This window comes from Gastrolobium bilobum, unplaced genomic scaffold, assembly GCF_033153095.1.
Source record: "Gastrolobium bilobum isolate Gb01-03AN ecotype WA unplaced genomic scaffold, APGP_CSIRO_Gbil_v1 utg45492, whole genome shotgun sequence".
NCBI classification, from domain to species: Eukaryota; Viridiplantae; Streptophyta; class Magnoliopsida; order Fabales; family Fabaceae; genus Gastrolobium; species Gastrolobium bilobum.
The window spans coordinates 1-70,470 of record NW_026899334.1 but is presented as its reverse complement, the minus strand read 5'-3'; the positions used below and the strand labels follow the sequence as shown (position 1 = coordinate 70,470).

The following is a 70,470-nucleotide window of genomic DNA, read 5'->3' as shown; positions in this document are numbered from 1 at the left end:
TCAACTCACTCTCGAGAGGGGTCTTCCTACTATGATTGCTTCTTTCACTTCAAAACAGTTGCCATATTCATCTCTATCGTTTGATATGTTACATTGTGCAAGATGTGGCATTCATTGGGACCGGAAATGTATCTTTTAAATCTCAATCTCTGTTATTTTTGTTGGGTCGACATGCTTATATCATTTTGTCTTTTTACTTATTCAACAAAAACATTTCTTTTCAGCATTATTTAGATGATACACTATACATTATACATCACTAGAAGAAGAAATTAGTTGTCTTCAAATAAGAATAACATCAACTTTTTGGTTCTTGAATGTATGCTTTGGCTTTTTTATATGCCGTGGATGTTGAACTATGAGGGCTGGCTATCTCATTTCCTAGATTTATGATACATTGTACTATCCAAAATAGCTGACATATACCAAATCAATATTTACTTTGATTTATGACTCTTATCATGTTGAGTTCTTTGTCTCTTTTAAGTACTAATCTTGATAATGTCTTGCAAGATTAGTAAGATATCTTAAAGAGTCTTGCAAATCGAAATGTGCGAAACCATTACTTGAGTATCAGGTTTGATAGTGATTAGTGTACTAATCTTTAAGATATCTTCAAGATCCCTACCTGGGCTGAACGAAGGGTTTTGAAATGTGACAGTGATTGCTGAAACTGTTTTTGGTAGTATCTTCAAGATCTTGTTCTTCAGCTTAAGCTGCTTCTCCATCACACAGAGTTCTGAGATATCAGTAGAAGCTTGCAAAGGTTTGGGATTTGATATTTTGTATGTTCTAAATCGGGGGGAGTCTCTTTATATATATCTTGGATTTTTTAAGTTAAAGGGTGAAACTAGAACTTCTTAATTAAGAAAGGTTATGCTACAGGAATAGGAGTTAATATATATTTATTTGATTTTTTCAAGAAAGGTGGGAAACGGAGAATGGGTTTGGTCAAATAAAAACGGTGTGACTCAGCAGAAATAAAACTCTTCGCTTAACATAAATACAATTGTTACTAGTTTTTTAGGTACAACTAGTAATAATTTATCTTTCTAATTTTTAATAAAAATTATTCTTTTTTTCTTTGATAAGGTGGTGAAGATTCATTATGCATATGCCTTGTAGTATCTCGTGCATTCAGTCCTCTCTAATTTTTCTTTTGAAATTTTGTATTAAATTTCTATCAAGTGAACCTCATACTGTTATTTTTCTTACATAGGTAGCACCTTATGAACGCCCTGCTCTAAGGAAAGCATATTTTTTTCCAGAGTGTAAGTCTGTATTGCTATTATTTTCTCTTAGATTTTTTAACCTCCCACCTCTGTTTTTATCATTGTATATTCAATCCAATTCTTGTGCTTGTATACATAGAGTTCAAGCCACACCTGCTCATGGTCTTTGCTCAGGTAGCATATACCCTTTTATATTTTATCACTTAAGCTTCCTTCAATCATGGGATGAGTCCTCATGTGTATGTAACCTATCAGTATAGTTTCCCTCGAAAAAAATTAATTAGTTAATGAAGTCTAAGTGAAGCTTTTGAGTGATTGCATGAGGGTAATTGAATTCGATTAACAATAGAAAAGAAAACACTGAACATAACACAAAATGGCAACTGAGTTGAACAAATATCACAATATAGAAATAGATTGAGCTTTGATTTTCTCAAAACATTGCATTAAAACTACAAAATCTAGAATGCCCTGCAGTAACAAATCTTAACTAGCCAAATCCTAAATATCTAATTAAAATTGGCTAGAGTTTAATCGAATTTAACAAGTAAGCATTTCATGAATCAAATAATGAAAACAGATTAATACATTGCAATCCAAGTATCAACCATTTTTGTTCTTTTTTTTCTTTACGTTCTTTTTTCTTTTCGTGCTTTTCAATTTTTTTTTTTTGTTCTTTATTCCATCTGGTTTATGTATCTATAACTCTACTCTAAACTTGCAAATTTTGTATTTTCGTGTTTAAATTATATTTTTTTTCTTGTCAATAAAAGTTATGGTTTCATTGAAAATTACTAAAAACTGCTTCAATTGAATGAGGAGTGAGTATCACAGATGCAACTTGGGTTCTGCATGTGATTTCGATTTTATGAAAATAAAATAAAATAAAGTCCCTTTAAATATTAAAAAAAATCAAAGAAAGGTGTGGTTTTTCTGGATCTTTCTTCGGAAAAGTGGTGAGTAGTGGCTTTTTGAATTTTTTGACTACATATGGCACAATTTGCTACATGGAACCGACCAAAGAATGCATGTTTAGTACTGTGTGTTTTTTCCAGGAAAGGGAAAGCTTCTTGAGGGATGTGTTGATTTCTCAGGGCATGGTTGTTGTTTACTCATCCACTTGAAGGTAACTCATATAACTCTTTTATTTTACTGTGTGTCTGTTTAGTACTGTGTTTTTATTTTACTTTTAGATATACATACAAGATGAATTTACTGAATTTTTGCATCAATTTGGGTTTCTATTTTTCACAATCATTATTTACCCCCCTAATATCATGAATTCTACAAATACAACAGGTTCCATCTCAGTCCCTTTTCTCACAACAGGTTCCATCTTGTTTCTTGTTATACACCAAACATGAAACTGCGGAAAAACTACTACTTTTCTCCTGATTTGATTTTAGAATTTGGTTATTTAGAAAAAGGAAATTAGTTTTAGTTTTAAATTCATGATTCTGTAGCCTGTACCCATATTTCTTTGGTTCTGTTTTTTTTTTTTTTCGGAGTTACTCATTGAAATTTTTTACGACCAAATAGAGAAACTAATGTAGGAAAAAGAAGTTCTCCTTACATCAGTTATTGTGCAATAGCATGAAGTTTTCTCTTTTAGTTCTTGAGCAGTACCTGAAATCATGAACCAAAAGCCATGGCTTTGGAGGAAAAACTCTATGGGGAAGACAATATTTGCAATGGACAAAGCTGTCAGCCCTTCTAGAATCATTGAAGAAGTACTCAAAGCTTTATCTTACTCATTTTTATATGCTTCTCTTTTCTTTCCTCATTCTCTTGTCCAGAAATCATTTAAGCTATTACCTCTACTAAGTTTTGCCAAAATGTTGAACTATGTAGTATTGACTCACATGTAAGCATAGGAAAATGCTTCACCTACATACTACAAAAAGATTCAATGTTCTGACATAGTCTATTTTTTATTAGGAATATGATTAACATTCATCAATAATTCAATGCTCCTGCTTGGTCTCATTATACCCTGCTTGGTCTCAATACCCTTGAGTTTGTATTTTCTGTTCACATTTCTGCTTCTTCTAGTGGTATTATCTTTATTTAGTCATGTATTTTTTTTGTATAAATTCTTCAATGATATCAATAAAAAAAACTTACATATCCAAAATTGGATATAGGGTTTAGAGTTTGGTTTACGTTTTATCGTGTTCATTATTTTGCACGGGCAATATTTAATATTATTTTCTTTATTGATATAATATTTATTAAATTTGAAATATTTTTAATTAAAAAAAAAAACTTCATATATTTAGCCACATTCATCATGAATATGAATGTGGCTAAAAAATTATTTTCAGACATAAATAACCACATTTTGTTTATTGTGGCAAACTATACTTTAACCACATTTATAAAGTGGCTAAATTAACAATAAATGTGGCTAAAAAAAGGCTACCACACTTAGTCAAAATGTGGCAAAATGAATAAAAGAATGTGGTTAAATTATTGCAACACCACTATTAGCCACATTTAATTAAAATGAGGTAAAGTTCATTAACCACATTTTTTATCAATGTTTGCCACATTTTTAAATGTGGCTAAATAACATTTTTGTTGTAGTGAAGCAGTTAAATCCATTTGGTTTTTCATGGTTGATTTTTTCTTTTTGAGTTTTGCTTGGCCTTTTACATATTCATGCCTTGATTTTGTAGCATTATTTGTGTCTTGTTGCGTTATCTTGCATTTTAAATTGTCTTCCATTTCTAGCTTACTTGTCGAGTCATATTATACTTTATTATTATCAAAACTTAATATTTTACGTTACATGTACCCTTAGAGTTTTGATAATATTATTTTTACTAGATTCCCATAACTGCGTTCAACAGATTGGTCGGGTGAATTTGAGGTTTATTGACCTAACACTCAATAAATATCACAAATGACTAACTCTTATTAAAGCAAAGAGAAGTTATATACGATAGTTGATGGAGATGATAATTGTAATTATAATTAACAATCCCCGAAATAATAATAACAATAATAATAATAATAATAATTGGGGTCTAATTTCGTGGTTCATGTAGAATTCAAGCGCATATTATTGATTTTATTATATTATTAATTATGTTTTTATAATTTTATAGATTATTTTAAAAATTAATTAATATTAATATTTTCAGTATTAATTAATATTAAGCAATATTGATTCGGGTTTTTATCCATATTAATATTTTCTAAGTTAATTCAATATCAAATTAATAAGAATTCTTTTGTATTTGAATTAATGAGAGTTTTCTTATATTTTAAATTGATTTTATTGGATTATTTGTTTTCTTATACAATGTCAAATGTAATGTCTTGTGAGTTGTGAGAAAAGAACCAAACAAAGATTATTATTATTATTTTAAAAAAAAATTCTAAAATTTTCTATTAAAAATATACTAAAATGAATCAACTTTGTACACGGCGATATGATGCGCATGCAAGACGCCATAAAAAAAGTGCATCAATGCGCTAGCACATTTTCTAGCATAATTACGTGGTAATTTCTTCCTCTCCTCTATAACTTTTTTTTAATACTTCTCCTCTATAATTAATGACTTAATGCTTTGCATTTAGCCTTTACTTATAAAAAGTACCGGCAAAAAGAAAGTCGATTGAAAATAATAGAAGAAAAGGAAAATCCAAAGTGAAATATTTTATACGCCACGAAGCTTATATATGGACAGCTTTATTCTTTGATCCACCTGATACGCTTCAATTATGATGGAAAATAATTTAAATTGATTTACCATTTGAATGTCTAACGGGATGTATTGGATTAGAATTTTTTAAAAAAAAAATTGAGATAAAAAATCTTATAGATTTTAAAAGATTATTCAGAATTGGAAAGAATTTAAAGACTTTTTTAAAAGACTTTTTTTACCATTAAGATTTCATAACATTGAATTTTAAAGGATTTTAATATAATTTATAAGATTTGAAAGGACAATATGAATTTATAAGATTTTAAAAAATCATATGAATTTTTAACTAGGGAAAAATATTTCTGTAGTTATTGCAGATAAATTATCTGCATTTATTTCCAAAAGGACGTCATTTTGGTATTAAAATCTTAAATAATTATAAATATAGAGACTATTATAACTCTGAAATAAATTAAAATTACAAAAATACCATGATTTTCGCACCAAAACGACGTCGTATTGGACTTACTGCAGATAACTTATCTGCAGTAACTGCAGAAAAAGCGAACCCTTTTAACAAACATTCAAAATTACAAGAGTCAATAAAAAAGTTAACAAAGAAATGCAATGATATTAATAAAAAAAAGTAAAATGTAATATAATTTTCTCAATTAGTAAAATTCATGATAAATTTTCGTTTATAATTTTTTGCAATTGATCTTGTAAATCTTCGGATTTTTATTCTATGTGATGAGAGTTTTCTAACCATATATCATATGCATGTTATTATTGAGTATTCCGAGAAAATTTTGAATCTGAATTTTCTAGATTTTATTACATGAAAGTTTAAAAAATTTCTTAAATTGTTTTCAATCGATACGTTGAAATCTTAAATTGCTTTGAGGGTTTTGAAAAACAAGATTTTAATGATTTATTGACGCCAAAATTGTTTGAAATCGTTTCCTGTAGCGAAGGAATTTCGTTCATGAATATATTATTATGAAACATAGGGTTCATATAATGAAGTTTCAATCTTTCTTTAGATCGATATTGTTTCATTGATCGAAAATGAAAATTGGTTTGACAGTTTTTGTTACCTATTGTTTTTCCACTATTTTATGTTGTTTCTAATACAAAAAATCACATATTTTTGTACCAAGAAAAATCATGACAAATAGCTTGAAAAATCGTTTTTAAACTTTCAAAAATTTTCAAAAAATAGCTTCAAAATCTGCTATTTTTTAGATGAATTAGATTAAAATCTTGTTATGTTGTAGTCTATCGGTTATTTTGTTATGAAAATCGCTCAAAAATATGTTATTTTTGATCTCTGACGAAGCTCCCATGACGAAACTCAATTTCGAGCAGGTCGATCCACCAAAGGAAGAAGAAGACACTGCAATATAGAAATTTCAAGAAATCTTAAGGTTATAGTGAGATTGTAAGAGAAACATTATATTTATATTTCATACTAAAAAGTCTGACGAAATCCACCCTAATAGAAAATCCATTAAAATCATAAGATTTTTGAATATCATAATTAAGATTGTTTTTGCTTTGTTTAAAATCCTGATTAAATACTAACGGATTTGAACTGACTCTAAAAAAATCTTTTAAAAAACAAATTAAATATCAGATGACTTTTTTTCAATCTTTTAAAATCCTAATTGAATGGCAGTAAATTTTTTTGTCAAAAATTAATCCATTAAAATTCTTTAAAATTTCAATCCAATATATCTTCTAAGCTCGTGACAGAAGAAATAAATAAATAAATAAATGTTTCAATTGAATTTGTTTCAATTGAATTGTCATTTGTCAATGTCGAAGCATATCAATCGGGGCATGCTAGCTCACAAACAAGTCACTGATTCGAAATTAACTGACGATATTACATAAATCAGTTACAATATTTTGGTTGAATGTATGAATGCTAATTCTTTTGTGTAAGTAAATGTAATAAATTTTAACTACCAAAAAAAAATGTAATAAATTTTTAAAAAATAGTCAAATCGACCAGGTTGGCTTCAAACAGTCAACATTTATGATCGAACTTTCCGTGTGAACCCTCACTCATATTATGTTTTCCATGCTTTGGATTAATATGAATTAATGATTATTTTCTTTTTTCCTTTAGTGTCCTCTTTTTATTTCTATTCTGATACTAGGTCCATAGCTATTATATTAAGATTAATGTTAATCAATGATTCTTTTCTTTATTTCTTTTAGTTTTCTTTATCAATTGCTATTTCGATATTAGATCTATAGCTATGATATTAGGATTAGTATCAATCAAGGATTTTGTTTCCTTTATTTTCTTTAATTTTCTCTTTTTATTGGCATTTCCATACTAGGTCCATAGCTATCGTACTAAGATTAGTGTCAATTAAGGATTCTTTCATTTATTTCTTTTAGTTTCCTTTTTCTATTGTCCTTTCTTGATTCTTATTGAATATGAGTCTCTCGTACAGGTCCACAACACCTCTATTTATTCATAGTTTATATTTCTATTTTCTACGAAGTAATTTACCAAATCTTCTTCTCTTGTTGTTTTTGTTTGATCTTGTAATTGTTTTTTTTCTAATGGTTCTCCCAAAGTGTCTCGCCATCTCTCTAGTAGTTTTCTCCCTTAGTGTGATATTGATAAACAATGGCACTGAAGCATTTCATAAAGTATACCCTCATCTTCAATCTCTTACAGCGATTTCCGTGAGTGAACAACACAGAACTGGATATCATTTTCAACCTCCTAGGAATTGGATCAACGGTTGGTATCGTTCTTAATTTTTTTTACTATTTTTAACCTTGCCATATTTACAGCGTTTAGAGAGTAGTATCTTCCATATAAATATACATTATGACATAACAAGCCTACTACGATCTAACCATTTGTGCTTGAACGGTGGCCTTAAAGGAATGATGCTTCCTCTTAAGGAATTGTCATTTTGTAAATAGACAATTTGTTTTTTTTCGTTTTTTTTTTTTTTGCTGTTTTTCCATATGTGCTTTTATGGATAAGATCTTAGTGTTGAAAAAATGAAGCTTGTGGATTTTTCTGTTTAATGGTCCAAAAAAGTGAAAGGGAATCAAATGAAATGAAAATGTAGAATCCCGTTCTTCAATTTATGCTTTTTACTCCTTTAAACGCACAAGAGAGAGAGAATCTGATTAGGTACTTAACTGAATATCAAGTTGTCTTACCCTCTATGTTGTGTGCACCTGAATTTCGCATCCGACAGATTTTTTTCACTCGCATAATTTTTTTTTTCCCACAGCTACTTAATGGGGATGGAATATGTCATAACTTATCTCCCGGTATTTTTTCCACCTAATAAACCATGTTTTGCTTTCAAATAATCTTAATCTATTGTGAAATTAAAATGACTCTAGCAACATTGTGGATTTTGCTTTAGAGTTGGCCCTATATTGTCTACATTATTATTTAGGTATAATTTGTGTTTAACTCTTGGTTACATTGCTTAAAACGGGTTTTCCTTGATTTGTTGGTGGATTGTTGTTCAAACTGTTTTAGTTTGCTTCGGGGAATTAGTGTCCTCAGAATTATCAATAATGCTCACTTTGCTTTCTAATTTTTTCATGGTGCCTAAATTGATGAAATGGACGCATAAATCATATTCAGATCCAAATGGTGAGTGGAATTTTTTTTCTTATTTTTTTTTAATTTAATTTCAATCACCAAATATTTGTATTTTACAATCTTATATATTAATTCGGTAATGCAAACAATACAGGACCCATGTATTACAATGGATACTACCACCTGTTCTATCAATATAACCCCAATGGTTCTGTGTGGGGTAATATTGTGTGGGCCCACTCTGTCTCAAAGGATCTTATCAACTGGAAAGCACTTGAACCCGCTATTTACCCATCCAAACCCTTTGACAAATTTGGGTGCTGGTCCGGGTCAGCCACTATCCTCCCGGAAAAGGGACCCGTGATTCTCTACACAGGAATTATCGACGAGAATAACACTCAGGTGCAATGCTATGCCATACCCGAAAATGCATCCGACCCGCTTCTCAGAAAATGGATAAAACCCGATCAGTTTAACCCAATTGTGGTTGCAGAACCTGGCGTGAATGGCAGCGCGTTTCGTGACCCGACAACCGCTTGGTGGAGCAAGGATAGGCATTGGAGGATGTTGGTTGGTAGCAGAAGGAAGGATAGGGGAATGTCCTACTTGTATAGGAGCAAGGATTTTGTGAAGTGGATCCGGGCCAAACACCCGATCCATTCCAAAGCAAACACGGGTATGTGGGAGTGCCCCGACTTTTACCCGGTTGCATTGAAGGGGGAAGAAGGGTTAGAGACATCCATGGTTGGTAATAATGTTAAGCATGTTTTAAAGAATAGCCTTGACATGACTAGATTCGATTATTACACATTAGGAACTTATTTTCCGAAGAAGGACAAGTATATCCCGGACAACACTTCAGAGGATGGTTGGGGTGGCCTTAGATATGACTATGGTAACTTCTATGCTTCAAAATCATTTTTTGACCCAAGCAAGAATAGAAGGATCTTGTGGGGTTGGGCCAACGAGTCTGATTTCCAAGATGATACCCATAATGATGACATCAAGAAAGGCTGGGCAGGAATTCAGGTTAAAAATTAAAATAGTAACTATGTATTTAATTAGATTTGTTTCAATTGATGATGCATCTAGTTATAGTTCATTTTTTTAAATACTTGTGTACGTTAAAGGAATATATATATATATATATATATATATATATATATATATATATATATATATATGCGTGTGCATTTTTTTATGTTAAAATCTACAGGCAATTCCAAGAACCTTGTGGCTTGATTCTAATGGGAGACAATTGGTACAATGGCCTATTGAAGAATTAAATTGTCTTAGACAAAAAGAAGTTAAGATATGCAACAAAAAGCTCGAAAAGGGAAATTATGTTGAAGTAGAAGGAATTACAATGGCCTATTATTATAATATATATATATATTGTCTTAGACAAAAAGAAGTTAAGATATGCAACAAAAAGCTCGTTATGTTGAAGTAGAAGGAATTTAATTTTTAATTAAGCATTATTATAATATATATATATATATATATATATATATATATATATATATATATATCTATGTGTACGTACATAATTAAATTAATGATATTATATATGTAAGTGCAGGCCGATGTGGAAGTTACTTTCTCATTTTCAAGCTTGGATAAGGCAGAGGCATTTGACCCTAGCTGGGTGAACGCACAAGATCTATGTGCCCTAAAGGGTTCAAAAACTCAAGGTGGGCTTGGACCATTTGGGCTTCTGACTTTGGCTTCAGAAAATTTGGAGGAGTTCACTCCTGTGTTCTTCAGAATTTTCAAAGCTCCAAACAAGCATATGATTCTTTTGTGCTCTGATGCGAAGAGGTAATTAGTATAATTCAAATGGGGATAAGATGATTTCTAATTTTGATTTTTCTCATCATGTCTTTTATTTAATTTTGTTGATTTTTTTTTCTACATTTTCTGAAACAGTTCCTCTTTGAAGAGTGAATTGTACAAACCATCATTTGCCGGCTTTGTAGATGTGGATTTATCTACTAAGAAACTTTCTCTTAGGAGTTTGGTAAGTGTAAATGCAACTCTTCCTCCTCCGTTTGGTGTTTACGTATGATATTAATTTATGAGTTGCCACAATAATTATATATACTTAAATGATTCTGATTTTTCAACTAAATGGCAGATTGATCACTCAGTAGTGGAGAGTTTTGGAGCAGGAGGGAAAACAAACATCTTGTCTAGGATTTATCCAGAGCTAGCATTGACAAATCAAGCTCACTTGTTTGTGTTCAACAACGGTACTGAGTCCATCACAGTGGAGAACCTCAATGCATGGAGCATGAAATCTGCTGTTATAAACTAAACAACAATAAATCAATGTTGCTTAAAGCTTTTATCAAAAATATTCTATTATTCAATTTATTAAATTTTAAATAAAAAATATTAGTTTTAATATTAAAATGGTCATTTTTTATGAATGATCGAACTTTCCGTGCGAATATATTATTATGAATGATCCAAGTTCCTATTCATATTGCTTCCATTCCAACTCTAATCACAAGTGGCAAGCAACACCCAAAAGCCAAACAGCGACCGTAGAATGTCCCAGAAGCGACAAAGGCATTATCATTAATTCCGCGTACGATTATCTTTGTTAGGGAAAAAAATAAATAATTAGACAGTATTTTACCAAAAGAAATTAGACAGACAAAGCGCGTGTCAAGTCAGAAATCACGGCCAAACAAACTGTCATACAGCGTGAACACTGTACGTTGCAAACCGGATTAAGAGTTTGTTTGGATTTACTTTTTTTTTTTAAAAGTCAAACACAAAAAAAGCACTTTTCATTTTATAGCAAAATTTTAAATTAGAGAAAGTAAGTTGTACTTTATCTATGTTATACATTTTTTTTTATAAGATACATATATATTTTTATTACACGGATTATTGTTGTGCTCCGCTAAAAGATGAAAATTTAGATTATTTTGTAATTCGTATCTCAAGCAATCATATTATAAATTTTTGGTTGAAGGTAAAAGATGATAATTTAACTCTTTGTTGTACAATGTTTTTAGATTGCAGAATAATCATCATATAAACTTTACAAAGTCGATATATACAAAAGACATGTTATTTATACAATAATCATCATACAAATCTTAGACTTTTCAAAAAATCAAAAATTGATCTAATCTAAACTGAATAAAATTGAATTGAATCGGATCGAATTTGAAAAAAAATCCAAACCAAATAAATAATTGCATAATTAAATCAAAAAAATTGAATCGAATGACTTTTACTTTCAAAATTAATCCAATCCAAGAGGGTAAACTAGAAAATTATATAGCGAATGGTGAAGGGTACACCAAACGAGAAGGTTTAGCATATTTGTATGTCATAATTTTTGTACTAGAGTAGACGGTTGCCTTCTTCGTATGCCTGACTTTTTTAGCTCTGTACCACTGTTCCATTCGTAACGCTGCACTGTTCCATTCGTAACGTAGAAAACAAGTTGAATTTATTGTGTCGTGTTTACCCTTTGCCCAACATATATGATTTTCAATACCTCGGACCATTTAGAGGTGATGTTTCAGGGGCACTGTTGGAATAGGATGCAGTTTGACCCCATTTTATTAGGAACATTTGTTTTTCCAATAGCATGAAACAATTTATCTTATATAACACACGTAAAAGTAAAGGACTAGAGTTATTTTTTGGTTGAAGAATTAAAATAGCCAAAATCCGAGGGCCTACGCAGCAGCATTAAATTCAATAACTCAATAAATAACAACCAAGATGCAAAATGAGGAAATTTCTTTTGTACATAAGATATACTCAAATGGGTATATATTTTTTTCAAAAATAGAAAGTTTTTTTTTTCATTTGATCCATATCTTTTTAAGTATAATTTCCATCAAATCCTAAATTTTTTTTTTTTTGAACAAATATATAGTGAATTTGATGCGTCAAATTAATAAGCACTCGCAAAAAATGCTATTCTGACGCAATTTACCACCTTTTCATCGTCGGTTCCTATTAGAGATGGCAAAAATGAGCCGATGTAACCCGTAAAAAACGAGCCGGGTTGGGTTGGCAAAAATGAGCTGCCAACTCGAGTCAGCTTGTCCCGAGCCAACTCGGACTCAAACGAACCAGCTCGCGAGTTATTCTTTATTTTAAAAAATAAAAAATAAAATAAAATACAATAAAAAACAGTCACGCTCACCGCTCACGCACGCGGATCAGACTGAGAATCTGAGATCACACATTCACACTCACTCACAACAGTCACAAACTCACCACTACCAGTCACCCCAGGTCCCCCAACCCACCCACACCGACGGCGACGACATCGCGGGTTCTCTCTTCCACCGGTTACGTTCCTCTTTCGCAACACAAACTTTAAGGGTTTTTTTTTCCCTTTCTTCTTGTTTGACTGATCTTGGCATTTTGTTAATTTTTTTTTTGTTCCCTTTTTATTTCAGATCTTGGCAACACACACCGGTTTGGTTTCAGGTGACACACCAGTTTGGTTTCAGGTGTGTGATTCAGCAGCCACCGTGCTCCTCCCTCCTAGTATTCTGACCACGACCAACTTTACCCGCTGCTCTGGTTTGCCTTGTCTCTCTCCTCGCCTCTCCACCGCCATCTCTATGTTTTCAGGTATTCTCTTTTTTCTTCTTAGTCTTAATCTTCAAATCTTTTTTTTTTCTTTTTTCTTTTAGGGGTGATAAAATCTTGAATTAAATTTTCAATATTATTTAATATAGCCATTGTGAATTTGTGGGTCTGAATTTTGCTGATAAAATCTTCTCAGGTCTATGTATATGCAAAATACTCTCCATGGGGCATAATATTACTCATTCATAACTTTTGTCCTGATCAAGAACTTGTAAAAATCATTTACACATCTACCTAATTCTTTGATTTTTGAAATACAAGAAAGAGAAACAAATGAGAGATTTTCAGAACTTGTTATGGTCGCATAAGCTTGAGGACTTGTATGAGTCAGATGGCTACAATGTCTCAACTGTTTTTTTGGTGCAGATCCATTTGGGCATATCCTGAAAGGGAATATTTGGGCAGTGGATTTTGAGGTTAGAATGCTGTTTTGCTTATGAATTGGGGTGGCATGAAAAGGGTAGTGACTTGATTTATAAGTAAATTACGGCACGCAAAACGAATCGCTATAACATTACACAATCATTTTTCCTACAACATAACTCTTATAAAATCCTAAGTTTTATAGATCCAATTGCATGATGGTTTTAGAGAAAGTTCTCAAATAAAATATTAAAGTTACAAGTGTTATTAAGATTAATATAGGGGTTAACTATTACAAATATTTTTTAAGTAGGGGTTAACTATTAATTCTAATAGTCTAATATTGATAGGATTTTAATTTCCGCAAACGACTTTAGTTTGAAGCTTGTTTATGACAATAATAATACTATTAAATAAGACGCAAAAACATCGAGGAAAATTTGTATTGGATTTGATTCGAAATAAAACAATCATCATGTGCTGCCGTAAGAGTGAGGCCGAATAAAAATTCATGGGCCAGGCTGATCCGAAACGACCATTGCAGGCCCATTAATAACAGGTTGGGCCTGATTGACACTTTGCTCGAACACCTTGATAAGTTCAGGATCCACATTCTCTTCGGGCTCCCATGTGGGCTCTTCTAAATCGATCCACTTTACCAATAACTCTTGTTTCCCTTCATCACCAATTCTCCGATCAACCACCGCCTCAGCCACCGCGTACTCAAGTCCAGCCTCGTAGTCCCTGACCATATCCTCCGCCACAAACCTCGCCTTAACCCACTCGTTGGCACTGCCATCCTTCCACCGCACCAAGTACTCCAAATTCTCACCCTTCCCCCTACGTTCCAAAATCTCCTCCACCTCTGCGAACTCAAACACCGCCCCTTCCAAAACCCTAATCACACTCTCCAATCCAATCCTCCGCGAGAACTGCATTGGATTCCCCTTCGGCGTCACCTTCAGAATCTCCCTCGCCAGATCCAGCGCCGTTCTTCCTCGATCATCCTCCACCTCAGGATCTGCACCAAGCTCCAAAAGAAGCTTCGCGACGCCAGGTCTCACATACCCTGCCGCCATGTGAAGCGCCGCCAGGCCGCCGCTGTTGTCGCGGTGGTCGAGGTTGGCGCCGGCTTCAGCCAGCAGCCGGACGCACGGCTCCGAGCCAAGTCCGGCGACGAAGAGGAGCGCGGTTCTTCCGTCAGCGTCTACGGCGTCGACGTCGCGGTCGTCGGCGGCTTCAATGAGGCGGTTGAGGGCGGAGTCATCGGCTTTCTTGGCGGCGGTCCACCATGGAGTCTCGTACTCGGCGAGGACGTCTTTGGCTATGAAGTCGGAGGGAACCCAGGAAGGAGCGTGGCCGTCTTTCCACTCGATGAGGTACTCCATGCCGGTGGCGCCGTCGAGGGCTCTGCTGCCGATGATTCCCTTGACTTCGCCGTAGGACTCATCTTCGGCGGTTTCTTTGGGTGTTGGGTTTTGATGCTGGCTTTGGAGTGCGGCGGAGACGAAGTGGAAGTGGGTTGTTTTGTGGAGAATTGGAAAAGATTGTTGGTGGGAAGGAAATGGGTGTTTGGGATTGGAAGAGAGTTTTGTTGTGAAGTGAGAAGTTGGTTTGGTAACGAATACAGCTTCCATTAATCTGGTTTTGCTGTTTTGCTGCTGCTGCTACTTCTTCTTCTGTTTGTAACGTATCGTGGTGGTTCTTTCAACATGTGGTAATGGGTTTCGGAATGGATAAGGAATCGCATCCATTTCGTGGTTTATAGATTAGATGGGACCGAAAACTGTAATTGGATTGTCTTTATTTATTTTATATTTATTTTTTTTCCGTTCTCTTGATTTTTGTTATTTTTTTTATTGTTGGCGCCAATAAAAAGTAAAACAGTGACTATAACATTGTATGCATGACTCTACAACAGGAAGAATTCATTGGACGTAATGTGCTTAAAATAATAATAATCTTCATGGCACTCCAATGTATAAATCTTTGTATACTAATCTAAAAGGAAAACAAATGCATCCTTTTATCTATAATTTACTAAAAGCAACAAAAAGTTTTTAGACGGCTAAGACAAATGCTCGTATATCTTTCATCTTTTTTTTTTCTTTTTTTTTTTTAAAGAAAGGGCTTAACAACTCAAAAAATAACTAAACAATGTAAACATTTCTACAGCTAAAAACAGCACAAATATCAGCAAAAAATAAGCAACTAAGCCCAGGAGGAACATGACCAAACTCCTTATACAAAGAGTTCTGGTTGAAACTAATCAAATGGTTGACAAGCCAATCAGCACACTGATTTCCTTCACGTTGGATGTGTTTAAGTTAGAGATCCCAATCTTTAATCAACCAAGTCCGAATGCGAGTAACAATATGAGACTCTCGGACATCATTAACTTTATTGGTAAGCAACGTGATCACTGAAGTGGAGTCACTTTCAATTATAAGTTTTCTAAACCCTTTGTTCCAAGCAAATTCCAAGCCTTTCAGAATACCCCATAACTCTGCTGTAAAAGCTGATGCAATGCCCACATGATAAGCAAAACCCCCCAGCCATTGACCATCTGATCCTCTACATAAACCCCCACATGCAGCTACTCCCGGAGATCCTTTGGCTGCACCATCTGTATTTAATTTTATCCAGCCATGATCTGGTGGATGCCAAGCAATTTGTAACTGAACTAGCATGCCAGTTTTCTTTTTACTTCCGTTGACACCGAAAGCATGTTCAATATCCATAGCCATGCGATGCACCTTATTAACAATGAGATCTGCATTAATACCTTCTTTCCCATGAAAAACGGCATTTTTTACGTTCCACAACTCCCAGCAAGTTAGAAGAAAAATTGTATCCCAATTCAAGCTAATGGGTCCCTTCATACCGTTACATATGTTAGATAACATCCAGTATACCCATTCCTTATCAAAGAAAGAAGCTAGTCTCCTCGGTGATAGCAGCTTATACCAAACTGCTTTTGCCACTTCACAGTCTCTTAACACATGAAATTCTGTCTCATAAGCACTAAGACATCTAGAACAAATTGGATTCGCTTCTGACCACTTAGCAGCCCATGCACTTGTTGGTAATCTACGGTGAAGACATTTCCACATAAAAATCTTCACTCTTTCTGGACCCTTCCAACGCCAAATAGCATTCCACACTTGATCTGGTATACTGTGATTTGCAAATGGAATTCTTTTCTGCAGAAGAACCTGGTAGGCGTCCTTAACTGTTATGGAACCATGACCTCCAATACTCCATCTTTCTACATCTGGTTCTTCATTTTCAGCAGGAGGAAGAAATCCCTTAACAATCTCTAAGATGTCATGCGGCAGGCATGTTTGAAAAATACTTAAATCCCAACAGCCATTCATATCAAGAACTTCATTAGCTTTTTTGCTTAGATCTTCTAAATTAGGAGTAAAACCAAGATCAATGTATGACGCAGCAAAGTTGATATTGATGGCACACTTATGAAAATTACATATGTTTATGGAGAGAAAAAATTTGTATAGGAAGAAGGTAAATATAGCAGACTAGCGATTACCAAAAAAATAAAAATAAATATATATATATATATATATATATATATATATAGAGGCAATATATTCTTACACCGGTGTAAGAGTTATAAGTCTTACACTCAATCTTGACCATTGATCCACTTGTATCCAATGGCTCACATTACTAAAAAATTTGAGCCCTTAGATATAAGTGAGATTAACGGACAAGATTAAGAGTGTAACTTACACTGGTGTAAAATGATCCTAACCCATATATATATATATATATATATATATATATATATATATATATAGGCAAGATCCTTTGACACCGGTGACAAATTTAAAGTTTGACACTTCATGTAAGAGTCGTTAGATCAAAAAAGATGAACGACTCTGATTTATAAGCATGTGACACCATTGATCTTTTTTGATCTAACGACTCTCAGATGAGGTGTCAAACTTCAAATTTGACACTGGTGTCAACGGATCCTACCTCATATATATATATATATATATATATATATATATATATATGTATGTATGTATATAGCAGACTAGCAGCTTTAGTAATATCAAGCTTAAATCAATTTTCTTCTTTTTCATGGGTTGTAGGACTCGAGGTTAAGCGAGGCTATTATTGTATTGGTCTTTTACAAAGGCCCAAAAGAATTTGTCATCAAATCCCGATGTCACATTTTTTGAGGCCTATATGTGGACAACCCTCTTGAAATAATATGGGTGATTTTTACACCAGCACTTTCTACAGACAATGGCCCTGTCTCAAGAGTTTGAAGCACCAGCCCAAAGACCCATTTAAATTACTGACAAAGTCTACACAGTGAGTGAAGGTCGATTGTTAAGCCCATCATTTATTTGTAGTCGTACTCTCGGAGATTGGTAGATAGATGTGTATGTACATGCATAAAGAAAGTCAATTGAAAAATAATAGAAGAAAAGAAAAGAAAAATCCAAAGTGAAATACTTTATACGCCACCAATCTTATGTATGGTCAGCTGACAGCTTTATTCTTTGATCCACCTGACACGCTTCAATTATGTTGGAAAAATAATTTAAATTGATTTATCATTTGAATGTCTTAACTCTTGACAAAAGAAATAAAAATAAAAATAAAATGCTTCAATTGAATTGTCATTTGTCAATGTCGAAGCATATCAATTGGGTCATGCTAGCTCACAAGTGGAGAAGAATTTTTGTGGGGCGGGATCATGGTGGTCTCTCCCAAAAATAGAAAAAAAGGAAGGACGGAAAGAGAAAAAATCAAAAAGAAAGGAATAGATATAGAAGAAAAATTTTCATTATAAAAAAGAACTACTGAATAAATGATAGGCATGGAGCATGTTAATTTTTTCTTCACAAGTGACTCATTCGAAATTAACTAACGATATTACATAAATCAATTACAAAATTTCGTATGAATGTACGAACGCTAATTCTTTTGTGTAAGTAAATGTAATAATTTTTTTAAAAAAAATAGTCGCATCGACCAGGTTGGCTTCAAACAGTCAAAATGATCGAACTTTCGGTGTGAATATATTATGTTTTGCATGCTTCCATGGAGCTTCCAAGTTCCTATTCATATTCCTTCCATTCCAACTCTAATCATAAGCGATCTGGATTTTGAAAAAAATATCATATATTTATATGTGAAATAATAACTATATAAAGGTGGATTGATATTTATAAAGAAAAAAAAAATATTTAAATAAATAATTATAAAATTATAACAATTAATTCATCGTTATATGATTATAATCTTTCCACGTTATTATGTTATAATTTTTTTAACAAAAGAGGCAAGCAACACCCAACAGCAAAACAGCGTACGTAGAATGTGCCAGAAGAGACAAAGGCATTATCATTAATTCTTATCATTGTTTTAGGAAAAAATCAGACAGATGATTTTATTAGACAGACGAAGATAGCGCGTGTCACGTCAGCAATCACGGCCAAACAAACTGTCATACAGCGTGAACAATGCACATTGCAAACTGGATTAAGTATTTGTATTACTACACGCACTCGCCGCCTCTTTCATTCCATTCTCATTTCCCACCGCTTTCACTCACTACGCAACCAACAACCAATTTCCTTCGCTTTTTCTGTCTTTTAAGCATCTTGGATTTCCTTTCTTGTGTCTTGTATAATTACCAACTACTCCTTTTCTTTTGTCACTCATATTATTATTATTAATATATTTACTTACCTCAAAAAGACTTGCAAGTTGCAACCTCTACTCCACCCCTTCTTATATATGTTTTAAGTGTGTGTCTTGTTACTATAACTCTTAACCCTTTCTCCACTTTCATTTCCTCCATTTAATTTATTTTTTCCTCTTTCTTTGTCAAACACATAAGTCCAAACCATTTGTTGCTTTGGCTCTCGTTTCTGCTCAACATGAAACTGATGAATTATAAACCATCACAACTACGTGCCTTGCTGAGCTTCTGCTCAATATTGCTGCTTTTGGACGTCGTTCGCGTTTATGCAGAAGACCCTTATAGATTCTTTGACTGGAAAATCACCTACGGGGACATTTATCCCCTCGGAGTTAAACAACAGGTTATAGCAATCACTTCTCTTTTCGCTCTTTTAATTTATTATTTTCTGATATTTTTGTGTTCAATGCTTAATTGCTTGGTATATACAATTTCCATTTTGCAGGGCATTCTTATCAATGGCCAATTTCCAGGTCCCGAAATCTATTCTGTTACCAATGACAATTTGATCATAAATGTACACAATAACTTGCCCGAGCCGTTTCTTCTATCATGGTAACAACTCTCTCTCTCTCTCTCTATCTGTTTAATACTTTTATTTCAAAATCTTCAATATCCTTAACCGAAATATTTAAGAACGACGAACGATTTCTCAAGTTCCAAATAATTAATTAAATCATATTAACAAGTGAAGTTACAAATGTACATCCAAATTAATTAAATATGTTACCTCATCTAACATACATTAGATCAAAAAAAGATCAATCACTCTGGCTCTCGTTTATAAGCATGTGATACTATTGACAAAGGATCCTACTTCTACAAAATATAGAGGAAGACAATGTTTTTCACGGAAGTTATGGATCACGCGGTCACTTCCTATTATGGTAATCCGTATTCCAACTGGCAAAAGTGGCGCACTTTTAACTAAAGCATGGCTGTATTTGGCCTCCAATATATATGTCTTCTTTTTGTCTTTTTGTTTTTATTTTAATTTCGATAGAATTAGATATTGCAAGGTTTTATGTTGTATTTACTTTACCTTTCTTGTTGTCGGGACATATGTTTAGGTAAATTTGTATATTGGAAGTATCTCTCTTTGATTACATTGACGTTAGATTAGAGGGCCCGCAACAAAGCAACCTTGTATTTTCTCTTTCTTGCTGTCATTGGTGGGGATTGAGAAGATGCCACCTTGATTCTTTTATTCAATTCATTCTCAATGATGGACGGAGGAAACAAAACATGGTTTTAATAAATGTGGCTTTAACCGATCACTTCGGCCCTTAAGTGATGTCACGGACCAAACCTTCCCAACTCCAAGCCCACCTAACCAAAATACATTTGAATTCATGATTCTCTCCCATTGGAGTAAAAATTTTCACGTGTGAGGCCCATCCTTTGGAGTTTGGACTAGTCAGTGTCAATGGGCATTAACTCTAGCCTTGAAACCAATGAAAAATGCTCCTTAGTTGTTACTTCAATAGGAAATTTATTAAGATTGAATAGAAATTTGCATAAAGTCCTAATCCTTGTCTTGCTGATTTGTTTTCATATGCATCAGGAATGGTATTCAGCAAAGAAGAAATTCTTATGAAGATGGAGTTTATGGAACCACATGCCCCATTCCTCCAGGGAAGAACTTCACCTATACACTACAAGTCAAAGATCAAATTGGAAGCTTCTTCTACTTCCCATCTCTTGCATTCCACAAGGCAGCTGGTGGATTTGGGGGTATCAAAATCCTTAGCAGGCCAAGGATTCCCGTTCCATTCCCAGAACCAGCTGATGATTTCACCCTTCTTATTGGAGATTGGTACCAGATCAATCACAAGGTAATCAAACACATACTCAACGCAATTGTGCTTCATTGGTCTCAAAGTTTGTTTCTTGTGTGCCCCTTTTTCTTTTTGCTCCTCATTTTATTGACATATGTTTATATGAGTTCAGAAGCTGAGGACCATTCTAGATCTTGGACACAGACTTCCATTCCCTCAAGCCGTTCTTGTCAATGGTCGTGCAAACGGTACAACATTCACAGTTGAACAAGGTATGCCTTTTTTTTTGTTTTCCCCGTTTAAATTTATTGAATTTTAGATTCTAACTTTTGTTTAACAATTTCTTAATGGACAATAGGGAAAACATATAGGCTTAGAATATCAAATGTTGGACTTCAAAACACTCTCAACTTGAGGATTCAAGGACATGACATGAAATTGGTCGAAGTTGAGGGAACTCACACTATGCAGACTACCTTTTCCTCAATAGATGTTCATGTGGGACAATCTTATTCCGTGCTTATCACAGCTGATCAAGCACCCCGGGACTACTACATTGCTGTGTCCACTCGTTTCACTAACAAGATCCTCACAAGCACTGCCATCCTTCACTACAGTAACTCCCAGCAACCTGTTTCAGGCCCAATTCCCGGTGGACCAACCACTCAAATCGATTGGTCCATCAAGCAAGCTCGTTCAATAAGGTAATTCTCCTACCATTTGGTGAAAAGTTAGTTTCTGAAATCATGATAAGCAATCAATTCAACCCAAAAACTTAAGTTCTTAAGTGAAAATCACATTCTATGTTGCACCGATACTGACACGGAACACGAACGAGATACGATACGACACGACACTTTGACAGGTTAATTTAAAAAAAAAATGTTAAATTTCGACACGTTAGGACACATTTTGATATTATATAATATTTTTAATTTATGTAGTGTATATTATATTTAGTATTCAATAATTTAACAAAAAAATAAAGTTAAACTTATAATACCCATCAATTTTGCAAAGAGCCGTAATATATTCCAAATATTTGTATTAATCTCAATAAAATCGTAATCTAACGAATCTAATAGTTGGAACTCAAAATGCAACGCAACGTAATCTTTGAACCTTTTTTTGAGTCTTTGCAACAAGTATTGGAGTGTCGATGAGTGTCGAGAAAAGTGTCGGACACTACACGTTTTTTGAAGTGTTGGTACTTCATAGATCACATCAGTGGTCTTATATTATATTTTACTAACAGAATGAACTACTTCATTACTTCCACATTGTTCAACAATTAACATTTGCAATTCACAGGACAAACCTAACTGCAAGTGGACCGAGGCCAAATCCACAGGGCTCCTACCACTATGGTCTCATAAACATTAGCAGAACTATCGAGCTGGAGAGTTCAGCAGCACAAGTTAATGGCAAGCAGAGATATGCACTCAATAGTGTATCCTTCATACCAGCTGATACTCCTCTGAAGCTAGCTGATTACTTCAAGATTGGTGGCGTTTTCAAAGTTGGAAGCATCCCAGATAGCCCTTCTGGTAAACCTATGTATCTTGATACGTCCGTCATGGGTTCTGATTTTCGAGCCTTCGTTGAGATCGTGTTTCAGAACAAGGAAAACATCATGCAGAGCTATCACATTGACGGATACTCATTTTGGGTTGTGGGGTAAGAATTCATCACAATATAATTTTCAATCGATTTTTTTAATTTGATCACTTCATGTCATTTAATTTTCAACATGGGATTTCTAATAATGCAGAATGGACGGTGGCGTGTGGACCCCTAATAGTCGTAACCAGTACAACCTCAGAGATGCAGTGTCGAGGAGCACAACACAGGTTAGTTGTTGTTTTCGGTTGGTGCATATTCTCTTTGATCGTTGATCATTATCCAAATGCAGCAGAAGCAACTTAATGATAAATTTTGTGTCATATCAGGTATATCCCAAGTCATGGACCGCAATTTATATGGCACTAGACAATGTGGGTATGTGGAACGTGAGAAGTGAATTTTGGGCACGACAGTACCTTGGAGAACAATTCTATCTACGAGTATATTCACCAGTTGAATCCGTAAGGGATGAATATCCAATTCCAAAGGATGCTATCCTCTGTGGCAAAGCTGCAGGCAGAACAACCAGACCTTTATGAGAATCGAATCTGAAACACATTACATGTCAATCAAAATAACCTAGCTATGTAGGGACCACCGACTTGGTCCCATTCTTTGCAAATTCATCTACAATTTCCTCGTATTACTACATAATCGCTAGCACATTATGATAATAAATTGCCCCCATTGATTATTTTTTTTCAAATAAATAATTTTCTCAGATGTATTGACATATTGCTGCTTTAGTTTATCAGAATGAAATGATGCAAACTAGTTCATATTCATGCTTTTGTAACCTCGATTCATTCATCATATCAAGATTTATTCGACAATAATCAATGGTTAAAGTGACAGAAAATTCCATATCATAGAGATGGGCTGTTTTTGTATACATTCAAAAATTATAATATTCAACAAACAGACATGATGTGAGAATATGAAAAACTAGAGAGGAAAATAAGCAAAGCGTGTAGAGAATAATCAACTTTCTTTTTTGTATATTGTTACCCTCTTTAGTCTTTAGTAGGTATATTGTCGCAATTAGGAGACCCTTTCTGGTTTTAGGAGTACGTCTCTCTTAACCACATGGAATCCACGGTGGTTACTTTCCCCTTTTTCATTAATTAATTAATTTTGAAATCAACTTCTTATGAAAATCTTTTTTGTATTCGCTTTAATATTTAATATTGAGATATATAATTGGAAATTAAATATTTAAAATAAAGATATTAATAGAAAATAATAACAATTATTTCTATGCGTATCAATTGTTGGATAGATGAATTAAATTGGGCTTATTTAGTGCCAGTCTAAGAATAAGTAAAAATTATGATTAAATTAAGATTTATTATATCCATTTCACCATTACTATTTCAATAAAACAAATCCATAATAATAATGAAGACTTTATATATAAAACATCAATATTCATTAGTAACAATGTTGTTTTTTATTGCTATGACAAAAATGTCATTTTTTTTTCTGATAAGGTAAAATATTAATATTGGAAATGAGTTGGGACTTGGGAGGGCTTGAAATCTACCCCAACCTTAAATTCTACAGCCTTCCCGGTGAACAGGGGGATTGCTCACACTTCAAATGGATTAGCCCAAGTTCGCCTCTTGTACAGAGCCAAGTGGATCAGCCCATGATATTTGTTTGATCTATTTTGACAAATTTTCTATTAATAAATTATGGGTTCGTTTTTTCTGCAGTAAGTCCAATACGAAAATGTTTTGGGAAGAAAATCATAGCATTTTTATAATTTTATTTATTTCAGGGTTATTATAGTCTTTATAATTATAATTTTTTAATATTTCAATCCTAAAACGACTCGTCGTTTTGAGAGTAAACGCAAATAACTTATCTGCATAACTGCATAAATATTTTTATGGTAAATTATATTGAGGCAGTGACTCCAGTGAGGCACAGGCCGCACAGCTTCGTGGATGTAATTCAAACATTAAATGAAGCAATATTCAAAAATAAAATAAAATTGATTCGATTAAAATTAAAACTATTAGGCAATATCTTAAAAATCATTTAATCTTTACGGACCGTTTGGTAGGTGGATAAATTTTAGATTCCCATAAAATTCATATTGAGAATCCTGATTACTCACGTTTGCTACAAAAGAATTCTTAAAATTTTATGGAAAAATGAGATTCTTGAGAATTATAAATAAGAATTCCATAAAATAATACAACTAGATGGGTGATATTTTTCGATTTTCATCTGGTAGAAATTTTTTACTTAATTTATAGGATATAAATAACTATGCTTTAATATTTTCCATCACTAAAATATCCTTTCTTATTAAAGCCTTAGTCATGAGAACGATTTGATTTGGGGTTGCTTTCATTTGAGAATGAATTTGATTTGAGAACGGTTATATTCGTTTAGGAAATTTGGGTTTGATTTCCAATGCCGCAATTTGACCTTTCGTTCAGAAAACTTTTTCAAGAATTCATCATAGGTTAATTTTGCAAAATCAGACTACATTCTAAGGAATCATTGACAATCAACCAAATATAGAATTAAAAAAATTAAATTAATATTCCTCAGAATATTTTGACATACCAAACAATTTTTTTATTTTTTTTTGGTAACATTCTTGAGAAATTTACTTTCTCAACATATTCTTAGAAATCGTGAAAAAAAAAAATTCATCTGCCAAATGTCCCCTTAAGCTATTTCATTCACTTTTTATTTAATTTCCAAAATACAATGAAGGAGATTTTTCTCTTTGAAATCATTCATTACTTAATTAGGACGAGTATTACTTCTTCTTTTTTTGATAAAGGCGTGTTTAGGAAAAGAAAGGTTAAAAGAAAAATAAAGGAAATAAGAATCAAGTTGATGGTGTGATATGGTTCAGCTTAACAATAATGTTGTTACAAATACAAATGAAGTTTCTCTTATCTTTTACATAATCTTATCACAACTTTTTTTATTTTTTTAATTCTTCCTCCGACTTTTTTTGTCTAATTCGAATGATTCACTTTTGGAATGTAATGTTTTTGTCTCCAAAACTTCCCTGTCATATGTGTTAGTTTAATGAGCTTAAGCATGCTTGATGTGCCAACCTATCATTACAACTCAAAAGTAATAATAACAATTGGTCATAGCTCATTTTATAATACTCGTATTTTACATTTATCCATAAGAATGATCAATCTAGATATAATATAAAAATTAGTAACGGGTTTATAAAGAAACAAAAGATGAAAGGAATATTAGAATAAATTCATGACACCGAGGCTCTGATGTGATATAAAGAATCAATTCAACGCAAAAGGCTTAATCTGGTGGGCGATGTTATATTAATGATTTTATATATCTCTAGCATGCCCCCTTACACGAGAGTGGATAATACACAACCTCACCTATTTGTGTTAAGAAATTTCACAAGAAAAAAAGTGGATGGCGATGATGGTCGATCCCATAGAGGGTTTATGTCCACTACCATTGGGGCCAATCAGAGACTCAAAAACAGAAGAGATGGCAGTAGAATCCATAATCACAAAAAAGGCAGAAATGTTAGATCACAAAACTAATTGGAAGGAGTGGGATCTGTACGTCACCAACAACTAAGTCAAAACTCCAAAACAAGACCAGATCTAGAACCGCCTCGGTGAGTAGAGAAAAACCCAACCGGGCTACGTCGGAAAAGGTCCTCAATGCGCAAGTCAACCGAAAGGAGGCACATCACTTCCACGCGCGCAACGTGTGTGCGCGTGTGATTGTATGGAGATGACACTTGGACAAATGGGACTTGGACAGACCTGACTGCATGGCTGAGACGATCACAACGGTAGGTGGATCACTTGAAAAAGCCATCTGACGACTGTGGTCAATGGCAGAGGAACGATGATCAATAGTGGAGGAATGACGTTACGCAAGGAGAAAAGGCCCGCAACACCGTAGAGACAACCCGTGAACAAAATTGACGTCTGGAAACTGATAAAGAAATAAGATTTGGAAAAAAAAATTGGAAAGGCGATGAATAGTGGGTTCAGCGGAGAAAATAAGAGGATTAAGGTTTTTTTCGTTAGGCTCTAGATATCATATAGAGAAACAAGAGACGAAAGAAATATTGAAATGAATCTGTGACACTGAGGCTATGATACTATGTAAAGAACCAATTCAACCAAAAGTTTAAGCTAGTGAGTGATGCCATATTAATGGTTTTATATATGTTTAACATGGTCTATGCACGTTCGTTCACTCATGTGAGAGGGTATGATAGAGAGATACAATATAAAATCGTTAAAGACTCATCACTTATAGGCTTAAGGTATTGGATGAGATAGTTACTTCATATGATCTATGACTATGGGAACACGAGTTTAATACTCACCATTATTCACTTTATAGTGAAATTAAATAGGAAAAACAAGTATTATGTTGTAGAAAAATTCTTAAATCATGTCATAGAGACAATTAATTATAGGGGCCACTATTTTTAAAATAAAAGAAAAGTAAAAGAATTAATGGCCCACTTTTATGTGTCTGTAGAAAAATTGGTTGTGACATGTGAAAGGAGGAAAATATTACCTAATTAAATAAGCACAAACTAAAATTAAAAATTAAACTTATATAATATCCACGCTTTTAGGGGGCGTTTGGTACGCGTCATTTTGTAGGATTTTCGGAAAATTGAATTTTTTTAAATTTTAAATTTTTGAATATTATCGAAAATTGAATATAAAAATCATATTTTTAAAAATTAAGATTATCGAATATAAAAAAATTTCTCTTCTACCAAAACGCTGAGTTATCCAGAGTGTGTATAAAAACCAAACCATGTATCCACTAATGCCACGGTGTGTTCATTCTGCAATTATGAAATAAGCTTGATCTTTTATGATTCACTATTTTTCAACGAAGTGCGAACTATTTGATTGTTAAATAGTAAATAAAAACGTTACATATGCCTAACCGCTTTTTTGGGATCAATGATAATAATTATTCTTCTATAGGAGTATATTATTATTCCACGAGTGTGCTCGCGGACCGAAGGATGATAAATTAGTTAATCAACAGAGTATTAATTAGGTATAAAGAAAGAATATTAAGACATCATCCGCTACGGTGAGTATAAGAATGTAGATGAAAAAGCAAGTCACTCACAGCCCTCTGATTTCCAAAGTATTTACATGACGCAAAAAGATATCTGTCTCGAGGAAGCAACGCGTGTCTGATTTCCCTGTTTTGTACCAAACACGTTCGTGAACTGTACCATAGCAGCGGCATTATGCAGTCCAAATGTAATAAAACAAAATCCCTCATTCATTTCCTCGAGCCATTGCAACAGTTGCGCTCCACACGATGTCAGAATTGTCTGCGCCATGCTAAGTTTTTTTTCCGTGGAACCTTTTAATAAAGAGGGTCCCACACTTGATGAGATATGCAAAACGACCGCACATCACTAGTGTAATGGTCGTTGAAGATGAGATTGGCCATTCCTTAATATTTTTTTCCCACACAGATAACAATGAACAGTTAACCGCCGTTTGGTGCGAATTTCCCACCATAGCGATCCCGGATCAACGGTTTTTCTCACTCGAAGCTGGCCCACACTAAACAATATTAAACAAACGCATTCCACATCATAGAGCGTTAGACTTAGACATACTGGAATTAATATACAACATACGGAAGTGGCCCCCACGGAAAAGGACCGTGTCGGGTTCTTAACCCTGCTGTCACGGAAAGACAGTCCCTGCAAACGGCGTCTCTTTTTTGCTTTTGCCCTTATCAGATCATCATCACCACCACTACACCATCACTGAGAGAGTGCAGTGAAAGAGCGAGCAAAAGAGAGAACGTTGCTGGTTACAGTGTTTTGTCTTGTTCACTTTCTCCCTTTTTCCCAATTAGCACCGTTGGCAACGCAAACACTGTATTGGGTGAAATGTAAGTGAGATCTGAGTGAGAAACAACAATGGGTAGTGTTTCGTCCGAAGATGCTTCCGACCAACAGAGTGACCGTTGCGGTAGTTACAGCCTGAGCGCTGACGTCAGCGAATCGGAGAGTTGCAGCAGCTTCTGCGGTCGACGTTTCGACGCAGAGGGGGCTTCCAGCTCCGCCAATCTGTCTCCTCATCCTGTCGCCGCCGGTCACTTTAAATTACCGGCGGCGCAGGTAATGCTTCCGGTCATCGGCGGCAAGGACGTCGTCGTTTGGGATCAAAAGCGCGACCTCGATTTGTCCGGTACTCATTCTTGTTCTTCACAAAATCGATTTATCTTTTCAATTCATGTTATCAATTATCAAAAACTGAACACCTTTTTTTTTTTTTTGGCATTTTGCAGAAGTGGAAATGATGAAGGAGAGGTTTGCTAAGCTGCTTCTTGGTGAGGACATGTCAGGTGGTGGAAAGGGGGTTTGCACTGCGCTTGCAATCTCGAATGCTATAACGAATCTCTCTGCAACTGTGTTTGGGGAACTATGGAGGTTGGAGCCTTTAGCACCACAGAAAAAGACAATGTGGCGTAGGGAAATGGAATGGCTGTTATGTGTGAGTGATTCAATTGTTGAGCTTGTGCCATCTGTGCAACAGTTTCCTGGCGGTGGAACCTATGAAGTCATGGCTACGCGTCCTCGTTCAGATTTGTACATCAATCTTCCGGCTTTGAAGAAGCTTGATGGAATGCTGCTTGGAATGCTTGATGGGTTTCATGATACCAAGTTTTGGTATGTTGATCGGGGAATAATATTGGGTGATTCCAAGGATTGTGATGCTTATGGTAGACCTTCGGTTAGGCAAGAGGAGAAATGGTGGCTTCCCTCTCCCAAGCTTCCTCCAAATGGCTTGTCTGAGGATGATAGGAAGAGGTTGCAGCAGTGTAGGGATTGCACCAACCAGATACTAAAGGCTGCCATGGCAATTAATAGTTCTGTTCTTGCTGAAATGGAAATTCCTGGCGCCTATGTAGAATCCTTACCCAAGGTAATGCTTTCTATGGCTATGTCTCTCTATGCATTGTGTTCTTGATCTTGGTTTGGTTATGAACTTATAGTATGTGAATAGCATGTGTCTCTTTATACAGACATCAATTCTAATGCGTCTTTGAGCTGTACAAACTTGTAATTTTTGTGAGCCTTTCTGAAAATATCTCGGTAGAATATGTAGTAAAGTGGAACTGGAATTCAGTAAGATCTTAGTATTTGCTAGGTGTTCTTGAAAATAGGCTAAAATTCGCTGGAGAATTAAACCCCTTTGTGTTTTTTTGTACAACTCCGAATGCAGAATGGAAAAGCTTGTCTAGGGGATATAATTTATCGATACATAACTGCTGACCAGTTCTCGCTGGAATGTCTCCTTGATTGCCTGGATCTTTCGTCAGAGCACCACACTCTGGATGTGGCTAATAGAATTGAGGCTGCTGTGCATGTATGGAGGCTGAAGGACCATAAGAAACATCTAAATTCAGCGAAAGCCAGGCGGTCTTGGGGCGGAAAGGTGAAGGGCCTTGTTGCTGACGGCGAGAAGAACCATTTTCTTGCTCAACGAGCAGAGACACTTCTGCAAAGCTTGAAACACAGATTTCCGGGGCTCCCTCAAACAGCTCTAGATATGGCCAAGATTCAATATAATAAGGTACATATTTTCTAAATTTTTAGTTCGGATTGAAATCATAATATGTTCTTGTTAGAAAGAATATCTTGTAAAAAACCAATTCAACCCAAAAGCTTAAGCTATTGGGTGAGGCTACATTAATGATTTTATATATCTCAACAGTTCTGGTTGGAATATATGTTAAAGTAAACTAGCGAAAGGTTTGTATCGAGGCAATTTGGAATATTTTAGGTGCAACAGGAGGACCTGATGAGAAATTCTTTTATTAGTGCCAGTTTGCACGTGTAATTTTGAGCAACCATTCCAAAATATAATCCTGGCAATGGTATGAAGAACTACTAGAGTTTTCTTGCACAAGTAAATAATGAGAGAATATAAACAATATTCTGAGATTAAGTGCTTTATAATTTTTTTGCAAAATACATAATTGTGTTGTCCCCAATGTCATGGTCCATACTGATGATTGATTGTAGCATATCAATGGGACAAATTACAGTGTATGATTTCTGTCAATATTTAATTGAAACCATGGGTATAACTAACCATTGCTACCGATTCTGGCTTTATAATAAAGTGTTATATGATTAATATAGAGGATTGTGATTGGGAGAAGGGGCTTGAAAATCGAATCAATAAACTTCTGGGTCATTTTATTTTTTCTTGCAGGATGTAGGACAATCTATCCTTGAAAGTTATTCAAGGGTGATGGAGAGCTTGGCGTTTAACATAATGGCCAGGATTGATGATGTCCTTTATGTAGATGATACTATAAAGCGATGTGCAGCTGCAGATTCTATCTCTCTGTTCAGCAGGGGAGGTTTTGGTGGTCTTCCCATCCAGAAGCGAATGACTCCCAGTCCCTTCTCAATTCAACACACCCCATATGCCTCTCCATTTGCAACCCCAACATTCTGTTCCTCCTCTCCTGTTACCGGGAGCCCTTGCAGTCCACGAATAACGACACATGCTGCGAAGAGGAATGCTCCAAAGGAGGCAACAGGTTCGAAGGCTGAAAAGTTGGCCTCAGCTGATTTTGAGAGGGTATGGTCATACACGGGAAACCTCAGTGCAAGAAGAGCTTCTGGTGATGCTCCAGAAAGAGACTGAGTGCTGAAGTTAATATGATATGCATCCATAGCGGGTCATTAATCATCTCATCTTCTAAAAGTGGATCTGGCTAAAGCCTTTGGTCCCGCTCCCCTGTATATGAGGGTCTAATTTTTGTATATTCTTAGACAGTATGAGTAGGATTATGTTCAAAGATTATGTCAATGAATCATCAGTTAAAAATGTCTTGTCCCAAGTATAAATTTTTAGAGGCCAACTGTTCAAGACTCAGCATTAGTTATGTGCCATTGCTTCCCTCGCTGCCATTACATTCTATGAAATTTAATCACATCATAAGTCTCAAAATTTACTGTTTTAATTTGAAAACCATGATATGGAATTCTTCAAATAGCTGCTAGCAATCAATAAGTCTTCAATAATAACAACCGTGTACCTGACAAGAAAACGGATGGAAAGATTCCCAACATTTAAGGAATGGGATGTCTTCCTTCCTTGACAAGTTGATAAAAGCTTCTCTATGTACCTTACTGTCTATAAATAACTTCGCAAGTAGGGTAATCAATCGTTTGACCAGTACAAAGCAAGCCAGCATGGTGTGTGCCAAGAAGACCAGAGCATGATTGATTTGACTAAAGAATGGCATATTGGAATCTATTTTTTTTAAGTGTTATAATAACAACACTACACTATCAGTTTTCTCTTGCAAAATGCCACTTCTTAGATTTGATTCGTTAAGGGAACTTTGGGGCTGGTGAGTTCGCAAAGCCCTTGGCTTTGAAGAGTTTTTGCTTCCTAAATACCATTTTGGACAAGAATACTAGTATGTATGATACATAATGTATCAGCAATAGTCAAAGGAAGTTCTACAACATTTCTTTTGAGTACCTCTCTGAATTGGTGTCCACTAATTTTAGGCCTGTCCTGTAAGGGAAGCAATATCTCTGCTTTCTTTCAAACCTTAGGTGGGCTATCTTGGTCATTCTCACAAAAAAGGAGAAGGCATTATGTAGAATAACTGCAATGCATGTGGCTGACTGGATTTGGACCACTTTTGGCTAGCGAAACAAAAGTTGTGTATATTAGATTAACCTTTTTACTTATAGGAGGCACCTAATAAATAAGAACTCTAGAATCTAGTTAATTTGCCTATCTATGTAAGTAGCGGTATAGAACACTACCCTAGTGCTAAGTGATAAATTACTGCATCCTTTAGCATTGCCGTCCAAGTAAATCAACCAAAGTTGCCATTTCTTATTTTGCTGTCTACGTTAGCTAAGTTGTAATAATATTTCCAAAGACAATTCCTTAGCCAAAAAAGACAAAAAATTACTGAACTCAGCTGATTCTATTTAGAGTGTCTATGGCAAGCGCTTGTTGCCTTCATTGATATTTGATTAGTGTAAAATTTATTGCTAGCATGCTTGTCAACTATATGTCATCTCAGATACAAGCCTCTTCATTAATTGGACCCCTTCCGTACAAATGCAGTTGGCTCTGATGTCCAAATTGAAATTGCTTCCAAATAGCTAAACTAGAGAGATGGGTCACAAGTTCAAGGTACGACAAAAGTATTTATGATTTATACAATCAATTTAGTAGTTTTTTTTTTTTTTTTTTCATCACTAATTGAAAACTGATAAGCTAGCTGAGAATTAAAAGGTGAAAATCGTGTCTCCTTTTTGGTTGCCAGTTGCCACAGTCTACACGTAAGAAATTAAATGGCAAAACTTGAGTTCTGTCTTAGTTTTAATTTTGTAGGACTTACAAATATTTAGATATCATGTGAATGTAAGTATGTGAACTATATTACTCTTCAATTAAATGTTGTTATCTTGGAACCAGCGAGTGGCAGAGACAGTGGGCCCATATATGGCCCATACTTGAAAAGAATATGCCTACGACATTTTTCTACTCTCCTTGTGGGCTTTCATTCTGGTTTTCCATTTCACTTTTAATTAATTTACGGTGCTGGTGTAAATGAATTAAACTACTTGTGAATTGTTTGAAGTTTGAACTTAATGTGTTAAACATTCGACGAAATCTGTTTATTTTATTAAACAAACAAGCTTGGACTTGGTTTTAAGCTTGATTATATATATAAGTTAAATTCGAACTTTATAAATTTTAACATTGAAAATTTATGAATAGCTCATGTGAGTTTATATATAATGACAGAAAATATTAATTTTATATAAAAAGAACTATGGATAATAATAATATACATCTCTACTACTTATTCAATTATAACTTCTTTACAAAATTATAATTATCTGATTTTTGTTGGATATATTAATAATATAGTCCAATAATATGTTCATATATAAGCGGTGAAAACATGATTATTTGAGTCTATATGAGCTAGAACCCAATAGCTATGGATAATAATAATATGAGAATAGATTGACTCCGGGGGTAAGACTTAGAAGTCATGCTCCTCATCTCAACTGTTGATTTTGTCCATTTAGTGGTTACTATTTATTTGAAATTAATAATTAATTAGTTAATATAACTCAATAAACTATAACCATTAGATGGATCGAAATCAACGGTTAGGATAGAGAACAAGACGTTTAAATCTTACATCAGAGTCAAAAGTATTGGGTATGACTAATACTTCGATTGCTGATGAGGACTATTGTTGTTGGGGTCAGCAGAAGGGCAAATGGAGTCCCGCTCCCAAGTGAGAGGGCCGAGGTTCGTGGGGCAGCGCCCCCAGGCCCTTAGAGTGTATGTACTTTCGTGGGCCTCTGATTTATTGTAAATTTTTCTTTTCTTATTAGGCTCATGAATAGCTGTTGTTAGGGTTTTTTTTTCTAATCCTATTTATATTCTCCTTGTAAATCGAGTGACTTGTAACGAGTGGCGGTGAGGTGAATATAATGCAGACAAGCTGGACGTAACCTAAATTGGGTGAACCAAGGTAAACCATTGTGTCTATTCTCTCTCTTTTTCTCTTTTCGTTTGCGATTTGTGTGATTGTCGATTTCTAACATTTGGTATCAGAGCTAGCCTGGTGATTAGCTAGAAGGTGGGTTTAGTACCCGAGCCCTGGGGTAATCAGTTGAAGGGGAGCATATCAATGGTGAGTTTTCACACTTTGAGGGGGAGATTGTTAGAGTATTCAAGTATGATGAGTCCCACATTGATTGGTAATGGGCTAAGTGAAGTGAATATAAGTGGATGGACCCACGAACCCAATGCCTTAAGATTTTGGGTTAAGATGTGATGTCGGATCCATTTGATGTATTTGGTCTACTTAGCTCATTGGTGGTGGTCCCCTACCACGGGCTTCCCCCAGACCCTCCTGACAAAAAGATACCCCCAATATAATATACATTTTGCTAAATCAGTTAAATTGTTGCGAAATCAGCAAGTATACCGTTCGTTTCATGTAATAAAAGTGATAAGTAAAGATCGTTCCCTCAAGAATTAATGCACCAACTACTAATTTAACTTTTCCCCTTAATTTGGGAAAACTCGGTTTGATTGTGAAAATTTTGTTAACATAAAATTAAAGACAATAAGAATCAAATGCATTCAATAATTATCAAGAACGTCAAAGAAAATGTGATAATTGAATTTGTAAAAGAACTGCAGGTAGAATACACTTCATCTCCGATCCTCCTTTATGTTCCTAAATTGAATTTTATAACTAACTAATTTATTAGCTCAGACAATTTATTTTCTTATTAAATAGTTGAACCCTAATGTCTTAGTGTATTCAATCCTTTAACCCAATTAGAATCCTAGTGTCCTAGTAATTTCTCTTGAATTAAGTATTAAGCAAATGAATTTAAAAGTCTGCAATCTAGTAAGCTTATGTCTAGATCATGCACGGATTGTTATTCTACCCTTGTCAAGATTAAAACCTCAATATTCCTATTGTGAGCTTTAATCCTCAAAGCCCTATAATAGAGCTATCAATTCTAGAAAGGATGTGGAAGAATTAACACAAGTAGAATAAAACTAAATAAATTAAATTAATTATAAAAACAATTTAAAACATATAAAAGATTCACATTGGATCCGTGATCCCAACTACAAAGAGAAATTAGCCAGACATATCTAACTTTAGCAATTCAAAATAAAAAGAATTCATAATAAAGAAAGAAAAGAAAAAAATGAAGAATAAGAATCAATGGTCTTCAATCTTTAAATTCTTCGGAATCCTAATCTTCAGCGTGAGCCTCCAAGAATTCTCTCAATTCTCTTATTCTCACAATTCTCTCTGCCAAAGATGACCAATCAAGGTTTTCCTCCCCTTTTTATATCTTAATGTCAAATATATCCAAATCTTGATCAAAATCTTTGAGGTAGAATCCTCCTTAAACTGTGATTGGATCTCTTTTAAAAATTGGTCATGTGCTTCCCGCGCTACTAGCGCGGATCTCGCGCTTGTAGTGCGTCACTTTGCATTGTGAAAATTTTTCCACGCTACTAGTGCGGATCTCGCGCTTGTAGCGTGGCAGCACTGTCTTCAGCTTTCTCTAGTGCTTAAAACACGTTCTTTTCTAGTACTTTGTCCTACAAAAAGCACAGAAATTCAGTGAGAGAAGAATTGAGCATAGTTTATCAACTTTATAACAAATTTAAGCATTTTTCTTTCAAAGTGGATTAAATCCTTGTTCTTTTTAACTTAGAAAACTATATATGCTGGAGGCATATCAAAAATCTAAGCTCATTTTAAATCAATTTATCTTATTAAGATCTTTTTTATATCATTCAAAGTATGCTCCCAACCATTGTTGTTAAAAACTAGTGTAAAAATGTAAAAACTTATGTTTTTACTAAGGTGATACATCTTAAAACGCAAGTAAAAACTGGTAAAAACTACGTGTAAAAATGGTAGAATCACAAGTTTTTATGTTTTTACTTAAACCAAAAAATCAAACCAGGTTAACTGTTAACCCATGATTGGTTTTAGTTTTATATTTTTAATAAAATAAAATAAAATAAAACCCTATTTCTATTTTTCCAAATCAAACGCACAATATCTTCTTCTAGCTATTTTAAAAAAAAAATCCTCACGCGAGTATTTCCATTTAAGAGTTGTTAAACTTTATTCTTTTAATGTCGTGGAACTTGTTTATAAGAGTTGTTAAACTCTTTTTGTTTTTTTGGATTTATGTCTTATATAGTAATGTGACTTATATCTTTTAAATATGAAGTTATTTATTGAATTTTGAATAGAGACTTATGTGATATTTTTTTTACACACACATATACATATATATATGTAATTTCGTATGTTGACCTTAAGTAGTAAAAAATTTATGTTTTGTGACGTTTCTACGATTTACGTTTCTACCATTTCCTTCCGTTTCTATGTAAAAACTCAATTTTGACAATATTGCTCCCAACTCAAACTAACTTTCTCAGAATTATTGTTCCACCTACGCCTCTAGACCAACAAGTATAGAAATTGATTTATATATAACTTTTAAATTATAAAGTAGAAATTGACTTTATTTTTTTTGGTAAATAGAAATTGACTTGATTTTACTTTTATTAAATCTTGTTCGTGAACGAAAAAAAAAAGTTTTTTAATTGAGTTTAGCTGGATTTAATTTTTTGTTTTAATTAAATAATTTATTCATCTTATAAAAAATAAAAATTAAAAACATTGATATAAAATCAATTTGATTCACTTTTATTGTATTGTAAAAATAAATTGATTTTAAATCAAATTAAATATAGTTTAATTTTTTTTGTGGAAACAAATTTAATATAGTTTCTTACAATGATTTTTTGTAAACTTGATGATTCTAAATGCAATTTAAAAGTATTTATTACCCCAAGAGTAGCTTAGTTGGTAACTAAGCTTCTAAGGATTTGCTTGAGTCAAGGTTTTCAAATCTTGTCTCAAGCAAATTTTTGAAAAAAATTTAGGGTCCAGAGGACGTGCTTCTGTCTTCGAAGGAGAGATTAGTCTCATCCTTCCTTCGATAGCGAAACTCAATGCACTCATTGTTTCAATGAAGAACTAGTCTTCGGGCCGTACTCCGAAAATAAAGTGATCGAAAGAGGTTGAATGAAGGTAGCTCCAGATTATATAAAAAAATATTTATTAGGTCACTTTCTGGGGTAAAGTCGTACAAATTTTATATTATACTATAATATATACAACAATAAAATAAAAAATGGAAACCATATTTATTGAAGTTAAACAATCCATTGTTCAAACTCATCTAATCCGATGATTATACAATTATTTATTTATTTATTTTTAGTACAATGATTATACAATTAGATTGATTGGGATTTAAAAAAAAAAAAAAAAATGTACTGAGATTGAAAGGGAATCTTCTTGGTTCCAACAATGTATGCATAGACACGCAACTTCAATTTGGGAAGGAAACGTAACCAAAACAGGTGAAAGTGGAGCAGATACGGGCCAACCTAAGTAAAATGAAATTTGGACTTTAGTGGTCTGTTGGCACTAATCAGAGAGAGCAACCCAAATACCCATCGAATATAGGATCTGCAACCGCCCCACGTGTCCCAGCCACATATAGATTAGTGGTCACTACTTTACTGACTATTCTTAACTCATATAAGGACTTGTTTGTTTCTTGTCATAAGTAATTGGTAGACTGGTAGTGGGGCAAGTCTTCTCACTCTTGTCTTATAATCCTATAATATATATAAATTATAAAGTTCTAACTAAAAATATATTAAACTCAATACATATGTACGTTGTAGTCGTATATATTGGATAAAATCAGATATCATTAAAGAGAGAGAATAATACAAAGAGATAGAATTTTTAATTAAAAATTTGATAATGTGTTTATAACTTTTAATAATTTGTAAATATATAAGTTCCGAAGTAAAGATATTAAGATTAAAACTCAAGGAACAAATTATCTTAAAACAGATTTATATAACTATATTGTTTTTAATATACAGGTTCATTTTTTCTGCCGTTATGACAGATAAGTTATCTGCAGTAAGTCCAATACAACGTCATTTTGGGACGAAAATCTTGGTATTTTTGTAATTTTAATTTATTTCAGAGTTATTACAGATTTATATAACGATGTCGTTTTGGAAGTAAATACAGACAATTTATCTGCATTAACTGCATAAATTTTTTCTGATAATATATTTGCATCATTAAAAATATAAGCAGAAAACGTTCTTAGTCATTATACTAATTTCTAAGACATTGAATATTTTAATTGAAAATGTCCTTAATTATTATACTATTGTTTGATTCTGTTTAAATAAGATTTTGGGTTTAAGTCCTTCCGAATATAAAAAATTCTCGAAGTTAGCCCCATCATGATATTGATGTTTCTAGCATGAATAAGATTGCCTCCTACGAAGGATATCTGAGATTTATTAAAAAAAATATATATTTGGTTTAACTTTTATAATGGTTAATTTTAAGATAATTGATGTTAAAAATTAGTTTTAAAAGAATTAATGTCAACAAGTTTTTCTATTTAAAATATTCACTAAAAAGTTACAAAATTAAACTGTATGAAATTCAATATTATGTATTTGTAATTAATTCTTATAACCATATTTTGTGCTTTAAAACAGGTTTGTAATATTTAAAATCAATTATCATCGCCTCAATTGTAAAAAAAGGGGCAAGAATTAGAATGATTTTGGATAAACTTTTTAAGAAATATATATGGTTATATATATTTTTTGGTTTTTTTAAAAGTTCTATAATTTTTATATTTTATATTTTAAAAATTACTTAATTACTAAAATTTTTACACATTAGTTTAATTAAAAAAATAAAACAAAATAAATAATCAAACGTAATTTAAATCAAAAGAAATACTTGTATAAAAAAAATCAAAGAAAATACTATTCTGATTCTCATCTTGCACAAGAGTAATTCTTTCATGTTATATAAAGAAATTAAATAAATTCACCATTAACAAAAATAGATAAGATTGTTGAAATAAAAAAATATGAAATAATTATGTCATGAGAATAATATTTCCGTTAAATCAAGCAAGCTATAATAAAGTAGGAAATAGAAAAAGTTAGTGTCTGCCAACCAACCATGATCTCAGTTTTCAGCACATGTATGATTGCTCCTTTTCTCTTATATATTTCTTTTTTGGGACCATGGGTGTTTCTCGGTTCACACTTCACACTACACACTTCACACGATGAGGCCTGGATCTTTTCTCTACACACAAGAAATTATAAATGATTTATTCTCATAAAACCCCCCTAGTTGGATTATTTAAATCTTTAAATATGTTTAATAACTACGTAAGGTTTACGTGAAGAATTTATAAAATAAAGTCTTAACAAGTATTATATTCTTAATATATTTATATTAATTATTATAGTTATAAAATTAATTGTTGACGTGATTGTTATTCAATTAACACGTTCAAAATTTTAACACTTAAATATGATGTTAATATTAGAATTTAATTATTTATCAAGTTAATTACCTTCTCTATCTTTGATTCAAGTGAGTGCTGCTCTAATATAAAAAAATAAATATCAATATTAAAATGTATTTAGATGTCGTAATTCCTTATTCTTATTTATTAAAATATTAAAATAAAAAATAATAAAATTTAGGCAGTGATAGATAATAAAAAAATAAAGGCCAATGAGGAGGATTGGAGAAGAGAAGTCGTATATGAAACTAAGTAGTTGATAGTTGAAAAGTTGAATAGTTGATGTACACAAAGTCATAGAGAGACACAGACAAAGATTACATAAAGGAAAAAACACTAATGTCAAGTTATGTTCTGAAGTAGTCACTACTTTAGCCGGTGTGAGACTCACGAGAGAAGCAAGGAAAAGAAAGGGTCACAGGAGTCACAAGAAAAGGGCACACCAAGTTGAAGGAAGCAGAGAATGGAGACAAGTTCAAGTTCAGGGAATAGAAGTGGTGGAAACGGACAGGTTCTAGATGGTTCCAATATTATGGAGTTGGTTGGAAACGAGGAAGTTTTCAGCAGCTTCGTGGACCATAAGTTTCATGAGTTGGATAAGGACAGAGATGGCAAACTCTCTGTGAAGGAACTTCAACCTGCGGTTTCTGATATTGGTGCTGCTCTTGGTTTACCTGCTCACGGCACTAATCCTGATTCTGATCACATCTATTCTGAGGTTCCTTAAAATTTCTACTCTTTTTTCTCAACCCTTCTCTCTCACTCTCTATTATTGTTGTTTTTTTTTTTCTTTTCTTTTCTTTACTTTTATTATTATTATTATTATTATTATCTTTGTTAGTTAAAGTAGTAACTTTTCTATTCATTTGGTGTTTATGTGCCTAAAACTGAACTGGGATTTTGCCAATGCTGTGAGGTCGGTGACTTGAATATGAAAGTTATGTCTCTTGGTTTGATTAATTTCCTTGGATTGTGCCATATTTGACAGAGAAAGAAAAATGTTCTTGACATAAAAAGTTGTTATTGTAATAAACTCATAATCTTATATATATATATATATATATATATTTCAATTTTCACAGCACCATTAAAATATCACCAATTTCAGCTAAATAAGAACTATATAAGAAGATAACATTCTTCTCAATGCTCTGAGAAAGACCGGAAGACAAATATGTTGCTACGGGTATTAAACCGACTTGCTAATTAAGAAGAGAAGGCGGTGTATATGTTTTTTTCTCTCCTAATTCTAATGTTTTCATACTTTTAATAAATTATTATTATGTCCAATGGAAAATAATTAATTTATCATCATTGTGATGTCAGTATCTTAATCATATTTGTTTCGGTTCCGATGTCTCTTGTTTCTTTTATTAAAATATTGTTTGTTTGTGGTTTAAGCTTTGTTTTGGCTTGGGAAAGAACAAAAAACCTCTCTCTCTGTATCTTTGGCGCATTTGCAAAATCTTATGTGTGTTTAATGTTCAGATGTTGATGGAGAAGAAGACCTAAACTGGTTTTTTTAATTAAGGCTTTATATATTTGAAAAAAAAAATCTTGTAATATCTTTTTCGGGGCATTATAGAAGAGGTTTTTCTCAAAATTTTGACTTCTACCTGGTTCAAGAAGCATCCTATGGATCTATGATAACTTAGTTCAAATTGGTCGGTCCTGTGGGACTGGTTGCAAACTTGCAATTGATTTCCCTGTCCTATTTAACTTTTTGTGTCCATTTTCTTATCTCCACGTAAGAGGATGAATCTATTGAAGAATGTGGTGGAAACTAACTTTAGGCAGGCATTTTGACCTTTAAGGCTCTTAAGATATATTAAACTAATGTCGATTTGTGCTGTTTAAAATATAAACTATACTTGGATTTAAAACTAATGATTAAAAGCCAGAAATTGCTAGTAGAAAGTTGAGTTAAGACTTTAGGGTACAAAAAAGTGTTGAAATATATAAAACCATTAATGTAGCCTCACCAAAAGCTTAAGTTTTTGAGTTGAATTGGTTCTTTATATGGTATCAGAGTCTCGGTGCATCGGATTCGATCCTCACCGCCCCCCACTTTCTTTCTAGTGGAATTTCTTTCTTCGCACAGGTAGTTGGGCCTGTGCAATATTGTTCACCCCTTCAAGTTCAGTGGGCTCTCGTGTGAGGGGGCGTGTTGAGATATATAAAACCATATTGACATAGCCTCACCCAACAGCTTAAACTTTTGGGTTGAATTGGTTCTTTACAAAAAGTCAATATGCTATTACTATAGTCTATAGTCAATGATAAATTACATGGCCGTGGCCGCTAGCTGCATTCTGAAGGCATTGTTCTTGTGTGAACAAGCAAAGGTGTTCTTTTAGTGCCATACTTTTTGAAAAAACAAATTGCTTACCTAACTATATGCTAAAGATGGGCTTATATAAAGGATAACCTACCTTAGTCACAAGAAATAAAAAAAGTAGCAATTGATTCTAAAATCACGCGACGTGTTCAAATGAAAGCGCGATAAGTAATGATTAAGTGGATTGTTTTTCTCTTTAGCAATTTTCACTTTTTGCCTATAAGATTATTTATATTTTGTGTCAGAATGACTTTTGATTAGTCATTATATTTGAATCAACCATGAAAAAAAGAATTGACACTTCGTTTAACTTATTCCATAGGTCTTGAATGAATTCACACATGGGAAGCAAGAAAAAGTAAGCAAGATTGAGTTCAAGGAGGTTCTCTCTGACATTCTATTGGGCATGGCTGCTGGACTGAAGCGAGACCCAATTGTGATACTTCGCATTGATGGGGAAGATCTTCTTGAGTTTGTTAATGGTCCAAGTTATGAATCAGAAATGGCATCCATATTCTCTCTGATTGAATCCCCTGATCATGGATCACTTCATGATCATATAATTGAAGCTCTGGGCAAACTCTCTGTTGATCAAGGGATTCCTCCTACATCAGATTCTTGGGTAGCCAATTGATACGAATTAATATTCTTGACTTTCTTTAAAGATGTAACTTGTGTTTTCAAAAAAGATATTGAGAAATTCAAACATGATTAAAACAAATTTTTGTTTGTTTCTAAAAAAAAAGCTCATTTTCTACTTTCTTTCTTGGTCTTACCTTTCTTTGTTTAGGTTTTAAACAACATTGTGGAACCAGCAATGCTATCTCAAGATGGCTCTGATTTGGATAAGCCTGTTTCTCAGGAGACATTTTTGGAGGAATTTAAGAAAGTGGCATTGAGTGTGGCTGATCGTCTTAAGGAGCAACCTGTTATAGTTGCTCACAGTGAAAGCACCTTTGATGGAACTGGTGTTAAGAGATTATTATCCAACAAGTTTGAATTAGACAAGGTTTATTTTACTTGTCACTCCTTGAAATATCTTTCTTGTTCTTTACTTTTGTGAAACCTACTTTAAATGGAATTCACCAATCTATCATGGGATGCAGACTTTGAACTCAGCTATTGAGAATTTGCCTAGAGATCGAAATGGGAAAATGTCAAAGGAGTATCTAAGGGTGGCTCTGGACGTGGTGGCTCCATCTGCTGGTTTACCTCCAGTTGGTGCAATTCAAGAGGTATGTTGTCAACACATACACTCAATTCATCTTCAGTTTCATAATTATTTTGGATTCATCTATGTTTAGTTGCTTTAACTCCTATTTAAGATGATAGCTAGATAGCATTTTGAGATAAAAGTACTAAACCATGCTCAAATTATATTTGAGAAGTTTTGGTTGTCACAGTCTCTCTTAAAAGTGTTATAATTTCTTTCAAGCGTTTATAATTGATCCGGGAGTAATCTGATTTATGATAAGTCAATTAAAACTCAAAAGTCACCATTTGCATTAGGCAATGCTAGTATTTAGGTTCTTGTGTCTAAATAATGACTTATAGTTAGTACTTGTTGCGTCTAACTGAGCCACTAATTGAACATTCACCTATTTGATTTTGGATAATAGTTTTCTCACGCCGCATGAGATAATTATTATATATCTCCCACAAACTCATTTATGCAGGTGGGGTCCACTTTTAGAGGGAGAGAAAAAAAAAAGTAGAGTGGAACCCATCTTAAATTTATGTGTAGGAGATAAAAAAATTTTTATGTAACATAAGAATAATAAATCCCTTTGATTTTTACAGATGGATAAGGTTATTAGCGAAGTCCTTAAGATGATGAATGCAGACGATGCAAAGAGTGTCAAAGAAGATGAGTTCAAGAAAATTTTAACTGAAATACTGGGGAGTATCATGTTGCAGTTGGAGGGTAATCCCATATCAGTTTCTACAAATTCTGTAGTGCATGAGCCTCTAGGCTCATCTTCTACACTTCTGCAGCCATCTTCTAGTGAAACAGCATAGCTGTGTCTTAAGTATATGACGGGTAAAAGAACCGAGAAACATAATAAAAAGTTTTATTTTATGTAAATTATTACTAGCATAATTCGTGTTTTGAGCTGTCAAATTTAAATGCTGTGTGGCTATTTTATGAATCTGAAAAATATAGAATGCGATGGAGAAGGAAAAATCAGTACTCAATTACCCCTAGGTGGGCTTTGATGGTCACTTCCCCTTGTACTTTAAACATCTTTCAGGCTGTTTGATCGCAACACAAAAAGAGAAAGATGCTTTATTTTATTAGAATGCATGCTTTATCAAACCATTGTTTATGGTTATTTTTAGATCTTATGCAAAGATACACTAGTAGCACTTTTAACATTTTTAAAATGATACGTCAAAAGAAAGGAAATTGAAACTCATTTAAAAAGAAAGAAAATGTGTTTCTCATGTTACATGAGATAAATTATCTCATGCAACACATAAAAAAGTAAATGAGACTTATTTTTTTTCTTTTTTTCTCTCCTTCTTAGTGAGTCTCACCTATTTTTGTGTATGTAAAAATCAAACTCTAATAAAAATGCAATTTTTTTTTTGTTGTCGCAGAGAAAATTATATTATGTTTTTTTGAGTAATTAGAAGGATGTTATTTACATATTCTTTAGTTATACAAATTATCAAAGTTCACTTTTTTTTTTACACTAATTTGTGTATATTAACTAACGTGTACAAAAAAAGTGAATTTTTTTTGTGCAAAACCTTTGAGTTGTTTAACTTTACTTACATGCTCCTGTAATAAGTTAAAAGAGGATACCAAGAATCTCACCAACATCGTCTGGGGAGGAGCATAAGTACCGTAATCTTTGGACTTGCACTCGAACTCTAGATCAGTCTCATAGGCGGCTCAAAGAGTTGAACCTGTGGAGATATCGAAAATTCTGATTCGCCTCAAAGAGGTAATTAGGATCAGTTTTTTTTTAAAAAAAAAGTATACCAAAAAAGAAAGTTAAAAGAAAAATAAAAAATAGAATGGTAGGAAAGCACATATTAAAAGAGAGAATATTTAAAAATTGGAAAGAAAAATATGCACAACCATATCTATTGGAAATACAAACTTTTATTTTCTGTTGAAAGTTGAATACAGTGGGAATAGAGTCATGAAGCTGCCTCTTTCCTTTCATATTTAGACAATGAACTCTCCACTGCCTTCTAATTGAAGATCATACATATGAGAAATATTTGCATGATCCAGGCTCATAGAATGTATAAATGGTCCCTCTCACATGTAAAGGGTAGAAAAGGAAAACAAAAGAAAAAACAGAGATAAAATGATCAAAATTTTTTTTTGTGATTGTGAGTGGGCCAGGGAAAGTTAACATATGCCGGGATTAGGGGTGTAAATGGGCCAGGCTGGCCCAGCCCAGCTTACGGCCCGACCTACATTAAGCCCAGCCCAGGCTCGGCCTTTCAGAAAAGTAGAGTAGGCTTAGGCTTATAAAAAAACTTCTTTAATAAATAGGCCATAGGCCAATTTTGTCAAGCCCGGCCTACAGCCTTGTAGGCTGGCCTATTTAATTTATGAAAATAAAATAATAAAATAATATTTATTTTATGTGGCAAAGACACAAAGTACTAAATACCAATATCTCTTACTTTTTGTGCTATTTTATTTTATGAAAGAAAAACTTGTCTAATGTCTCCAAATTTTACATGCTGTTGCAGCTTAATACCATGGAGCAATGGGTACCTTGCTGGATTATGATGTTACTGATGAAGATCTTTCAATAATACTCTTCTTTCCCTTGTCTTGATGGTGGTTTAAAGATTTTTAAATGAATGACATTCTCTTGTAGACTTTATTTCAGCATCCAGTAATTGTATTTTTCTTATTTTTCTCATTTCTTTGACTTTATTCCTCTATGATATACATTCTAGAGCTGAGGTATTATGTTGACTCTTTCTTGTTTGTTATCTTTTTCTTATGAGAAGTACTAGTGCATGGATGAATGAAATTTTTTTTGCTCTATACAATTTATTTTTTTTGCTTAGTATATATTGTGGGAAGCCTACAAGGCCTGTAGGCCATGTCAGGCTTTCTTATTTTTGAAAATGGGCCGGGCTTGGCCTACAAATAAAGTCTTTAATAGGCCAGATAGGCTAGATTTTTTTTTTACGTAGGCTTGGGTTAGGATGGCCAAAGCCCAGCCCAGCCCAGCCCATTTACACCCCTAGCCGGGATCATGTTAACTTTTTCCCATATTTAGAGACAGTCATGCAAGAACCCAAAAGCAATCCTTGAGATATCATATTCTCCATCTACCCAAACCAAACCCTCCTTTGGTAGGTTGATAGAGATACCATAATATATTATGCAGGCCAAGAAAGGCCCAAACCAGAAAACCCAATGCCCGTTCCACAGTGAGCCTCCATGAAGCAATGCTGGGCCTAAGCATCTTGCTGGGTTCAGGCCCACACCTGCATAACCAGCCCGCCCAGTTACAGATATTGACACAAACACTACATGGATGCTGCAATTAGAGGTGGCAAAGTGGGTGGGGCGGTCCCACTCCGCCATCAACCTGTCAAAAAATGAGCCAGCCCGCCCCGTCCCGTTTGTCGGGTTGGGCGGGTTGGCCCGCCAGTCCGAACCTATTTTACACTGACCTGTCTCGGTCCGTCTATATCTGCCAAAAAATGAGTCTGTCCCGCCCCGCTTTTGAATTGGGTTGAAAAACTCAGCCCGCCCACCCCGTTTAGCGGGTTGGCCCGCCAAGCTGAGTCTTTTTTGCCGGCTCTAAATGCAACCACCAAGCACACCATTGGAAGCCCCAGATCCTTTGACCTTTTATGGTCAAATGCCAACGTTAGACCCACAAAGAGTACAACAAATGTTACAAGAAAATTCCAATAACAAGGCATCTTGCTGTGCTATACCACAATTTATTCCTCCAATAATGGCACAACCTCTCAGGGAATATGTAAATGCTATTATTGGCTCCATCACATAAGTATAAAGAAACCAATTATTGAGCCAATGCATTGTGCTAACACGTAAATGACAGCACGAGCAAGTGTCACAACATCCTTTAAAGCGGCTATGAATGTGAAAACAGGGCTTATGTGACCCCCAGAGAGAGGAACAGTTACAATTAGGAACAATTAAGAAGGCTATGATGAAGACTGCAAAGGGAATAACAAATTTAGGATTGACCTCATGTGAGTCCAAGCATGCAATAATGGAACTCGTCAGGGCGAACAACAGAGAAGCACTTGGGGTTAAACCAACATAAACCAAAAATTTACCATGGGGTAAAGGGAAAAAATGTCGTGGTGGTTTAGTGAGTTAACCAATAAACCATATCAATGAAAAGCAAAGATGATATTTTACTAAGAAATGAGATTATTTCACCAAATAAATATCCTCCAAACTCCTTAAAAGTTATCATTCCATCCCCAAAAAATTTGGTCAAATCACCAAAAGGAAACTCATGAAGCCTTAAGAGTTGCTACATACACGTATAAGGTGATTTTCAAAAAAAAAGAACTAAGAAACAATTGGCTTACAACAAATTCTAAAAAGCTTATAGCACGTGAAGAAACAACCATACCCAACCATAAACCTTCTATTCTTATACTAAAAAAAATCCAATGAAATGAATACAACATGCCAACATATTATGAACTCTCTTAACATATTAAGAAGTGAAAACTACAAACCCCACTATCATAAAACAAGTCTTTACTCTCTTCTTATCAAAGCGCATAATACAAATTAAAACAGGACATATTCAACTTTTCACAAATACCAACCTAGCATATGAGGGTATGTGAAGTTAATAAGGAGTCAAAATATCTTTCTTTTCACGGGAGCACGCTTATCGTCTAAGCAACTTCAAACGCTTATTAAAGTTTATCCAGTAGCAATTTAAGAAAAAAATACAAGGCAACATGCTTCAACAATTATCAAATAAACATCAGCAAAAGAAGAGTTCATTCAGCCGCTTTTACAAATAGTTGGAGCGCATATGTGCATAACACTTTTTTTTTTTAGATATTCCAATCGGTTCGTCATTTCGCGACTAGTTCGATTCAGGGCGGATAGCAGTATTAAGGCTTTAAATCCCTCTCAAAGATGCTACTAAGGAGGGATCGAATATATATGCTCTCACTTTCACCTGCTCAGTTCCCTTGCATTAACTGAGCTATCATCGTTTTATATGTGGATAACACATTAATCCATTGTAACAGCTACATTTATCATGTCAAATAGCTCACGTCTAACCACCGTTTGAAACAAAGTGTAATATTTTCAAAATAGACCACTGTCCCATTAAGGATAGCTTCTGACGATTCATGGCTTTCATAAAAAATGTATGTGAAAGCGATTCTATTTTTTCACGTTGTTGGAGATAGTTATCTCCTACTATATATACATGATGTGATGAGGCTCATCATCTATTAAAAAAAGAAAAAAAGAAAAATAGTGTCACAATTTTTGATATGAGAACAACATTATCTCGTGTAAAATGAGATAATAATTTCTCTTTGTGAAATTTGAAAAACAATTAATAATATTGTTCTAAAATCTCATGATGAGAACCAATAGCCATGTTTTAATGTTTAGAGTAATGCCCTTTGTCCCTAACAAAAACACTGTTATCAATTTAGTCTTTTATAAAATAAAAAAAAGAATTAATAGCCTGATTCCTATGAAATTCAAAGTAGACCCTCTTTTTTACGAGCTAATGTGGATCTTTTTTGGATTTGTGAGAGTTCACTTTAAATTTTTTAAGGACTTCGGGGCTATTTTCTTTTACGAAGGATTAAAATAGAAACCGTATTTTTTTTTGTTAGAAATAAAAAAAAAAAGCTTTACTCTAATATTTAAGTTAATACGTTGTTGTAGAACGTACAAATAATGTCATGTTTTTTACGTGCGTTCCATGAAGTTATTTTTAATCCAACTTTTATTTGTTTGTGATAGTAGAATACAGTGGCAATACGGTCATGAAGTTTCCTCTTTCCTTTCTCTCTCATACATGGACTTCAAACTCTGCACTGCCTTCTACTCTAATATCAGTTTTAGAAACAGGCACGCAAGAACTCCTAGCCAACTTTAAGACATCATATTCCCCATCTACCCAATTAAAACCCTCTTTTGGAAAGTTGAGAGTGACACCATAATATATTATGCAGGCCAAGAAGGGCCCAACCCAGAAAACCCAATGCCCATTCCACAGCGAGCCTCTATGAAGCAATGCTGGGCCTAAGCATCTTGCTGGGTTAAGGCCCACACCTGCATAACCAGGACGCCCAGTTACAGTCATTGACACAAATATTGCTAGTGCCAAGGATGCTGCTATCACAAAGCATACCATTGGCAAGCCCATTTCCTTTGACCTTTTCTTGTCAAATCCCAATGTGATACCCACAAAGAGTAGCACAAATGAGCAAGTGAATTCCAATAACAATGCTTGTTGCTGTGGTAAACCAGAATTTATTCCTCCAATGGCACAGCCTCCCAAGGAATATGTATCTACTAACCTTGGATCCATCACACACTTAAGTAAAAAGAAACCAAGTATTGAGCCGATGCATTGTGCTAACATGTACATGAGAGCACGAGTAAGAGTCACAACACCCTTTAGAGCAGCTATGCATGTGATAACAGGGCCCATATGACCCCCAGATAGAGGAACTGTCACAAGTAGGAACAAGAAGAGTATGATGAATACTGCAAAGGGAACAAGAAGCTTAGGATCGGTCTCATGTGAGTCCAAGCATGCAATTATGGAAGTTGTCATTGTGAACAACATAAGAGCAGTTGCCACTAACTCTGTGAAAGCTGCTTTCCATGTCTGAAAGAAGAAAAATTATAAACGAGTGTTACATATTTTTCATACTCTTTTTGACTATTTATATATATATATATATATATATATATATATATATATATATATATATATATATATATATATATATATATATATGTCACATACTTTATAAATTATAGAGACGTGTGTTCAATTACCTCTGCTGAATAAATTTCATGGGCACCAATGGAGGCAGGAAGTTTTGCCCCTAGAGACTTATTACAAACCAAGAACCTTACCTCACGGCTTTGAACAGGCCTAGGAAATTGTTCATCAATATCAACTACTTGGGAATTAACTAAATCCATGTGAGCTCAATTTCAAGTAATCAAATGGGGTGGGGTTTCTATTTATCAAATCGTTTTGTCGAAGCAGATGTGTATATATATTCTTCTACTACGAGAGTTTGACTAATAATACTGATCAATAATGTATTATATATTTGTGAGAGTTGCCATAGCTATATCAATTTAATCTAGTGGGATATCATATATTGTCGCTTGCTTTAACTAAATTTTAGTGTAATATTTTAAATGCTATACATTTTACATGATAATCTTAAATATTAATATAAAATCATACTTTATTTATAATGATGGTAAATAACTAATCTAACCCAAAAATGTAAGCAATTAGGTGAAGGTCACTTTATTACATTTTAATAATTTTTTATTCTCTAACATGCCCCCTCACTTAAGAGTACTATTTCATTAACTTTGAAGGATGGATAATGTACAAACCCAAATACATATGTTAATAAGCTTCATAATATTTATTTATATAATAAGAGAATAAAGCGGTTAGAATCAAACTTATTACCAATTTGATTGACTTTGATATCATACAAAGAACTAATTCAATCCAAAAATTTAAACTGCTAAGTAAAAGGAATATATTTCTCTAAAAAAAAAAAATTTTAATAAAAAATAACAATATATTATTTTGCATCATTCTGACTATTGCATAGCTAGAAATAATAATATGCCTACTTTTCTGTCCTGTAATCCACATATTTGTAGGTTATACACTTAACCAAAACTTACGCAGAAAAGAGACATTTAAAAAAAGAAGTGTGTTGAATTTGGGTATAAAATAATATTTTGAAGTCATTCATTGCTCTTCTTTTACCAGCTAAATGTTCGAGATTTATGACAAAATGGATAGTAATATACGTACTTCAATTGCAAGAATTGATATTCACTGTAAAAAAAGCAATGGAAAATGGTTTTAGTTCTGAAATTTTTTCCCACAAAACAAAACCAATTCTTTGGACTAATGCATCTATGCAATTAGATAATAAAAAGAAAAACTCACCAGATAAGCATTTATTCATTTGATAACAACACTTAGACACGTGTATTATACGTAAAAAAATTGGGTGGCTCAAATGATATCCTGTATTTCATGACAAAATTAATATGTACGTCATTCTATATTAATTAATTAAATGGTCGTATTTTGTCATGCTTTATGATTGTTTTCTTTTGTGTGCATACTAAAGTTTCGTTATCTAACATAACATGTTACATGTATCCAGCTAGCTCTGCACTCTTGTATTAATATTTTTTTTAACAAGGGTTCTAGAGTATCCATGGCACATTTAAGGTATATGCTATTTTGCTTAGCAAGGTTGCCTTGTAATCGTCAATGTTGATTATTCCTATAAGCTCTTCATAGTTGTATATATTATCTAAGGGGAAAATAAATTTTATGTTGTAGGAGATTCTAATCTCATGTCATAGATACATCATATGTGAGATCCACCTATTTAAAAAAAAAACAAAAAACAAAAAAAATGAGTGGCACACCTTTTTATAGTATGTGTAGGAAGAATTTATTTTCTCATGCAACATGAGAAAAACAAACCTCATTATTATGATTCATACAAAACATCATTGCGTTGCGAAGCATTCACTTTAAATAATCTTTATTATGAGTCATCTTGAACAATATTTTAGTCTTTTTTTTTCTTTTCTTGATTATAGTTGATACATTTGTCAAACCTTAAGAATTAGGGTACTTTTTACATGGGCAATTAATTTCTCTTAATTATTTAGCTTCAATTGTTGATAACAAGGCACGCGTGCATGCCTTGATACGTATCTGGTGGGTGACATAGCTAACTCCTACAAATTAATGAGCACTTTGCTAGCCATAAACCGTGCTTTCAAGGATGTTGACGAAATTCAATTCATCATATATATATATATGTGGCACGAATCAGCTAGAAGCTAACTAATTAAGATGAATCTATATATGAGGATATAGAAAGAATATATAATATATATGTAATTAATTAATTAATTACCTCTGAGCTGAAAATCTCATGTGTTCCAAGGGAAGTTAGAAGCTTTCCCCTTAAAGAGTTCTCGCGGCTAGCCTTGCGAGTCTGAACCCGCCTTGATAGTTGTGCAACCACTCCCTGGGAGTTAGATGAATCCATGTGTCCTAGATTTTTAAGAAAAGGTTAGGGATGGCTAGATTCTATTTCTATAACTACTTTTTTTTAAGCAAACAATGATGTAAGTGCTCATAGAGTCATAACAACATGCTATATATATATATATATATATATATATATATATATATATATATATATATATATATATCTTTGGCCAGCATTTGAAGGTGGCTTAGGAGTCTGATGAGGTATATATAGATGCCGAAACAAGTTCTGGGGTTACCATGCACCAATTCTTACATGTCACGTGAGTTATGGTGTGCATTAGCTAATTAATGAAGTGATGGAATAGTGTAAATGCGTGAATTCTAAGACATTGATCCTTAATTTTCACCCCCTTCAAAATCAAGGAGTTATATAGAGTCTGAGTTATAGATGCCAAAATAAGCTCTGGAGTTAACTAGGTCTTCTACATGTCTAGTAGCGCACAACGACGTAAATTGTTGTGTGCGCTGATGGGATAGTGTATATGAGTGGCTCCCTTAATATTCTCTCCAACTTTTTCGCTGTGAATAAAGCCAACTTTTAGACCTATATATGTAATACCTGCAATATTCCTATGATGAATATTCAAAAGTTAACTAGTGCGTAAATGTATAAGATAACAATGGTGTATATATCAAAGATACTTGTTTTACAAAGCAAATCAATCTCGTCCTATAAAAATAATAATAAGTAATAATAAATAGTGACTATTCAAATAAATATTTTTATTTTTTAAAAAATAATGATTTTTATAACACAATATTCAATTATTTAATTTAGAATTTTTTAAACATTATTATATATATTAAGGTTAATTATAATCATATATATATGAAAAAATATTAAACAAATTCTCTAATCTTGATCATTCTTTGAAATCCAATACCTTCAAAGAGTATGCTTGTTTGGTTGCCTCATTATCAATATACAGCATCATTCAAAGCCATTGCATTGAATTTAGAGGGAATATTTGGGTATATACTGAAAAAATGGGATCATCTGGCAGAATCCTCTGCAATTTCAAAGATCGATATTGGAATATGCATATGTATTTTAAGTTTTTGGCTTGGTATCCATTTGTTCATTACTTGACATCCTGAACATAAATAATGTTTACCGCAGCACATAATAATTTCATCCATATTATTATAAAATTAAAAGAAAGATAATACACACAGGGAGAACATGCATCGATTCACACAGGGGAAATATGGAAAAAGGCATTAAACCATGAGATTAATGTTTCTCATATTTTTGGCTTAAAAGTGAAAATAGACACAATAGTTTAATGTGCATGCTATTGTTCATAGACAGAATCACTACTAGAAAAAATCTAATAGCGAGGGAATTGCTATGGAAATTCCGTTGCTAATTTCATCCTCGCTACTACTTTCCGTCGCAAATTCCCTCGCAAACGATTTTACGAGGGAATTTGCGAGGGAAAGTAGTAGCGAGAATGAAATTAGCGAGGGAATTTTGGCTATTTATTGTGTATATTACTATTATGCATATATATACGAGAATTTTGGAAAAATCGCAAAAATTTATTGTGCATAGTACTGTGTAAATAGTGGAAATTTGCTTATGAATATAATGCTGTTGGATACAAAAAATTATGTAAAGAGTATCATACAACTGAACTAAAGTTGAAAAAATGAAACACAATATTAACCTAACCAAATTTACAAAGGAAGCAGATTAATAAAAGGCACAAGCTAGCTTACATTCACACCAGCAGCATAGCAAGCATGATTTTCCAGGAAATATGAAGTCCTAATTAACCCAAATCCAAACGCATGTCCATATATATATATAAGAGGATCTGTGATTGCTCACACGCATGCAAAGTATGCACTTCATGCCTCGACGACCTCAATTCTCACTTCATGCACCATGCATTGCCGTCCTGATATATATATATATATATATCAGGCATGCACTCTGTATATGTCAAGCATGCAATGAAAGCTTAGATGGAAACGATCGCTGCATTTATAATGTGTTGATTACATGAAGGTAGCCAATAGCCATACATATTATTCTGTAGAACTTTTTATAATGATTTTTATATAATTAAATTTTATCTTGTACATTAGACTTTGGATTTATGATTATTAAAATGTATCAAGCACCTTGTAAACCATTACAGAAAGTATATTATTTTTCTATTAAAAAGTTGCGTTCTCAGAATAAAAAAAGCGCAATGAATGTTTACAGAAACGATCGCTGCAATTAATTTATTAACTACATTAATTTAATATTTTTATTCAATGCAATTTTTTTAAAAGAAAATTATATAAATATTTATCTTGTACATTAGACCTAGGATTTGTGTTTATTCCCAGCTTCTTCATGCTTACGTTAGTTAGACATCATTGTCTCCATCTACGCAAACCAAACCCTCCCTTGGTAGGTTGAGAGAGACACCATAATATACTAGGCAGGCTAGAAGGGCCCAATCCAGAAAACCCAATACCCGTTTCACAATGAGCCTCTATGAAGCAAAGTTGGGCCTATTCATCTTGCTAGGTTCAGGCCCACACCTGCATAATCAGCCCGCCCAGTTACATATGGGAAGAAAGAACAGCTCCTAGGGTGTACTGTTAGTTACTTAGTTTTTTTCTTTTCCTTTCTTGTTTTTCTCCAAAATAAATATATATATAAAAAAAAGCCCACTCACTTCGTTTCTAATCAGTAAATTACTCACTTTGTTTCTAATCAATAAATTCCCTCCAAAAATGAGAAGTACGAGAAACTCAAATCACTAGATAAGAGTGCATATTAAAAAAAACTTTAATGTTTCTACAATTATCTACCTTCACTTTTAAAATAATATTGTTTTGGATTAAAAAATTATAAAAATAAAGACTATTATAACAGGATGATCTGGATCTTCTCATGTGAAAATTCACATGAACATATCATGTGGAGAATCATAACCATACAAAGGTAATAAAGGAGGAGAGAGAAAAAATATTAAAATAGGTAGTTACGAAATCATAATCATTGATTTACCTTTGTATAGTTATGATCTAAACACATAACCATATCATATTTTTTTTTTCACACGAGAGAGGATCTATTTCCATTATAAGACTAGAATAAATTATAATTACAAAAACATTTTAATTTTCGCCCCAAAATAACATCATTTTAATTTCAATACAAATAACTTATCTATCGGTACAAAAAAATGAACCCATTGAAAAATTGGTTTATGTAATTGAACAAATAAAAAAAGAAAAACAAGAATAGGAAGAACAAAAGCAATGGCATGTCCTTCTTTTAGTCCCGATTGTCAGCAACCCATAATTTGCACTCCCGGAACTTGGAAATCAACATGTGTATCAACATTTTTACAAGCCTATCGTCATCACATCATGCCGTGATTACAGCTGTGGATGCAGCAGCAGACAAACTCAAAGTCTCTTACATAAGTGTATTTCTCCATATTTACATAAGGTGAGAGAAATCACGCAAACTGAATTGTTCTGGTTCAACATCCTGATTAATCTGCAACAACTTATACAGCTTCGACGACACATAATTCCCAATGTCGGGATTTAGTGTAGCATACTCCTCTCATAGATGATAATAAACCCGATTCAACAATATCTAAGACAAAGTATCCAAAACAGCACATCATCACCATTGCAATTAAATATGAAATGCTCACCAAAATTGATTTTGCTTGTTCCTAAAACAAAAAGCACTCATCCCCAACACTTTGGAACCTAATTGGTGTCCTGAGTCTTCTTCCTAGCAGGAAATGGGACTCTCTTAAAGTCATTTAAGAGTGACTTGTGCAAAATTTTATCACCTCTGGTTAACCCAGTGAAACCAACACCATCAGGGTCCTGCAGAATGGGATTACGCAACGGATTCAACAACTCCAAATTGGACCTCAACATCTTATCCTTCCTCAAAAAGTCACCTTTTTTATCGAACCAATCACCCCAACCTTCCCTTAAAGGCGATACCCTCCTACCCATCTTCAACAACAGCGCATCCTCTACCCCCCTCACCTTAATCACCTTCATCCTCACGCGCTCGTCCACCGGCACATCGTCGGAGCCAAACGCCGCCTTGCTCCGATCTTCCTCCACCACCCTCGATCCCAAAAAGAACCCATCTTCATCCCAATCCTCTACCGAACCCTTGCTGAATGCTCTCCGAATCACACCACCTATATGGTAGAAGAAATACCCAGAAACCTTGATCTGATCCAACGGCTCATCGTCTTCTTCCACGTCCGTCGTATCCGGAGGTTGTTCCCCCACCACGTCAAGCGCGTCGATGGTGTCCTCTCCGCCGGTTGCGTCGTCGTTCACGGAATCGGAGAGGAGAGAGTTGTAGTTCACCTCATGCGAGGGAAAGCGAGGGTGAGAGTAAGATATGCGACTGTGGAGGAGCGACACCGAGACCAATAGAAGAATGGCTGAAACGACGGCGCATAAGAAGACACCGTAACGATGGTTTCGCCGGGATCGGAGATTTCTCAGCATTTTCTTGATCGGAAAATTCAATGTGTTACTTTGGAATGGAAATGGAAATGGAAATGAATGATATTGTACAAGTTGGCCCAGTTTGGAGAACCCAAATGAATGGGCCCATTTATAAGCCCAATGAAATTGTTTGGGCTAACAAAATCCTATTTAGCTTGTTCGATGTTTGGTAGGAGATGAAAATAAAATTTTCAAGAAAAAATGAGGTGCGGAAAATTATTTGTCTATGTTTAGTAGAAGGTGAAGTAAAAATATGGCTGGAAAAATTTGTTTCTCATCATTTATTTTTCTATGTAAAATGGTTGAAGAAGATTACCATTCAAGGGGTGAAATTGTTTTTTCCCATATGGTGAAAAAATTAATACACAATATCAATATAATTAACTCAACATTTCAGGAAAAAATTTGGTCTACCAAACACCTTTTAATGACTTATCAACTTACACAGAAAAGAAATTTTCCCATCATATTCCTAGAAATTATTTTTTAAAAAAAAAATTCTCAAGGCGTATTTCAATGCTATACACAGCTGATGCAAAATGTTCATGTTCTCCGTTTTATAATTGATGGGTTAAAAATTTGCTTAAAAAGTAGAGGTGAGATAAAGGGAACAAACTATTTAGTTACACGTAACACGTCTGTGCTGAAAGGACATGCAAGAGAAGGTGCAACTGCAAGGGCAAGCATTGACTTTAACTGCAGTGGTTTCAAATTTTATGTAATTAGAGATGAAAATCAAATCCCAACCTCTTCCCAACGACTAATAATACGATCTCCATGAACGACTTACCTCACAACTAATTCACATTTTATATCTATAATAATAGTTGCACACTTTATGTCTCACCCATTATAAACTTGTCACACCAGAACTCCCCAAGCAATTTATCATGATTAATTAGACATACATGGGAGACTATATATACATATGACTCTGGATAACATTCAGTCCAAAGGAAAACTATATGCATATCTGATCCACCAAAAGAAGAAATATGGGAGAGGAAGGCATTTTGAAAGGTGTGACAAAGCAGGTCAACACTGGGAAGGCCACCATATTAGCTCTTGGAAAGGCTTTCCCTCACCAGCTTGTGATGCAAGAGTATTTAGTTGATGGATATTTCAGGGACACTAACTGTGACAATCCTGAACTCAAGCAGAAGCTCACTAGACTTTGTAAGTACATAAACTTCTCCCATTCACCCCTTTTTCTGTCTTAACATTGAATGAATATCCACTCTCACTTTGGCTTTTATATGGTATAAACAAACAAACAGGCAAGACAACCACAGTGAAAACAAGGTATGTGGTTATGTCTGAGGAGATACTTAAAAAGTACCCGGAACTTGCTGTGGAAGGCCTTCCAACTGTAAAGCAAAGGCTGGAGATATGTAACAAGGCAGTGACACAAATGGCAATTGAAGCTTCCCAAGTTTGCATCAAGAACTGGGGTGGATCTTTATCAGACATAACCCACTTGGTTTATGTCTCATCCAGTGAAGCTAGACTACCTGGTGGTGACCTATACCTAGCCAGAGGACTAGGACTCAGCCCTAATACTCAACGAATCATGCTCTATTTTGTTGGCTGCTCTGGAGGTGTGGCTGGCCTAAGGGTTGCAAAAGACATAGCTGAGAACAACCCAGGAAGCCGAGTGCTGCTTGCTACTTCTGAAACTACAATTATTGGGTTCAAGCCACCAAATGCAGATAGACCCTATGATCTTGTTGGGGTGGCACTCTTTGGGGATGGTGCTGGTGCCATGATAATTGGCTCAGACCCAATATTGGAAACTGAGAAGCCTCTCTTTGAGCTTCACACGGCAATTCAGGAATTTTTGCCAGACACTGAGAAGAAAATTGATGGGAGGCTGACAGAGGAGGGGATAAGCTTCAAGTTAGCAAGGGAACTTCCTCAAATAATTGAAGACAACGTTGAGGAATTCTGTAACAAGTTAATGGGTGTTGTTGGGTTCCAGAACAAGGAGTACAACAAGCTCTTTTGGGCTGTCCATCCAGGGGGACCTGCAATCTTGAATCGCATGGAGAAGAGGCTTGATTTGTTTCCAGAGAAGCTGAATGCAAGTAGAAGAGCTCTCATGGATTATGGAAACGCTAGCAGTAATACCATTGTCTATGTGCTGGAGTATATGATAGAAGAGAGTCTCAAGATAAAAAAGGATGGAGGAGAAGATCCTGAATGGGGTTTGATACTTGCTTTTGGACCTGGGATTACTTTTGAGGGAATTCTAGCCAGGAACCTGTGTGCTTGAACTCTCAACAAATGAATGTGAGGTTTATTATCATCATTATTATTATTATTATTATCACCATAGGATGTGTTTATGTAATACATCACTATTAAAAGCAAATTCAGGAATTTAATGATAAAAAGAAGAAAGCTTTTTAACCACAAAATCCTTTCAAAGCAACTTTGTGATGGCTCTCTCCTATGCTCATACAATGAATCGCAAATCTATCAGCATCTTTCCTTTATAAAACCCCAAAATGAACAATTATAGACGGGATGTCAAGCATGTGATACATATTCAAGTAATGAAAATATTGGGATGCTACACAACGAACATAAGGGTCAAATTTGATATAAAGCTAAGATGATTCAATCGAGAGGTTGAGGGTTACAGTGAAAACTTGGGTTGAAGCAGTAGACAATATTTTAAAACTGACCTGAATGGGATTTCAATCTTTCTGATGCATTCAATTAGAACAATTACATAAGAAAAGAACAAAGTTTTCACTTTTCTCCAAGGCAGCGTCAAAAGAATTGATTAAGGAGTTACTTTTTTTGAAAACCAAGTTTGTGCAAGTTTAGACTAGTTTGTGCGTGACGATTTTGTAAGTTTTGGTAGTTTATTTTCCATTAATATGTTGCAGAAAGAATTTTTAACTGAATAGCTGTTTTGGGAAAAAACTAATCAAACCCAAAACATTAATTCCTTTAAAACCATCTTAATTAATCACTGCGGTAATGTCCATGTCTAAGTTTGGCGTTGTGCCAACCGCTTACTACATTATATTATAGGTCTCTTGACTCGTGTAGTGTCAATTTACATGAGCATTCAGACACAAATATGGCTCCGCTCTTTGTTTTACTTTCTTTTATGTTGCTGCACCAGAAATTAATACCTAGGAAGGCCTCAAAAGGAGAGAATTCGGAAAATGAATGCAACCATTTCCGTAGATCAGTAAGGATGTTCCATTCTATTTTGTTCTATTTAAAACCAAGGAGATAAGAACGAAACATTTTTGTTCCATTCGTCCTATTTCATTCTCTCTCTTTTTTTCTATTTCCGCACCAAACGTTATCTAAAACTTTCCGTAGAACTTGAGAGCACGTGAATAAGTTAAAAGCTATAACAAGAACTGAATTCCAATAGCCTAAGAAACTAATATACTTTTTTTTTGTCAATAAGTAAATAAAGACTTTTTCCAACTATAAATACCGTCCTTCAAACATAAATATATCTAGTTTTCCTTCATTCCCAACTTTACACAGAACCAGCTTCCACCAAGGAACCAAACAAGTGTGTCAACACACAATGTACTCTAACACGGGTAACCGACCATAATGCCTGATTAAGTTAAATTTAAATGTGAGAGTGCACCAGAGCAGATCTTCAATCACACCACACCAGAGGGAAGACGTAGCACAAGCTGTCCCCCGAAAACACTGCAGTTAAATAAATATCATAAGAACAGCTGGATAAGAGTTATTCAAAAAGGATCTTGAGAAACTCTCAGAAAAAGCTGAAAATTAAATGCGGGGACAAGGGGAAAGAAAGAACTATGTTATGTAATAAACCAACCTTTTGACATAATAGTAACAGAAATCTGCTAAGATGAAGGTCTGGACAATTTCTGAGATAAGAACCATTGACGGCCATAAACCATATCCCAAGGCAACCAACAAATGTCCACGGGTATCTAACACCTGTTGCAAGAAATAGAAAGTTAGTAGGAGACCTAAAGTTAGAAAGTCCAGTAATAGACAACTAAAGAAATGTGCTAAGAACAGCAGCAATCTTGTAGCCGGTTGACTATCAATTATGATGGAACTTAATTTAGAATGTCAGAACACACAAACATTCTAAAGGAAAATCAGATACACGCAAAACACAACCCCCTGTAAAAGTTCTACTAGAGGAAAGATGGCTTAGTTGTACAAATGCAAAATGAAAGAGAAACTCAAATTTATAAAATACTGTTAACATTTCCCTCTTTGATCAACAAGAAAGCCATTCCAATATATGTCATCTTAGTGATACTGATTACCAGCACATGCCAGAAAACAAGTGACCACCAAATTTGCAAATGAATCACATAACTGACTAAAGCAATTAGAAGTTTTATGAACAGACCTGAAGAACCCAATGAGCACAGCTCAAGAATCTTGCGACACCCAGAGCAAATACATAATGAGCTGTGAATGGCTCAACAATCTGAAAGTAAAAAATGAAACATGTTCATACGAGAGCGATAGAATCAGAACTCATACGTAAAATGCTTAAGTTAAGAAATTATACTTTGGTGTTTTGCATAACCCGCAGTTGGGGTAGCACTGAAACAGCTTCCAGGTATACACAGAATCCCCAAAAAATCCTGTTCAATATATGATGAGAAGTTGATGGATGAATAAGCAAGGCTAACACGGCACAAGGTATCACCTGCATTCGATTTCAAAAGTAGAGTACTACATCAAGGCTCAAGCTGATTCTGATGTAAGGTAATATGCACAAGTTACAAGCACTAAGTGACAAAATCATGAATTTATGAAGAGGAATAAATAAAAACTGCAAAGGTAAATGGCACAAGGTAAGCACCGGAGCTTACCACATAGTATATTGCAAAGTTATCCTTCTCCTCCATGTAACTAGCCTTCAGTTTAAAACGAATCATGTAAATAACCCACAGTGTTGTTGCGAAAGTAGATAAATCAAGTAGGGTGTGTATGTCATATTCCATGACAAAACTGCAGTACAGCCTAACAGCTAAAAACATAGCTGTTAGCTCCTGGGATTTGAGTGATAAGCCTGTATACACATCATTCAAAAACCATGAGCAAAATAAAAAGAATATGGAAACTGATATGTATGCGCACAAACACACAAATCAAATCACCCAAAACAATGCCAACCTGATTGACGCTCAAGAAGAAGTGGGGACTAAAATTTGGGAAACATACAAGAAAATAACAATCTTCACAAAATCCTAATTTTTGTTAAGAAAATCTAAACGGATTAAAATCTGAAGAAACTAATCCCAAAAAATTGACCTTTTTCCTTCCCCATATATTTATTTATTCTGATTTCCGTGCCTTCCAACTAAGCATTAATTAAATTTACTGTTCAAATAATTGAAAAGGAGAAACTTTGAGCCTACCCAATTAACAAAAACCAGGAAGGTCAATGAAAACAAACACAAGATGAATAGCCGATCAATCAATATAACAAAATTTTCATTTAAAAATTAAACAAATATTTGGAATCACAGTGCAGTGAATTGGACGCAAAAGAATGAATTACCGGCACAAGTCTTCTCCTTCATGAGCTTATAGATGAGGACGGAAATTCCGAGGGAGTGGACAGCCTCAGCTGCGACGAAGAGGTTGTCGTGATCGTGAACAATGAAGCGAAGAAGGACGAGAGCCGCCATGCCGGAAACTACGGCGAGAAAAGCCTTCACCTTTGGGGGTTGTCGCCTCACCCATGCGGCGATGGCGTGGATCGATGTTTTCCGAGGTCTCATGGTGTCGCAGGTTTCTTGACAAAGTTGTTGTCGTTTTCGAGTCCCCTGATGCTGCCTCAAATACACCCGACTCGACCAAACTGAAAGAAAGCACACGATTTCGAGTCCCCAGATTTACTTAAAAGACTTGAGAATTAGCGAACAACTCAATAGGGAAACCAGTGCCCCAATCAAACCACACCAAGCTTTTTGAATTGCAATATCGTTTGGTCGATTTTTTTGATCGTATTAAATCTTAAGGATATAAAAATATAATAAAAAGGATAGGATCAATTTTTACTATTGATTTCCGTGTATCCGAGGTTAAGATTTATTGGGTTATGGTTTACTAAAAAGGGTTCGTACTTGGAAGTGGAAAAATCTTATATTATAAAGGAATTTCGTTATGTGGAAACCTTGCTGACGTGTCGTACTGTGGTTCAATTTTACCAATGTGTTCACACAACAATATTTAAAAAAGTTTTCTTTAATGGTAAATCGGTGAATATAATAAATACGAAAAAGAATTATATTTTCAATTGACAGGATTTGTTACTTTAAATCAATGGTCAAGATTGTTTATTCATTGATTTATAACTACTAAATCACTCTTTGTCGTCATCTTTGTTTTTTAAATAATTGATGTTGATCATGTAATCTAATCGTTTTTTAACCTTTATTCAGTTTAATTCAAATCTTTACGTTTTTTGAAAAAAAATAGGATATTCATTGTTATTAAAACAAATGACTGTTTTATTCCATGAAATGACTGTTAAAAAAAGAGATATTCATTGATTTATAACTACTTAATCACTCTTTGTCGTTATCTTTGTTTTTTAAATCTTTATTCAGTTTAATTCAAAAACTTCACATTTTTTAAAGAATACAATTCTATTTACTCGAAAAAAAATTAATTAGTAAAAAAAATAATTATACATATCCCGACCTTTGTTCTTTATTTTCAGATTTTTAAATTTGAATATTTTATTAACCTCTTGATTCAGTGGAATCAGGTATGAGTGTTTTGTTATTAGAAAAAACTTCTGTTTTATTCCATGAAAATCTCATTTATAACTACTAAATCACTCTTTTGTCGTCATCTTTGATTTTTAAATAATTGATGTTGATCATGTAATCTAATCGTTTTTTTTAACCTTTATTCAGTTTAATTCAAATCTTTACGTTTTTTGAAAAAAAAATGGGATATTCATTGTTATTAAAACAAATGACTGTTTTATTCCATGAAAATCTCATTTATAACTACTGAATCACTCTTTTGTCGTCATCTTTGTTTTTTAAATAATTGATGTTGATCATGTAATCTAATCTTTTTTTTAACCTTTATTCAGTTTAATTCAAATCTTTACGTTTTTTGAAAAAAAAAAAAACAGGATATTCATTGTTATTAAAACCAATGACTGTTTTATTCCATGAAATGACTGTTAAAAAAACGGGATATTCATTGATTTATAACTACTAAATCACTCTTTGTCGTTATCTTTGTTTTTTAAATCTTTATTCAGTTTAATTCAAAAACTTCACATTTTTTAAAAAATACAATTCTATTTACTCGGAAAAAAATTAATTAGTAAAAAAAAAAATTATACATATCCCAACCTTTGTTCCTTATTTTCAGATTTTTAAATTTGAATATTTTATTAACCTCTTGATTTAGTGGAATCAGGTATGAGTGTTTTGTTATTAGAAAAAACTTCTGTTTTATTCCATGAAAATCTCATTTATAACTACTGAATCACTCTTTTGTCGTCATCTTTGTTTTTTAAATAATTGATGGTTATCATGTAATCTAATCGGTTTTTTTAACCTTTATTGAGTTTAATTCAAATCTTTACGTTTTTTGAAAAAAAAAAGGGATATTCATTGTTATTAAAACAAATGACTGTTTTATTCCATGAAAATCTCATTTATAACTACTGAATCACTCTTTTGTCGTTATCTTTGTTTTTTAAATCTTTATTCAGTTTAATTCAAAAACTTCACATTTTTTAAAGAAGACAATTCAAAACTATAAATCACTCTCATTTATACAATTCCTGATACGCATTATTCTTCAACGTCGGTGATTGCTTCTCTGTTTTTTCTTCTTACACAAAATATGAGTTCAAAATATGATTTTCTGAAGGATGTTAATCCTGCCAAGGAGGACTGGAGGATTAAGGTGAAGGTGGTTCGAACTTGGAAAGTTCCTAACTTTCAGCGTAAAAATTTGGAGGACAATCTTGAAATGGTTTTATTGGATGAACAGGTTGTGTTCTGTGTTTTAAAAATCTTCCATCTTTGTTTTGATCATTTTAGTTAACGTTGTTGACATAAGTTGGCTCCATTCTTTTGTAGGGTGGTAGGATCCACGCCACTGTCAAAGGTACCTTGCAGGTGCGGAATAAAATCAACGAAAGAGAGTGCTATTTTATAAAAAAAATTGGAGTTGGATTCAATAGCAATGTGTTTAGGCCAACCAAGCATCAGTATCGTTTGTCTTTCAACTTGAGGACTGATGTTAAATCGATTGTTGTTTCTGATATTTGTGCGAGTGATTTTGATTTTGTTGATTATAACATCATTGAGAAAGAAACGTCTGACTCCCCTTATTTAGTCGGTAATAGATTCTTCCTCACTGTTATCCTTTTTTTAATTATTGCGGGTTTTATTTTTTTCCCATACTCTTTGCTGCCTTTTTTTAATTTTTAAACGTCATTGGTTTATTCTGTATCATGACTATTTCCTTATTTTTAAACTCTTTGCGGTTATAGTTTTGTGTTTTTAATGTTTTGTCACGAGTAATCTTATTCTGTATCATTATTTTTTTCATTAACTGTGTTTTTTATGTTTCTGTATTCGTTTTTTATTATTGCATAATTTTTTTCACAAACTCTTTGCTGCGTTTTTTTTTTGTTGTAGACGTCATTGGTTTAATCTCAGGAATTGGGAAAGTTTGTGATCGTGTGGTTTCTGGTAGGAAGACAAAAATGGTGGTGTTGGAGCTTGACGACCTGAGGTACTTACAAATGTTTAGTTAAATGAATTATTTTTGTCCAGCTCTGTTAGCTTATATTTTACGCGTATTAACGTTGTGCTTGCTGTAACTCACGTGTAGGGGTCATAAGTTGGAGTGCACTTTGTGGGAGCATTATGTGGATGAGGTCCAATCTTTTTTGGCAGACAACGACGATCCTCATAACGTCCTGATAGTCCAACTGGGAAGGATTAAGTGTTTTAGAGGTATGTTTTTTCCAAACAACGTTGTTTTAATTTTTGCTTTTATAATCAGTTTTTATGCACGTTATTTTAATTAAGTTTGCTTCTGTATTCAATGTTTATCTGAACCTTTTAACTCAATAGGTAAGGTCGGGATAACAAATACAAAATATACAACAAGGATTGTAATGGATTCAAAAATGAATGAGATTGTTGAGTTCAAAAAATGGTGTGTACCTTCTTTCTTCAGCTCATTTATTCGGTTATTGATTAATGGATTTTCATATTTTTTTGATCTTTTAATTATTAATTTTTGCGTTATAGTCTCTCGATTGATGGTGTGGAAAGTAGTACAAGGATGACTCAATTGTCTACTCAGTCATCCTATTCTTTCGAAAATGATTTTCTTAAGGAGACTGAAAAAAAGTCTATCAGTGATGTGAAACTTTGTGTTGAGGTAAATGTTCAAATTTTATTTTTACTTTTCTTTAATTTTTACTTTCCTTTAATTCTGTCAATTTTGTATTGATGATATTTTATGTTAAACTGCGATTGCTTTAATTAAGGTAACTACCTGCATCACATACGGGACTATAAAGGCAATTGAGAGGAAATACAACTGGTGGTACAAGTCATGCAAAAAGTGTCCATTTTTCGTTTATGAGGATTTTGAGAAGTGGTATTGTAAGAACTGCCAAAAACATTGGGAAGATTATTATCCGAGGTAAAATATTCTTCTTAGTTTATAACCTGTCTTTAATCTGTATCATTCATGTACGTTGCTGATATACAATTTTGCAAAACTCCAGATTTAGTGTTCACGTCAGAGTTGTGGATAACACAGATTCCGCATCCTTTATTCTGTTTGATCGCGACTGTGTGTCTTTGTTGAGAATGAGTGCTGTTGAATTGCGCGAGCTGCATTTCAAGAGGGTTTGTTTTTTAATTGCTGTGTTATGGTTAAAATGTATTTTTTGTCGTTTTGTGCTCTCTGTTTGCGCTGTCTATGTTCTGTTCTTTTTTTTTTAGAATAATTTTTTTTCCTTTTTCATTTTTTTTAGGGTGCCGATTTGGATCAATTTCCAAATGAGTTAAATGTTCTGAATGAAAAGTCAATGTTGTTCAAGATAAATGTTAAGCAAAAGGATTTGAACACAAATAGTGAGCCCAAATATCAAGTTTCCAAAATTTGTATCAGCGAAGACATAATCTCAGCGTTCATTAAGTCTCTTATAGATCCAAATGTATGCTGCTTATATATTTCTTTTAGATAACTATTTTTCTTATACATTATATTTACTGTTGTTGGTTGTTGTCTATCACAGGATGAAGCAAATTTCGATAATGCACGCGAAAATGAAGTTGTTTCGTCGGAACTGGAAAAGGCTGCGGTGAGCTATGAATTCGATTTAGATTCATGTTATTAAAAATATATAAATACATATTTGACTTACCTTTTTTATATGAAAAAAAACACAGGATGTTAAAAGTCAGACCTGTGACAGTGCTGACGTTAGTGATGTCTCTCTGACGATGTTGACACATGTGCTCACTTCTCATGATTCCATTGCTGGAGAATTTAAATTTTCAGTTGTTCGGCCGACAAAGAAAATAAAGCTTGAAAATGAGTTTCGTTCTGTGGTTCTTATATTTTTATTTAAAATTCATTTGTGTTTATATGTATTTTTTCTTACGCGAAGTGAAAACAGTGATAATTTATTTTTTAAAATAGATTTGATGCAGAGGCAGATGAGAGTACGGTGTAGATTGGGCTGCTGTGACTGAAGAGTGTTATTTTGCGTCTTGGAACATGATGTTTATTTGACAAACTCTTGCATAGACATTTTTTTTGTTGGAGTTACAGCTTTAAGTGTTTGCATCTTTTTTAACTTACGTTTATTAAATGTTGGAGTTAAAAACTGCTCCGGATACATTGCTTCAATTGCATGCTAATTCCAATATGACGAGTCGCCATTTTTTGCGAAATATTAGAGCGTACAATATGATTTTTTTCCTTCACCTCCTTTGGAGCAAAAGTGGATGGATCAGTAAATCAAGGTTCTGGCCCTTACTGTTTTAGAGTTGGGGGGGAGAGTTCATCATTTAATTGGCAGTCTTCTGCCTGCTGATAGTCAGTCTCCAAAATTTGCTCAACTTTATATTTACGACACTGAGCATGAAGTGGACAACAGACTTGGTTGTCTAAGGTATATTTTTTTTTTTGACCCAATTCTCATGTTTCATATGTGGAGTATCTTTTTAAGTTGAGTAATATGAATGACAATTTTTTTATTTATTAAATTTGCAGTTCCACCAGTACTGAAGATATGCTTGATCCTGAAATTATCCAATTATTGAAGGAGATGTTCGATAAGCACAACAGTATAGCTCAGTCTTTCAGGTACGCTAGAGACCGTTATAAGGAAGATGACTTTAATGGTGTAAAGTTGAGGCTTATTCGAAGGCGTGGTAGTGATGGAAGAGTTTATAATCTTCCGACAGCATCCGAAGTGGCAGCTTTGATTGTTGGAGATATAGACAGTGCTATGGGCGATAGGGATATCATTATTGAAACACAAGATAGAGTATTGCAGCGCATCGATGTGAAGCATCCATTATATCTTGGCTTGCAGTATCCATTGTTATTTCCATACGGTGAAGACGATTATCGTGATGATGTCCAGCGTACTGTATCCAGTGGTAGGAAAAATGCAAGAGCCATGATCAGCATGAAGAAATTTTTTTTGTTTAGACTTCAGATGCGATCTGGAGAATCAGAAATTCTACATCGATCAAGGAAACTTTTCCAACAATTTCTGGTTGATGCATACACTATGATTGAGTTTGAACGGCTTAATTTCATTCAATATAACCAGAGTCATCTGAGAGCTGAGTTGTACAAAAATATAAAACATTCATTAGATAGCGGTGAAGATGCAGCACTGAGCACTGGAAAACGTATCATTATACCTTCTTCATTCACAGGCGGACCTAGATATATGGCTGAAAATTGTAAAGATGCTTTCGCAATTTGCCGTTGGGCTGGATATCCTCATCTTTTTATAACAATTACCTGCAATCCTAAGTGGCCAGAAATTACACGATTTGTTAGGGCCAAACAGCTGAACCCTGAAGATTGGCCTGATATTCTATGCAGAGTCTTCAAGTTCAAATTAGACCAGTTGCTACATGATTTAAAAAAGGAAAATATTCTTGGCAGAGTCATTGCATGTAAGTATATTATAAACTAGATACTCTTTTTGTTAACTGGATTTTATACAAAAAAATTTACGTCATGCATTGAATCTTTCTATAACGTTGTTGTATTCTTATTATTACTTATGTTATATTCTTTGAATGTAACAGATGTTTGTACAATCGAATTCCAAAAGCGCGGACTACCTCATGCTCATATTCTTCTATTCTTGAACCCTTCAAGCAAAGCTGAAAGTGCTCTTGATATTGATAAATTGATTTCAGCGGAGATACCTGACAAGGAAACGAATTCTACGCTGTTTATGGCTGTCACGAGTTACATGATACATGGTCCATGTGGTCCTGAAAATTACAAATCTCCTTGCATGAAGGACGGACGGTGTTCAAAAAAATTTCCAAAAAACTTCTGCTCCCGTACTTTGATTGACGATGATGGATTTCCTCATTATAAGAGAAGAAATGATGGGAGAGTTGTGAACAAAAATGGTGTTGAACTTGATAATCGTTATGTTGTGCCCTATAATGCACACCTTCTTTTAAAGTACCAGGCTCATATCAACGTTGAATATACTTGCCAGAGAAGTGCCATTAAATATCTTTTTAAATACATCCACAAAGGGAATGACAGAGTGACAGCTGCCATAAATCATTCGGACGATGAAATAAAAATGTTTTATGACTGCAGGTACTAAAAATAATCTCCATTGTGTTTTGCTTTCCTACAAAATTGGCACAATTTTTTTTGAGAAATTATTAACTTAAATGTTCACCGATTTATTTATTTATGATAGGTATGTCTCCGCATGTGAAGCAGCTTGGAGAATATTTGGATTTGACATTCATTCGAGATATCCCCTTGTTCAAAGATTGCCATTTCACTTGCCTAATGAAAAGAACATTATTTTCAGTGATAATGATTCGTTGTATGATGTAAAGACAAGGGCGGAGTCTAGACTGTCAATTTTTGAGTCTTGGATGGATGCAAATAAAAAATATCCACAAGGTAGGCATCTAACTTATGGAGAGTACCCGACTGAATTTGTTTTCAAAGAAAAAATGCATGAATGGAATCCGAGAAAAAAAGGATTTTCCATTGGAAGGATAAATCGTTTTTCTGCCAATAATGGAGAAGATTCATATCTTCGCACCATGCTTAATTTTCAAAGAGGTTGCACCAGTTATGAAGATCTTAGAACGATCAATGGCGTGGTTTTTCCTACATTTAAGGATGCGTGCTATTCTTTAGGACTTCTGGATGATGACAATGAGTACATTGATGCAATTAAGGAGGCAAGTTCCTGGGGATCTGCTGCTTATCTTAGATGTCTGTTTGCTCTGTTGTTATTTGCCAACTCAATGAACAGACCTGAAAATGTTTGGGAAGAGTGTTGGAAATTTTTATCCGACGACGTTGTTTATCGGCATATGAAAAGAATAGGACGTCAAGGTACGTGTTATAATAATATTTCATACAATT

At 33.9% G+C, this 70,470-nt stretch overlaps 9 protein-coding genes and 1 pseudogene across 11 annotated transcripts; 5 read left to right on the top strand and 5 right to left on the bottom strand.

Annotated features, from left to right (window-relative positions):
• The first annotated feature begins 7,465 nt into the window (after positions 1 to 7,465).
• On the top strand, positions 7,466 to 10,797 carry LOC133289733 (beta-fructofuranosidase, insoluble isoenzyme 1-like). Of its 2 annotated transcripts, XM_061487732.1 has the most exons (7): positions 7,466 to 7,649; positions 8,523 to 8,531; positions 8,635 to 9,509; positions 9,697 to 9,877; positions 10,058 to 10,301; positions 10,410 to 10,500; positions 10,618 to 10,797. In XM_061487732.1, the coding sequence occupies exons 1-7, from the start codon at positions 7,466 to 7,468 to the stop codon at positions 10,795 to 10,797; spliced, it is 1,764 nt and encodes a 587-aa protein (XP_061343716.1). The 2 variants fall into 2 exon arrangements, with proteins under 2 accessions (XP_061343716.1, XP_061343715.1); XM_061487731.1 differs by lacking the exon at positions 8,523 to 8,531.
• A 3,110-nt stretch (positions 10,798 to 13,907) lies between these two features.
• On the bottom strand, positions 13,908 to 15,277 carry LOC133289730 (signal recognition particle 43 kDa protein, chloroplastic-like). Its single transcript, XM_061487727.1, has one exon. It carries the CDS (start codon positions 15,113 to 15,115, stop codon positions 13,988 to 13,990), a length of 1,128 nt encoding a protein of 375 aa, XP_061343711.1. The 5' UTR covers positions 15,116 to 15,277; the 3' UTR covers positions 13,908 to 13,987.
• A 4,125-nt stretch (positions 15,278 to 19,402) lies between these two features.
• On the top strand, positions 19,403 to 23,176 carry LOC133289723 (L-ascorbate oxidase homolog). The gene is made up of 8 exons (XM_061487719.1): positions 19,403 to 19,567; positions 19,670 to 19,779; positions 20,789 to 21,059; positions 21,175 to 21,274; positions 21,361 to 21,706; positions 22,314 to 22,679; positions 22,774 to 22,852; positions 22,952 to 23,176. Exons 1-8 carry the CDS (start codon positions 19,403 to 19,405, stop codon positions 23,162 to 23,164), a joined length of 1,650 nt encoding a protein of 549 aa, XP_061343703.1. The 3' UTR covers positions 23,165 to 23,176.
• Positions 23,177 to 28,371: 5,195 nt separating this feature from the next.
• On the top strand, positions 28,372 to 31,575 carry LOC133289722 (rop guanine nucleotide exchange factor 1). Its single transcript, XM_061487718.1, has 4 exons — positions 28,372 to 28,843; positions 28,944 to 29,581; positions 29,882 to 30,232; positions 30,878 to 31,575. Exons 1-4 carry the CDS (start codon positions 28,573 to 28,575, stop codon positions 31,316 to 31,318), a joined length of 1,701 nt encoding a protein of 566 aa, XP_061343702.1. The 5' UTR covers positions 28,372 to 28,572; the 3' UTR covers positions 31,319 to 31,575.
• Positions 31,576 to 39,934: 8,359 nt separating this feature from the next.
• On the top strand, positions 39,935 to 44,310 carry LOC133289725 (uncharacterized). Of its 2 annotated transcripts, none has more exons than XM_061487721.1 (5): positions 39,935 to 40,378; positions 42,321 to 42,620; positions 42,861 to 43,007; positions 43,105 to 43,233; positions 43,799 to 44,310. In XM_061487721.1, the coding sequence occupies exons 1-5, from the start codon at positions 40,124 to 40,126 to the stop codon at positions 44,015 to 44,017; spliced, it is 1,050 nt and encodes a 349-aa protein (XP_061343705.1). In that variant the 5' UTR covers positions 39,935 to 40,123; the 3' UTR covers positions 44,018 to 44,310. The 2 variants fall into 2 exon arrangements, with proteins under 2 accessions (XP_061343705.1, XP_061343704.1); XM_061487720.1 differs by having other exon boundaries at positions 42,789 to 43,007; positions 43,799 to 44,308.
• A 1,943-nt stretch (positions 44,311 to 46,253) lies between these two features.
• On the bottom strand, positions 46,254 to 47,609 carry LOC133289728 (probable aquaporin PIP2-6; annotated as a pseudogene).
• Positions 47,610 to 49,026: 1,417 nt separating this feature from the next.
• Positions 49,027 to 52,309, bottom strand: LOC133289727 (aquaporin PIP-type-like). Its single transcript, XM_061487723.1, has 2 exons — positions 52,175 to 52,309; positions 49,027 to 49,851 (listed from the first exon to the last, which is right to left on the bottom strand). Exons 1-2 carry the CDS (start codon positions 52,307 to 52,309, stop codon positions 49,027 to 49,029), a joined length of 960 nt encoding a protein of 319 aa, XP_061343707.1.
• Positions 52,310 to 55,568: 3,259 nt separating this feature from the next.
• Positions 55,569 to 56,826, bottom strand: LOC133289732 (uncharacterized protein At4g19900-like). Its single transcript, XM_061487729.1, has one exon. It carries the CDS (start codon positions 56,815 to 56,817, stop codon positions 56,047 to 56,049), a length of 771 nt encoding a protein of 256 aa, XP_061343713.1. The 5' UTR covers positions 56,818 to 56,826; the 3' UTR covers positions 55,569 to 56,046.
• Positions 56,827 to 57,812: 986 nt separating this feature from the next.
• LOC133289731 (type III polyketide synthase B) lies at positions 57,813 to 59,099 on the top strand. Its single transcript, XM_061487728.1, has 2 exons — positions 57,813 to 57,993; positions 58,095 to 59,099. Exons 1-2 carry the CDS (start codon positions 57,813 to 57,815, stop codon positions 59,087 to 59,089), a joined length of 1,176 nt encoding a protein of 391 aa, XP_061343712.1. The 3' UTR covers positions 59,090 to 59,099.
• A 1,081-nt stretch (positions 59,100 to 60,180) lies between these two features.
• Positions 60,181 to 62,781, bottom strand: LOC133289726 (uncharacterized). Its single transcript, XM_061487722.1, has 6 exons — positions 62,360 to 62,781; positions 61,668 to 61,867; positions 61,361 to 61,501; positions 61,196 to 61,276; positions 60,644 to 60,768; positions 60,181 to 60,507 (listed from the first exon to the last, which is right to left on the bottom strand). Exons 1-6 carry the CDS (start codon positions 62,580 to 62,582, stop codon positions 60,459 to 60,461), a joined length of 819 nt encoding a protein of 272 aa, XP_061343706.1. The 5' UTR covers positions 62,583 to 62,781; the 3' UTR covers positions 60,181 to 60,458.
• Between the last annotated feature and the right edge of the window lie 7,689 nt (positions 62,782 to 70,470).

Excerpts from the sequence above, each read along its gene's own strand:
- LOC133289733 (XM_061487732.1), top strand. The coding sequence starts at position 7,466 with ATGGTTCTCCCAAAGTGTCTCGCCATCTCTCTAGTAGTTTTCTCCCTT. Across the intron at positions 9,510-9,696 it reads AAGGCTGGGCAGGAATTCAG|GCAATTCCAAGAACCTTGTG; the intron begins GTTAAAAATTAA and ends TAAAATCTACAG. Across the intron at positions 9,878-10,057 it reads TTATAATATATATATATATT|TGCAGGCCGATGTGGAAGTT; the intron begins GTCTTAGACAAA and ends TATATATGTAAG.
- LOC133289722 (XM_061487718.1), top strand. The coding sequence starts at position 28,573 with ATGGGTAGTGTTTCGTCCGAAGATGCTTCCGACCAACAGAGTGACCGT. Across the intron at positions 28,844-28,943 it reads GCGCGACCTCGATTTGTCCG|AAGTGGAAATGATGAAGGAG; the intron begins GTACTCATTCTT and ends GGCATTTTGCAG. Across the intron at positions 30,233-30,877 it reads CCAAGATTCAATATAATAAG|GATGTAGGACAATCTATCCT; the intron begins GTACATATTTTC and ends TTTTTCTTGCAG.
- LOC133289731 (XM_061487728.1), top strand. The coding sequence starts at position 57,813 with ATGGGAGAGGAAGGCATTTTGAAAGGTGTGACAAAGCAGGTCAACACT. Across the intron at positions 57,994-58,094 it reads GCAGAAGCTCACTAGACTTT|GCAAGACAACCACAGTGAAA; the intron begins GTAAGTACATAA and ends ACAAACAAACAG.
- LOC133289727 (XM_061487723.1), bottom strand. The coding sequence starts at position 52,309 with ATGGATTCATCTAACTCCCAGGGAGTGGTTGCACAACTATCAAGGCGG. Across the intron at positions 49,852-52,174 it reads ATGAGATTTTCAGCTCAGAG|ACATGGAAAGCAGCTTTCAC; the intron begins GTAATTAATTAA and ends TTCTTCTTTCAG.
- LOC133289723 (XM_061487719.1), top strand. The coding sequence starts at position 19,403 with ATGAAACTGATGAATTATAAACCATCACAACTACGTGCCTTGCTGAGC. Across the intron at positions 22,680-22,773 it reads TACTCATTTTGGGTTGTGGG|AATGGACGGTGGCGTGTGGA; the intron begins GTAAGAATTCAT and ends CTAATAATGCAG. Across the intron at positions 22,853-22,951 it reads TGTCGAGGAGCACAACACAG|GTATATCCCAAGTCATGGAC; the intron begins GTTAGTTGTTGT and ends GTGTCATATCAG.
- LOC133289725 (XM_061487720.1), top strand. The coding sequence starts at position 40,124 with ATGGAGACAAGTTCAAGTTCAGGGAATAGAAGTGGTGGAAACGGACAG. Across the intron at positions 40,379-42,320 it reads CTGATCACATCTATTCTGAG|GTCTTGAATGAATTCACACA; the intron begins GTTCCTTAAAAT and ends CTTATTCCATAG. Across the intron at positions 43,008-43,104 it reads ACAAGTTTGAATTAGACAAG|ACTTTGAACTCAGCTATTGA; the intron begins GTTTATTTTACT and ends CATGGGATGCAG.
- LOC133289732 (XM_061487729.1), bottom strand. The coding sequence starts at position 56,817 with ATGCTGAGAAATCTCCGATCCCGGCGAAACCATCGTTACGGTGTCTTC.
- LOC133289730 (XM_061487727.1), bottom strand. The coding sequence starts at position 15,115 with ATGGAAGCTGTATTCGTTACCAAACCAACTTCTCACTTCACAACAAAA.
- LOC133289726 (XM_061487722.1), bottom strand. The coding sequence starts at position 62,582 with ATGAGACCTCGGAAAACATCGATCCACGCCATCGCCGCATGGGTGAGG. Across the intron at positions 61,868-62,359 it reads GAAGGAGAAGACTTGTGCCG|GCTTATCACTCAAATCCCAG; the intron begins GTAATTCATTCT and ends ATGTGTATACAG. Across the intron at positions 61,502-61,667 it reads ACTTTGCAATATACTATGTG|GTGATACCTTGTGCCGTGTT; the intron begins GTAAGCTCCGGT and ends AATCGAATGCAG.